Below are 72,089 nucleotides of genomic sequence, written 5' to 3'. Positions count from 1 at the left end.
ATGGCATAAGACATACTGTATTTTTGAGATGATTGCACTGTTGCAGGGTACAGATGGAGATATATATATATATATATATATATATATATAATATATGGCATAAGACATACTGTATTTTTGAGATGATTGCACTGTTGCAGGGTACAGATGGAGATATATATATATATATAATATATGGCATAAGACATACTGTATTTTTGAGATGATTGCACTGTTGCAGGGTACAGATGGAGATATATATATATATATATATATATATATAATATATGGCATAAGACATACTGTATTTTTGAGATGATTGCACTGTTGCAGGGTACAGATGGATATATATATATATATATATATATATATATATATGGCATAAGACATACTGTATTTTTGAGATGATTGCACTTTTGCAGGGTACAGATGGAGATATATATATATATATATATATATATAATATATGGCATAAGACATACTGTATTTTTGAGATGATTGCACTGTTGCAGGGTACAGATGGAGATATATATAATATATGGCATAAGACATACTGTATTTTTGAGATGATTGCACTGTTGCAGGGTACAGATGGAGATATATATATATATATATATATATATATATATAATATATGGCATAAGACATACTGTATTTTTGAGATGATTGCACTGTTGCAGGGTACAGATGGAGATATATATATATATATATATAATATATGGCATAAGACATACTGTATTTTTTAGATGATTGCACTGTTGCAGGGTACAGATGGAGATATATATATATATATATAATATATGGCATAAGACATACTGTATTTTTGAGATGATTGCACTGTTGCAGGGTACAGATGGAGAGATATATATATATATATATATATATATATATATATGGCATAAGACATACTGTATTTTTGAGATGATTGCACTGTTGCAGGGTACAGATGGAGATATATATATATATATATATATATATATATATAATATATGGCATAAGACATACTGTATTTTTGAGATGATTGCACTGTTGCAGGGTACAGATGGAGATATATATATATATATATATATATATAATATATGGCATAAGTCATACTGTATTTTTGAGATGATTGCACTGTTGCAGGGTACAGATGGAGATATATATATATATATATATATATATATGGCATAAGACATACTGTATTGTTGAGATGATTGCACTGTTGCAGGGTACAGATGGAGATAGATATATATATATATATATATATATATATATATATATATATATAATATATGGCATAAGACATACTGTATTTTTGAGATGATTGCACTGTTGCAGGGTACAGATGGAGATATATATATATATATATATATATATATATATATATAATATATGGCATAAGACATACTGTATTTTTGAGATGATTGCACTGTTGCAGGGTACAGATGGAGATATATATATATATATGGCATAAGACATACTGTATTTTTGAGATGATTGCACTGTTGCAGGGTACAGATGGAGATATATATATATATATATATATATAAATAAAATAAATATATGGCATAAGACATACTGTATTTTTTAGATGATTGCACTGTTGCAGGGTACAGATGGAGATATATATATATATATATATATATACATATATATAGCATAAGACATACTGTATTTTTGAGATGATTGCACTGTTGCAGGGTACAGATGGAGAAGGGCCATGCCTGAAGAGGGAGACCGAACGATCCCTAGCACTTTATGAACCAAGGAAAATACCTCATCCAGAAACCTTGGAAGAGCAGGGCATGTCCAGAAAATATAACAGATATGATCAACCAGGGGAACAAAATTGTAATAGTGATTACACAGGAGTTACACTACTGTAGTTATACTCCGATGGTTTTAATTAGTTTCACTGAGCAGAGTGTACATGTGTATACAGGATTCTAAATACACCCATGTCTGCATAAGAGAACACAGTGGGAGGTAGATGCTATGGGATTGTTTTATAATAATAATAATAATGATATGACTTTTATTATAAGGAGTGCCTGATTGCACGCAGTTTCATCTGTGGGCGAATCTCGTGATTCTTAGAAAACTGCGCATGCATCGTGTCCCAAGTGTTTCATGGGTGTGCAGATGGAACTGCCGGATTATCTAAGGTTAGCCCCTGCAGAGATCCATCTGACTTGTATGGATTTCTTGCTCCATGGAAACGGGTGGAGCCAGTGAATGCTGATGATGAAGCAAATGGATAGGGCGGTCGCATAGATAAGGCTCTCTACTTGTAAAAGTCATGTAAATGTAAAACTACATTTTGGCTCCTCATGATCATAAAATAGTGTGGGACCTGGGTCAGTGTAGTCCGATGGGAAATTATACAAAGTAATTCAATGTTCTTCTAGGACAATAAAGGAAAAAAATCTAACATAACATAAATATAATGGGCCTAATTCAGACCTGGTCGTACCAGCAAATTTGTTAGCAGATGGGCAAACTATGGGGGTCATTCAGACCTGATCGCACGCAGGCTACTTTTTGCACTGCAGCGATCAGGTAGTCGCCGCCTACAGAGGTGAGAACACTTGTGCAGAGAGCTTCTGCGCAGCTCAGGACTTACTCAGCCGCTGCGATGATCCTGGACGGAGCTGACGTCAGGAACCCTCCCTGGAAACGTCCGGGCACGCCTGCGTTTTCCTGGACACTCCCTGAAAACGGTGAGTTGACACCCCCAGATGGCCTCTTCCTGTCAATCTTCTTGTGTTCGCTGCTGCAAATGCTTTCTTCGTTCATTAGTTGGTACTCGGCGCCGGCTGGCGTGCGATCGGGTCTAAATGACCCCCTATGTGCAGTGCAGGTGTGGCAGATATAACATGTGCAGAGAGAGTTAGAGTTGGGTGGGTTATATTGTTTCTGTGCAGGGTAAATACTGGCTGCTTCATGCTTTATTTGTACACTGCAATTTCTATTTCAGTTTGAACACACCCCACCCAAATCTAACTCTCTCTGCACATGTTACATCTGCCCCCCCCCCCCACCCCCCACCCCCCACAGTGCACATGGTTTTGCCCATCTGCTAACAAATTGGCTGCTACGATCAGGTCTGAATTAGACCCAATGTACGCAGGGGCATTTTAGAGGAGGGGACCTGCGTGCAGCCTTCCGTAGCGGGCCCCCTCCTCTCCGGCAGCTAGTAGACTCTGGCTTAAAGCCAGTGCCCACCGCGCATGTGCATGTCTCCGGGAACATGACACACGTGCCTTGTTCCCGGGGACACCTCCAGTGCGCATGCGCAAATCACTCGGAAATGGCCGCTGCGGCCATTTTCCAAGTAATTTGTGCCCGCACTGCAGAGCCACTGCTGCGGGACTCCGAAGGGGTAAGTACACTCTATGGGTGTAGTGTGCGAGGTGTGGCCCCTCCGGACCTAGGGGCCGTGTGCACCGCACACACTGCACCCATTATAGAAACGCCTATGAATGTGCGTTATTATGCCGTCATAAAGGTATATAAGCAAATGAAAATGCTATGTGAGCTATATACTCAGAGCCTTTGGAAGTTTGGACCTCTTCACAAAATCAGTAAATAAATATATTATATGCACATTTGGTACATGGAGCGATGTTGGAATATCGCTTTACAAGGTAGACAGGGACTCTCGTATGTGTCCTAAACCACAGTAGTTGAGCTGGGTACACACTGGAGCGATGTTGACCCCATTTGCTGTTTTGTAATGACAGATGCCTACATGGCTCAGTGTGTACGGGTGATTGTGCACACGGTCTCTAGTAATGGACGCTAGGTATGTTGTGCTGCACATAAAACCTAGCGATATCGCTAGCGACCTTGTTTATGCTTGTGAAGCACGGAACAGGATTGTTCTGTCCGTCATTAAACTTGTTTGTGTATACACTCAATCTGGGCTTAAGGTCATTTGTTCCGGTGTCGGAAAGAATGCCTGTCGCTCCAGTGTGTACCCAGCTATGGGGCAGGATGTAATGAAGTCGGAGTTCAGCGGCCATGCGGGATGCTGTCCTAACCCACGTTTTTTTAAAGGGGCAATCATTTAGAAGGCATGATTTAGCCTTGTAAATGATTGCCCCTTTAAAAAACATCCGAGTTAGGCTGGCATCCCACATGGCCGCTGAACTCGGACTTCATTACATCCCGCTCTTAGTTACTGCTTACCCCTTACATCTAGATGGACCTGTGGACTCACCTGACCATATTTATCATCTGAATCAATTCCAGTCTGACTGAATCCGATTTCTGATACGGTGCTGAGGTTGGACAACCACATGTGACCCAGTATTGTCATCACAGACCTCACATTATCTGGAGACTCCTCAGGAACCCATGACATTGTAATTACCTGATACATTAATTGTTTGGGGTAAAGACAATATTCTGAATTGTGATACAATAGTTCCGACGTCACAATAATTACATATGTGACATATATCAATTGTGTATTAATTACATTACTGTGATTAGGTAAGGTACTGTATGAAGCCAAACGTAAAAAAGCGGCTCTTATAATAGAACGCTGATGCATAAAATATACAGCAAGCACAGTAGATGCCTGAGCAGAGCCCTACCTATGGCTTTGCCAGCACAATAGCGCTGTCATCATCTGCAGTTACTCTGTTGTCGGCATCTGCCCCAGAGCCACACACATCACAACCTGCTTCCTGTTACACTGTGCAGCCCACACCCCATACCTCTTATGGCTTTAGAAAGGTAGTACCCCAATATCTCCCCGGACCCCCACAATCCTTCCCCTAATAACTGTAAGAGGCACTGTATCAGTATAATGTCTAATTAAGGCACTAATTCATAATTAGGCTTTATTATTAAATAAAGTTGTATTTATACATCTTGTTTCTTGTATAACACCATGATCTCTCTGCATCAGTGTTACAGGAGCCATACATCACTGCTGTGTGCTGTAGGGGGACCCTGCTACTTCCATCCACTGTCTGCTTTTTCCTGCTTACCTCCATACCTTTCTTCATATCATGACACTGCCCCTGTTACACCTAATCATATGAATGCACAGGTCCCTGTCTGCCCAAATATCTACAATCTCACTTTATGAAATACTCTGTGCTGCTGTGGCTAGTATGATGACCTGATTGGCTACAGTTACTTCTATCCCCTTCCTCTTTAAAACTGAGGACACTAAAACAAGCAGGAGATGAAGACTAAAACTTAATGAAAAAAAAAAAGTAATGCATCTGCCATTTACACACCCACTGCGGACCTTCATGGCTCTAATGGTGCCACGCCAATTCCTCTGTGAAATTACAGCTCAGTCTTATTCAGATGGGAGAAAAAAAAATACAAAATGGACTTGTGCCCTCCACCCCAACACCAACCTCATGTGTTCTAAAAATGTCAGTGTACAGTTATACCCCTTTCACACCGCACAAATAACCCGATATTGACCCGGCATATTGCTGGGTCGACACGGGTCGGCGTGCTGTGTGAAAGGGGCATAGCCGAAATCGCGGGTCACCTGACCCGGCAATTCAACCCGGGAATAACGTAGTGTTATACCCGGGTTGAATACCGGGTCAGTGACTGCGTAAACGGGCTCCTGGGTCGATGCGTCCCAGGACCCGTTTACTACAGCAGAGAGAGGTGGCGTGGAGATGATCTCATCTCCCAGCGCCGCCTCCACCTCCGCCCCCACCGCCGGCTCCGCCCCCCGCTGCTATGGCAATCCACCTGGCATATTGCCGGGTCGGGGAAGCCTGCAGCAGCTGCCAATGCCGGATCCCACCCGGGAAGGACCCGTTTCCAATTCCCGGGTGGGATCCGGTATTGGCAGTGTGAAAGGGGTATTATTTAGTGCACATAACGTGTAAATGGCCTGAATAACACACGTTTAGACCTTCTCTCATCAGATTTTAGATCACCTGACATCACTACACATAATCCTTAATTAACAATAATACTTAACTTATAACTTATCTAAAAATAACGACACAGACCGCTGAAATTGTGATTAAAATCGGTCAACCGTTATTTATTAAAAAAATGAAATAAGTACAGTGGCATAAGAAAGAACGGCCAGATGATCAGTGACTTTACGTCTTGGTGCTGATCTCCATGGCCACAACATGACTTTAGTTCGTGCCATTTGGCTACGCCAAATAAACTTGCGATGCCCCAACCCTTTCCCCAATACACCATAATAGGGCCAACCAGACAGCCAGATCCCTTGACCCCCCCGGGGTAAGGAAGGCCAGACTATATCAGTGTTTAGGGAAAAGAACGCACCTCCAAACAGCAGCACACTAGCCACTGTACTGCTGTACTTTCCCGCCACTTAAAGGCTGACAAACCCCAACCCCCAAAGAAAAAGAAAAAACGGATGGGGATCGATGACTGAGGGAGGATGGGGAATCAAATGAAAAGAGGCAGTTCCTATGCCTTCCTGTAGACAAAATGTCTGCTAGCCCCACCCTAAACCCCCCCCTCTAAGCCTGACTGTCTAATGGAGCCTGAAATGTTAACCCTCACACTACCTGAATACTGTGTGAAGCTCATCCAATCTCTGACTGTCTAGAAGTTTATATTAGCTTGTGCTCATTCAACCACTCGTCCATCATTAGGTCTGGTTTGGACAGTAATGAACTTTTATTTTATTTGTGAGCCTGAAATGGAATATTTGACTAGAGATGTGCGGTCTGGTTTTCTTGGAAACTGAAACCGTCCGAACTTCTGGTTTCCGAGTATTTTCGGGCCCCGGCTCAGTATTCCTCCCCCCCCCAGGCTCGGTGTTGGATCTTGCATGTTTTGGATTTGATAAAAGTCCCTCCCTTGTGGTTCGGGTGCCGTTTCACACAGAACACCGTAGGGAGAGGGTGTGGGGCGGGCTGTAGTGTGATAAAGGGGGGCTACCTTGACTGTGCTTAAGGGCTGTAGTCACAGACACTCAGGGCGGTATTCAATTCTTTTCAACCCCTTCCCCACCAATTCTGTTTCTGCTGATGGGCGTGGTATAATAATTTCAGCTCGCTACCCCTGGGGCAGCGAGGATGCCCAACCCTTTATGCAGCTAAACCTGATTACTATGGGCACGATATGCGAGATAACTTTAGAAAGGAGATTGGGCGTGATATATCATTTGAATACCACCCTCAGTGTCATCAGTGAACCAGGGCTGTGGGCAGTGGCGGATCCAGGGGTAGGTGATAAGGGTGATCACCTTGACATACACACAGCCCAAAGTCCTGCCCACTTACCTCTCCTGCGCCCAGCCCCAGGACTTGCTGGCGATCATAACTGACACTCAGGGCCGGTTCTGGCACTCTGTGCGCCCCGGGCGGCAATAGGGGGCGTGGCTTCGTACAGGGGGCGTGGTCATTTACGCCCCCTGTACAGACTGAAATGAGGTGCGGTGCGCGATGACGTCATCGCGCACCGCACAGCAAAGGTCCTCTCCACGAAGGGAAACTAGACGCGTGGTGTCTAGTTCCCTTCGTGGAGAGGACCTTTGCTGTGTGGTGCGCGATGACGTCATCGCGCACCGCACAGTAAAGGACCTCTCCACGAAGGGAAACTAGACGCGTACGCGTCTAGTTTCCCTTCACATCAACAGCGGGGGGGCAGCGGCCAGCGGCAGCAGGGGGCCAGCGGGGGGCACACAGCAGCAGCGGATCTTGCCCTGGTGCGGCGCCCTCCAGATGGCGCCCTGCGCCCTTCGGAAGGCGGCGCCCCGGGCAAAAGTCCTGCTTGCCCGTGGCAAGATCAGCTACTGCTGACACTGACAGTGCAGCCGCAGGTCCAGTGATGACTCACTTATTGCTGATGCTGGGCTGAGTAGTGTCTTCCGCAGACCCTGTCCTCTTTTATGCACAATGTCAGAGATTTCTAACATGTGCAGGAGGACACTGAGGATGCTAAAGGATCCTTCTAGACACCATCTACAGCGGTGGAACAGTGCCGCTTTGCAGAACCGAAGTTCTGTCAGCTGCCTGGTCAGCCTGCAGTGTCGAGGGTCTCATTCCCTCAGTTGGTGTGTGATTGAGTGGAGCATATTATTATGTGGGGAGGGAGCTAGAGCATATTATTACTGGGGACTGTCTCTGGTGCATCATTTTATGGGGTAGTTGGGGAGGTAAATTTGGAATCTTATTATTACTGGGGTCTGCCAGCCTGAGGGATGTCTGGAGCATATTATCATGAGGGAGTGGGATCTGGCAGCATAGTATGTGGAGCGTTCTCACTCTGGAGCACATAACTATAGGGTTCTGAAGCATATAACGGGTTGGTCTTGAACATATTACCAGGTCTCGGGGGGAGTGGGCTGCGTGTCAGTGAGTGTTATCATCATCGGTGGCTCCTACTTTTAGTAAGGGGGCTGCTGCTACCCCTGTGCCCAGAGAGGGGAGGAGACAGCCAGCCCCGGGTTGCTATGGATCTGGCAGCTGCCGGGACCAGCAGACGCCGGGTGCGACTGCACATGTGCAAACCCCCAGCTTTCATGGAATGCATTATGCTGTGCGAAAGGCTGGGAGCAGCTTCCTACGGTGGAGGGGGGGGGGGGGGGGGGGGGTGCTGCTGCTGCTGTCCTGCAGTCCACAGTTAAAATCTGCCACTGGTCATCATCAGTGAACAAGGGGTGTGGGCTGCAGCACTGTCTGTGACTGTGTCAGACTCAGTGTCACCAGTGTTCAGGACAGGTTGGTTCGCTGCACTGTACTTGGGTTTTATTATTTTTTTCTATGGTTATTTTATTGTATATTTTTTCTAAGGCAATTTAAGCCATTCTTTTTTTTGTATTGTATTATAATGTTTAGTCCTCATTTACTGTAGCTTGTTAACGTTTGACTGTTAAACTTACCGCATTATGTATTGTCCTCCTTTAGCGCAAATTGGTAAAAAATAAAAAATAAAATATTCGGATTGTTGTTTAGGGCAGGCACTGTACTTAAAAATAAAGTTCAGTACAGGTGCCACCATTACTTACTGCAGTGTTAAAAAACAAACAAACAAACAAAAACACGTGTGTTGTTCAGGCACAGTACAAAAATAACGCTCAGTAGGTGCCACCATTACTTATTAATAGCTCTGTGAGTCGATATGGATCAGACGATTATAAAGCAGGAGCAGCAACCCAGTACAAGTGCGGTAGCTGCTGCCAGTTATGATAGTACTACAACATCTACTAAAGACGGACAAGGAGGCAGAAAGTTAAACAAAGGGCACTTGAAATCGATCTATGTTAAAGAAAAAGGTAGAAGTGTCATTTTTAAAACAGACAAATCAATGCCCAAAAAAAGAACACTAAGGGGTCAATCCAATTCGATGCAAGGTGCGAGTTGCCGCTATCTCTGCATTCGTATTGCAAATTCATTTTTCAATTCAATTAGAAAACTCGTATTGAACCAGAGTAAACTTACATTTTTCCGTTTGCACCTCACTATGGGCAGAGTGTACATTTGTGATACATTGTGCCACACATCACATTTATACTAATCGTATATGTACTAACATATGCGATTAGTATCGCAAATGACAGCTCTTCCGATAAGAACTGCCCTTTGCGATGCTGGGACTTCCGGGTTTTGGCCCCTGTAGTCATGTAGTCACTCTGTGCATGTGCAGAGGGACGCGGAGGGTGCTGGCAGGGATCCGATTGGAGAATAAGTGTGTTTTGCAAACTTTAAATGGTATGCACTGCAGCCATCATATCATCATTCTGAATGTGGGCACCTGCAAAATACCTCCCAACTTTTCTGAAGGGGAAATCAAAACTTTTGCACATCTGAAAGCTGCATGTCTGGAAAAGGGGGCATACTCTTGTGGCATGGGGGTGTGACCTCCTGGGAAATGTTGTACCTGTTAGCCACGCCCCTCATTTTCATCATGCTGGGGGCTGCTGGCCTGTCCCCAGTCCCTCTATACAGTGAATAGATGCCATATGCAAAACCAAGCAATGGGTGAGAGGAAACCCCCAACCTCCCCCCATACTACGGGACACTGAAGCCTGCTATTGGGACAGTGGGATAATGCTCGAAAAGTAGGACTGTCCTGCCAAAACTCGGATACTTGGGAAGTATGGCAAAATGTTGACTTTGACAGACTGTTGACATTCCAAATGTCAGCATTTCCAGTAGGGTTAGGATTACCGTTAGTGTATTAGGGGTTTAGGGATAAAATTAGGTTTTAGGGATGGAATTACACTAAAAACAGATTGTCGACATTTCAGCAATGTTGACATTAGCTCAATGTCAACGTTGATATTATGAACACGTTGACTTCCTCAAGTCAACCCACTGAATGTCGATATAATATACCACACCCCCTTATATGACCCTGTTTGATGAGGATGGGGGCTTTTGTCATGATATCTGCAAATCTGGTTGTGAGAGCTTCATTATTGTCTAGGGCAAATATGACAAATTGGGCCTAATTCAGACCTGATTGTTAGGGTGCGTTTTTTGCATCCCTGCGATCAGGTAGCCGCCGCATACAGGGGGAGGGGTAAATCGCTGTGCATGGGGTGCGATCGCATGTGCAGGAGAACTGCACAAACAGAAGTTTGTGCGGTCTCTGCACAGCCCAGGACTTACTCTTCTAATGCGATGATCGGGGCCAGAGCTGACGTCAGAAGCCCTCCCTTCAAACACCTGGTCCCTCCTGCATTTCTCTGGACACTCCTTAAAAACGGTCAGTTGCCACCCACAAACTGCGAACCGACGTGCCTGCGCATTGCGTTGCATACACATGCGCAGTTCAGACATGATCAGCCTAGCGATCAGGTTTTACTTAGGCCCCTAGGGTGGCTAAATTACTCATATCGCTTCACCTTCTGATCAAGAAATATTCAGCAACATTTCAAATGAATCACTTCTGATATTCATGTGAAGAAGAGAACTGAGACCAACTAACAGTTGGCCACAATAACTGGACCCAAAGGATAAAAAGCATTGGGGGTAATTCAGACCTGATTGAAGCTGCAAATTTGTTTGCAGTTGGGCAAAACCATGGGCCTCATGCAGACCTGATCGCTCGCCAGTTATTTTTTGCAGTGCTGCAATCAGATAGTCGACGCCTATAGGGGAGTGTATTTTTGCTTTGCAAGTGCAGCCGGGTGGTACAAAAAAGTTTTGTGCAGTTTCTGAGTTGCCCAGAACTTACTTAGCCGCAGCAATCACTTCAGCCTGTTCAGGTTCGGTATTGACGTCAGACACCTGCCCTGCAAACGCTTGGACACGCCTGCGTTTTTCCAAACACTCCCAGAAAATGGTTAGTTGACACCAACAAACGCCCTCTTCCTGTCAATCTCCTTGCGATTGGCTGTGCGAATGGATTCTTTGTAAAACCCATCACTCAGCATCGATCCGCTTTGCACCCGTACGACACGTCTGTGCATTGCGGTGCATATGCATGCGCAGTTCTGACCTGGTTGCAGCGCAGCGAAAAAATCTAGCGTGCGATCAGGTCTGAATAACCCCAATGTGCACTGCAGGTGTGGCAGCGGCCACTCCAGCGGCCCGGCAGTCACTCATTCGGGATGTATCTGATCTCAGCCGACACCTCTGTAACCTCAAAGTATGCTTAGGTTTGTAGAAAACTCAAATAATCTGGAGATGCGCACTGTGCAAAACCTGGGCCGTAGCAGGGGATAACGTACCTTTGGTCAAACCGCCCCTCACACGTGATGTTATGTCATCACAAATAGGGGGAAGGCTGCTGAGACCAGGAAATTCCAGGAGGTGCTCTAGGTCAGTGGTGGCCAACGCGTGGCTCTTGAGCCACATGAGGCTCTTTCTTCATTCAAATGTGGCTCCCAACACTCAAAGTCATGTGACAACAAGAGATCTGTAAACCGCTGCACTCCAGCCAGACATGCAGCAGCACTACATAGACTGAGAACTGAGGGAGCCAAATACACAAGGGACAGCTGGCTGGAGTGACACAGGCAGGTGCTGGCTGGAGTGACACATGGGGGAACTGAAGTATATTATGTGAATCTGGCTTTTCAGTATATTTTATGCGGATCTGGCTTTTTCAATTATTTGATGTAGAAGTGGCTTTTTCATTGTATTTTATGTTGGATCTGGCTTTTTCAATGTATTTTATACGAGGGGCGTGGACTAGCAGGCACAAGATCACACCCCATTTTTGCAAGTGCGCCTTCGGCTCGAAGTCGGCTCTTTGATGTTCCTAACAAGATTTCTTGGCTCTTTGTCTCTGACTGGTTGGCCACCCCTGCTCTAGGTACTAGGTGCCATTCTGGGACCCTGAAAGCCAAATACAGGTGCAACGGTTCATTCCTTAGGCCCAGTGCCTTGGGCGGAGGCACCGCTCCCTAGTTACAGGCCTGTGACACTTCCAAAGTAACATCAAAGTTCAGCTTTCTACCACTTTATTACCAAGACAATCAGCTCTGTTTAGCTACCTTTCAGGTCTATTCATGAAGCAGTGAAAAGAGTGGAGAAGTTGCCCATGGCAACCAATCATCTGCTATGTATAATTTTAAAGAATGCACTTGATAAATGTTACTTCAAAGCTGGCTCACTTCTCCACTCTTTTTACTGCTTCATGAATAGACCCCTATTTATATGTCTTACATTAACTATGACAGTGAGTAGACATCAGAATTGCCTTTATAACATGACAATTGTGAAACTTTTTATTACATTGCTTGGGGCACTCCTGGAAAAAGTGCCTCTCTGCCAAAGTGCAACATGGTATAGAATGAGACCAAAAGACCTCCATCATTTGCCAAGTGAAAACGTTCAGGTGCCCCTCAGCCTGGCAAGGATCGCCATTAAAACAGCGCTCTCCGCTACCATTTACCTAACTGATCTTTTGCCTCCAAATGAATTCTCATTTTTGCACTATTCAGCAAAGCTCTGTTCTTCAGTAGTAATGCCTTTACTCCGCCCAGCCACCGCCATCTGCCTGTGCAAATGGCTGCTCCTCTGCAAACCAGTCATCTTTCTCTGTATACCCATGTGGTCCTGCCAGAAATGGAGGTGCACAGGAGGCCCTTTCACATTGCAGTGTAATTATTAATAACTAGTTCCCAGCTCGTCAAAATGACGGAACAACATAACAGCGAGTCCAACTGAAGCAACAGTTGAATAGCTCCCTCGTGCGTCATCTAGTGACCGTCGGCATGCAGAACACTTGAATTCTCCCCATTAGGGGTGAGAAGCAGCGTTAGCCTTTTATTATATAGTATGACCTCTGTTGGATACAAAGGTCTTCCAGCCAAGTTATTGGTTACACTGTGCTTTCCAAATGTCTAGATCACATCAGTTAAATCCTGTATCCTGGACAAACCACCTCATCCTCAGGGAAGGCCTAGAGGCATGTAACAGATAACAGGATAAAGGTGAATGGACTTCTCAACACTGTACTCTGGAGCCAGTAGGGATCTGAGGGAAATAACTAAAGTACATGCATTTATCTTGTCCTGGTCCCTTTGGATAAAAATAAAGCTTATTATGTAAAAGCAGAGACGGCCTCACAGCAGAAAGTAACTAGCGTCTGTCAATGTCTCTGTTATAAACCTATAATATGCAAAAATATACAAGCAGATCAAATGGGATTAATTCATGGCATGCCTCTTAGTAATGTTTGTCTCTGTGGAAGGAAAGATCATTGGAATTAAACAACAGTACATGTGTTACATAGGGTTGATCTAGCTTGGCATGGGCATTTTACATAAGTGTACTCAACCGTGTATGTGTGATGCCCCAATTATTTGGTGCCTCTGTTTAATGCCATTTGATTTGAGATATAATTGCCTATTTATATCTAAGGAGCAACCTCAGAAATATATTATTTCTAGTTTGTGACCATTAATGTTTTCAGAGTTACCTTATTTATTTGAATTGCAATGTCTGTGTAAATTATCTAGATGTCTGCACGCTATTTGGATGGGATGAATGATGGAGAATCTGGGTAAAACAGATTATCTGCCTCTAACCCACAAGGTCACCTTAGGGCAACATGCCATGCCATGTTTAATGTGAGTTCAGTAACCAGCAGGCTCCGGTGACACAAAAGGAATAAATGCAATTAATAACCATGATAAACCCCTTTTTCAGGTGCCAACATCTCTGTATATAAATCTGTTACTATTAGGTCATTGGGCAGTCCAGTCCAAGTGATATACTTTCCCTTTTCCATGATGTCAGGTTACTATAAGTCCATTGAATTTAAAGGTCAGGACATAGTGCCCCCTTGACATACATGAGAGGGTTATACTTTTGTTACAGGACAAGTAAATCAGCCATAATTGGCCTACATTGCTAGGTTATTGGAGATATTATCATTAGATGAGTAGACAGCCCCTTTCTATTGATAGTACCAGTATGGGTGCCAATAACACTGTTTAGGTGCCAGGCTCCAATAATACATATTATGTTTTTACAAAGACCAGACTGGGTGTACTGCAGCATCTCTGCTTCTTGCACACAGATGCCAACTCTGTCTGAGCTTCCAGTTTCCCTACTTGATCTCGACTGAAAACACATGTTCTGGTCCAGGTGACAATGCCAGTATTTCTGTATCTGTCCCCTGGTATCTTCACCAGAGTCACAACTCCAGCAACTGTGCATGGTGCAATGACATGTGCCCATTAGGTGCCAGCATCTGTACATTATGTGATGCCCTCTATGCCCCTGACCAACTGAGTTTTAATACCCATTGTGCCAGGGCTCAGCTGAGATGTGATGTACTGGTTAGCATAGTGCAGATAACATGATACCCTCACTACCATCATCCAGGTTAGATAAGTGTGATACTGTATGATGCCCTCAGTGCCAATGTCCACCTGTGTGATATGATGTCCTTGGTGTCAATGTCTGCCCAGCTGTGATTCCCTCAAAGCCAGTGCCAGTAGTGAAGCCCTCGGTGTCAGTATCAAGCTGAGGTGTGATGCCCTCAGTTCCAGTGCCAAGGAGTGATGCCCTTTGTGCCAGTGTCCAGCTGAGGTGTGATGCCAGTGACCAGCTGTGATGTCCGCGGTGCCATTGACGAGCTCTAATGCATTTAAATAGCAGTGACCAGCTGTGATGCGATGCCCTCGGTGCCAGTGCCCAGCAGTAATGCTCTAGGTCCCAGTGTCCAGCTTTGATGCGATGACCTCGGTGCCAGTGCCCAGCAGTAATGCTCTAGGTCCCAGTGTCCAGCTTTGATGCGATGACCTCGGTGCCAGTGCCCAGCAGTAATGCTCTAGGTGCCAGTGTCCAGTTTTGATGAAACGCCTTCAGTGCCAGTACCCGGCCGATCTGTGATGCCCTCAAATGCCAATGCCAACTCGGTGCCAGTGACCACAGCTGTGATGCCCTCGGTGCCAGTGTCCAGCTCTGATGTTATGCCCCCAGTGCCAGTGCCCAGCTCGGTGCCCGTGCCCGGCTGAGCTGTCAGAGCCCGGATACCGCTTAGAACCCTCTGACAGGTAAGGTAGCACTCTCCCCCTTTGGAACGTTGCAGCGTTCTTCCAGCCGATCCAGCCAATCAGCGCGCAGCGCTCTGCCCCCGCCCTCTGTGAGAGGGGGCCCGCAGCCAATCAGAGACGTCTCAGCAGGTAAACCTCCTTCTCAGTCACAGCCAAGCTCAAAGAGCGAGAAAAGCCGACTAAACCCGTTTGTGAGCCCGGGCTCCCGCACAGCAGGCGGACTGTCCCAACTAGAAAGTCCAGTTCCTCCGACACGGGCGACATGACACAGGACTACGACAAGTAAGTGCCAGCTGTCCCGGGACAGGCACCTGCCGAGCGGCCGCACACACACGCCGCTCTCTCTTGCCTGTGACTGAGAACCAGCGCTCCCTACCCTGCTCCCTACAGGGGCCACACGCCGCTCTCTCCTGCCCTGTAACCACCGTACAGCCCCTGTGGCTGAGAGCCAGCGCTCCCCACACTGACTACAGGGGCCACACGCCGCTCTCTCCTGCCCTGTAACCACCATACAGCCCCTGAGTGCTCCCTACAGGTGCCACATACACGGGCTGCTCCCCCTTATGCTGTAACTTCTATACCCCAGGTACTCCGTATCAGACGCCAGCTCCCTAACCCTGCTCCCTATTCACAGCGCTACAGGTCACAGGTGCACCTGCTGCATCTTCCCTGACTGACCCTCCCTGTGCTCAGCCTGCTGGTACTGTCCATCCGTGGACTCTAGTATGTATGTGTGTGTGTGTGTATGTATGTATGTATGTATGTATGTATGTATGTATGTATGTATGTATATATATATATATATATATATATATATATATATATATATATATATTCAATAATCTACACGTTGCAGTTCCTTATTCAGCATTGACAGTGTGTGTATGTGTGTAGCAGGTGCTACTGATGAGCGTTCACTTCTGGGTCTCAGTGTAGGAGGCTGAGTGATGATCATTGCTTTAGTATGGCTGCCAGTCCAGCTTCTGCTTGTGCCCCAGTCTAGTGCCATTTCCCCAGCGCCTACAGCTGGACAGTGTAGTAAGTAACATTTACAGGTGTCTTCTAATGACTTGTATCCATATCTGTAACACAACTGCTGTTATTTATTTACACTAAGATTAAGGATTTTGTTTAAGAAGTGAAGTACATCCATTATCTACAGTTGTGTATATATTGCTGGCACTCACACTTAGGTGTGTGTGTGTATATATGTATATATATGTATGTATATATATATATATATATATATATATATATATATATATATATATATATATATATATTCATTCTCACACACATTGTGTGTGTGATTTATGATTGGTAGAGCAGGCCATTGTATCTGAGAGTTCTCCTCAGGATCCTATGTGAACCTGGTGTCTTGGTTCATGTAAATGGCAAGGAGACAGTTGGATGAAACCTGAGACCTATAAGGCGTTGGTCATAATGCAAAGAAAAGTAGTGAAACAATTGGTGTCTGCCATCAGCTCCTAGTCCCCCAAATCCTTAGAAACTGACACAAACACAGGCTGGGCTGGAACGTCTCATTCAGCTATAAACTACCTGCAGTCCAGCTGTTACTCTGCTTTCTATGCAAGGCAGGCAGGCATGTCCCACCTTTCTCCTTCTGTGAGATCTAAGGGACCACACCAGAGATACTCAAGTCACAGCAATAAAGTCTCCCAAAAACTAAGCAACACACTGCTCATTACTGAGTCAGCCACCCATCAGTTAAAGTGGCTGTAAATCGTACGTAGACTTGGGATCTCTGCGGCATCATCTCCTAGTCATAAACTTCAAACACCAAATAAGCAAAGCAACAAGCTCAATATACAGTACTTGTAACTGAGGGTTACTGGCAGCTAACGTGTATATAGGAAGTGGTCTTCAAACACTAGTCTGTGCTCCCACCCCAAGGGGATACGGTCATTAGGACGACAGTCACTCGGTTGACCACTGTTGGTCGACATGCGTTTTTCACTATTTTTTTTTTCCATTTTGTTTTGAACTTTTCCATACTTTACGATCCACGTGGATTATGATTGGGAATAGTAACCTGTGCCGAGCGCAGCGGGGCACCTTGCCCGAAGTGCGAGGGGACATTGTGCATTAATTGGGGTTCCCCCGTCACAAAAAAGTAAAAAAAACCTCATGTCAAACTTTTTCCATGTCGACCTAATGTTTACCCTATGACCCATACCCATTCTAAGTGTACAGTATGTACAAACACAACACACAAATATGTTTTCCTAGTACATCCTCCTGATCAGGTACATGATAAACTCAGACAAATATTTTTCCAGGAAGAAATACATTGGGTTTTATCTTCAGGTATCTGGCGGACACTCACAGCCAGACTTAAGACCCGTATTCCACAGTACAGACAATCTAACACCTACAGTATTTATGGCAGTTGATCAAAAGTATCTTTTTACTGTAATGTGAGCGCAACATAGATTATTAGGATGTTCCCCTTTAAATATCATACTCTCCACAGAAGATGTACGTGGGAAAGGAGCTTTTGCCAAGAGTTCAGCTCTGGAAAGGATCATTTTGGCTTGGAGTGCTTCTTTAAAGACGGCGGAATACCCCCAAGGCATTTCTGCACTTCAACTGAATGTTGCAATGGGAGGGTACATAACACAAGCACCTGTTGTCTCAACACAACTTGGAACCTGTGTGCAAATTACATACAGAAGCAAAGAAAAAAGAAATTCAGTGGTTTTGGATAAGAAGCATTTAATGGATAATTGGATGCTGAATAGTAAAATCAGAATATGATTTTAGGTAGAAGATTATAATGGATCAGACAACATTAGAGAAAGTTATCTGTAACAATCCGTTGTGGGATGTGTTTGCCTTAATTGTGCCGCTGGTATCCATACTGTAGCTGTGTGTGACTTCCCTACTATTGTGCTTGTAAATACGGAGTTTACACCAGTAAAAGCGTATTACATCAGCAGTGCCCAGGGTCACTTCTAGAAAACAGAAGACGTAAACCTCTGCATATTTTTACTGGGATCGCTTTCCCTTACCTGTAAGTTTATACCAGTGGCTCCATTTAGCTTTTATTCAATAGGCGTTGTATTGGATTGCCATTGTAGTCACAGTGGAGGAATGCAGCGCACAGGAGAGGCTGGGAAGGAGGCGTCATGATTCCAGGATTGGTTCAGATGATACAGTGCTGTGAGATGTCGGTGATGTTACACATTGGCCGCAGTATCAGATTGCACAGTGCAGGCATAATAGCGTTTCATTGTCTTTAAATAGCTCTAAAATAGTATTTTGGGATATATTTTTTTCCCATGTTTCATGCACTCCAAATTCTTCTCTTGCCTAGTGTCAGAAGGACTTGTTTACTCTGAGAATCCATTCAGAAGTTGCTTCCATCATGTTGCCATATTTATTTGAAAGTCCATTCCATGTCCATAGTCACTAGTTTAGAGTAGACCAATAAAATATCTTGTTGGATACAATAAGAATAATTTTCATTGTAAAATGGAGTAGCGGGTATACAGAATCAGCCTTGATCCAGGCACAGAATATGTGTTTACGCGCAAGATGTTGCTGATAGGTCAGGCCAAGGGAGGGGATCAGGGCATTCCTAACCTTGTATGGCGTGTATGACCCAGGGCACGTGTGTGTGTATGTATGTATGTATGTGTGTGTGTGTGTATATATATATATATATATATATATATATATATATATATATATATATATATATATATATATATATATATATATATATATATATATATATATATATATATATATATAATCAAGATTCCATCTTGCACAGTGGAATGACTGACATGAGATAAAGGGGATAGAAGGATAACTTTAAAAGTTATTTTTGTGTGCGTGTGTAGCGGCATATTGCCATTTTCACTCAGCAAAAGAATTGTGAAAGCCTGCGTTTGATGGGGCTAATTTTGCATGTTCATGGGTGAACTCTACAAACCAAATAAGTGATATATGTAACAAAGACTGTTCAGATGTCTCCTCTCTCTTATGCTGGGCTGTACATGTATATTTTATTAGCCCGGATAGGCCTCAGCCACTCAAACCACTCCCAGACACTCTCTCCCTTGCCCAGTGTCCTCTGACCTTTTCTTCTTCGTCTTCTCTTCCTCTAATTCCTATTTGTAATGCCCTCTCTAGGTTCACCTGGACAAAATCATGGGCTGTTGTAGTGCAGGCTTAGCTAATGAGGCCCAGTGTATACAATGTATTGTGACAGGTGCAGAGTATTTAAGGATGCTGCTAAGGCTTTCCTATCTGAAACAAAGAAACTGCACAGTACCAATGTACTTTCCCCCTTCCAGTTAATGTTGTGCTGTGTACCCTGGATAACAGTAACCTGTGCTTGTTGCTGTGGGTCTGGGATCTAGTGTGGATTTCATATTAATGTCCCTATCAGGGCACAGCATCTTTCAGCTGGGTGCATTTTATTGCTGAGAATAGCGCTATGTATTTGATGTGCAAATTGCCTGAACATTAAATGAACAATTACCTGTTACAACAGGGCTACATTTCCATATCAGCATTAATACTCTGTCCACCCACAAAGATCCTCCAGTAAAATGTTATTCATAACAATATCTATTTTATCTCTACTTATATATATATATTTTTTTTTAATAACTTTTCTTTATAGCCTCCTAACTCAGAACAGGCTGCCATTCAACTCTAACAGTCTGCATCTGTTACTTTGCATACGCAGCGCTGGTGGGTCCTAGTGTAGCTGACACTCCACTTATCCCTTTGTATTGCATTTCTGTTGTCATTTTGGTTCGACTTTATTTATGTGATGATTACACTTTTTAGATTAGGAGAATAGACAAGACTGGGCTCCAGAACATAAGAGAAGAGTGTTTCATACTTAGAATTTACTAACCCTATAATACTGGCACCAACTGATGGCATTGTTATGGAAACTGGTGAACGGGTAACTAATAAATATGTTGCTGTAACTCATAGCAACCAACAAAAACAAGGCATTTGTTTTCTCACAAATAGTCAGAAAAATCACGATAAAAATCTGAATGGCTGATACTAGATACTACACTCCTTTTGTGTTTGTGCCAGACATTCTAAATATCTGGCATGGCGCACAGCATCACCGGGAGATTAGGACTCCCAGATTACATTAGAGCAAAATGTATTGTATAAAAAAATTAATTGTGATGGGGAAACTGATGTGTGATTCCGAGTTGATCGAGTTTTTTGCCGTTTCTGAGTAGCTCAGAACTTACTTAGTCCTTGCGATCACATCAGCCTGTCCGGTCCCAGAATTGACGTCTGACACCCGCCCTGCAAACGCTTGGACATGCCTGTGTTTTTCCAAACCCTCCCAGAAAACGGTCAGTTGACACCCACAAACACCCTCTTCCTGTCAATCTCCTTGCGGTCGGCTGTGCGAATGGATTCTTCGTTAAATCCATCGCACAGCAACAATCCGCTTTGTACCCGTACATTGCGCCTGTGCATTGCGGTGCATACGCAGTAGTGACCTGATTGCTGCACTGCGAAAAACGTCAGCGTGAGATCAGGTCGGAATGATCCCTAATGTCAGTATGCTGCGTTAACTTTGCGACATGGCATAGTTACCTTTTATTTTCATTCTACGACTTCTGGTTAATATGAATGTGATAGGACAAAGGAAAGAAAGATGTTGTGTTTTTTTTCTCCAGCTGCACTTGTGCAATGAGGGAAAATGTGACTGTGCCCAGTGCAGGAGCTTGTTCCCCCAAACCTCCTGTAGTCCACTGACCTGTCCTCTGCAAAGAGATGGAGTGTGATCATATACTGGCATGGGGCATAAACCCCTATAGATGCCCAGAGTTGTGGGATCAGCCCTACAGTGCGGTTCCAGACAAGTGGGTTGGTTATCATACATCTCAGCAAACACTCCGCGTCCACCAGTTCAGGTTCAGCGTGTGTAGTTGATGGTATCGCTGGCAGCAGGCCTGTTGCTTTTACTTGTGTGTGTTAAACTTCCAACAGAAGAACTTTTGTAATAAAAGAGCAGACTGTTAAGGTTTGTGTAACTTTCGCATTTGCACGCATGGGATCACCATTGCTTTGAGCCTTTCATTACAATAACATTCCATTCATACAGACTTTACTTGCTAGACCGCACAATCTTTTTTTTTTTTTATTCATTGTTGTCCCCATTTAGTTGCAAAAACTTTTTTTTTTTCTTCCCCCCTCTTCAAGTAAACGACCTGTGTTGGTGCTGCAGAATGACCCCTTGTATCAGCAGAGGCGATCCTACACCAGTGAGGATGAAGCGTGGAAGTCTTTTTTGGAAAACCCCCTAACAGCAGCTACTAAAGCCATGATGAGCATTAATGGAGATGAAGATAGTGCGGCAGCGCTTGGCCTTCTCTATGATTACTACAAGGTATGGCTGCTGCAGAGTGGTCTGTGGGCTAGATCTTACCGTGGGCCTGTAGTCTGCCTGTAGCCGGCTGTGCTCCTTTACAGCTTCAGCACATGAGTCACTGCTTTCTGAAGGCTTTGCAAGGGTAGCACAAGCCTGGGCTAGCCGTTACAGCTCGGAAGGGGTTAAGAGCTTCTGTCAATGAGGATTATGCCATCAGGGCTGAGGTGATTGCACAACGTGTTTAAGGGTTCTGCATTAAGCCAATGTATTAATATAGTACGTTAAACGGTTAAATAGACTTGTGTATTTTGTGGAAATATAATTCATACTAAGCTTGTAGAGTAGGCTAAAAAGAGGCTAATGAATGCAACCTATCCATTAAAAAGAAACTGAGGCATGAGGTACTTTGTGCAGCATGATATCTGCCTCCTTTCGCTAACTGCAAAGTTGATAGGCCTAAATTGATAGGCGATATTCCCATGGAAATGCTTTCTGCTCACCACAAAATGGCCGCCTCCACTGCAGGTGACAGGATTGCTCTGGAGTGTTACACAACCATATTTGGCCCGTATTGTATAAAGCATAAGTATGTTTCTTTCACAGGTCCCCAGGGACAGGAGACAGTCTTCCAACAAACAAGACCACGATCACACAGAATCAGAACACAATAAAAGGTTGGTTACACATATACATGTAGGTGCCGGTCAGTGGTGTTGGAAGGGTGTGTGATAGTGGCCAAAACATGCTGTGTGCAGAGTTAGGTTTGGGTGTAGATGGGTGGCAGGTATGGTATTGTGATATTTGTTATTTATATGCATAGATAAGCAACCCATCTAATAGAGGGTTTACATGATGACTATAGTACAGGTATGAGGTCCTTCGCTTGGGAATTATGAAGAACTATTCCTAAAATCTGCTAAAATGCATTTAAATGACCCTAGTCCAGGGATGGGGAACCTTTGGCCCTCCAGCTGTTCCTGAACTACACATACCAGCATGCCTTGCAATAGATTTGCAATTTGTCTATGCTAAAACTGTTGCAGGGCATGCTGGGATGTGTAGTTCAACAGCTGGAGTGCCAAAGGTTCCCCATCCCTGCCCTAGTCTTTCTCCACCCTGTCCCTCCCATTCATCCTCCGGGTGTGGATTATTAGATCTACACTAAAAAGGTCTACAGTCGGTAGGTCGACATGGAATAGGTAGACAGTAGAAAAGGTTGAAGTGGAAAGGGTCGATACCTTATTTTTTTGTTTTGTTTTTTGTTTTGAGGGGGTTGTGGGTTTTGTCATTTATCTGCTACAAAAAAAAAGCCCTATTAGTGTACCGCGTCCCCTCGAATGGCTCTCTTTGCTTGCCACACTTTGGGAGGTTACTATTCCCAATCCTAGTCCACATGGATGGTAAAGTATTGAAAAATTGAAAAAAAATAAAAAATTTTTTTCGACCTTTTGACCAGGTCTATCTAATGCATGTCGACCATTAGTAGTCGACCTATTGACTGTGGACCTATAGACCAGATACCCCTCCTCCATCCTAATAGTAACTAAAGGGAGAAACACTCCATGAGCTTATCTGTATGTATGACAGAACCACAGAGCAGTAGCAAATCCTTTACTCCTTTACTTTTCCTTCATGGTTTTCACGCCTGACTGGATAGCTGGTTTCCAGATAAAGATGTCTTCCCTTTTCCTAATTAAGGGGGTGAGTAATTAAACCATCTAAAGAGGACAAGTGGAGGTGTTGTCCATAGCAACCCGATTCTAGCTATTATTTCATCTCCCTCTTAGTAACCACCTCTGTAGTGGTGGTGGTGCACTAAGAGTAAGGATTCACATCAGCTTGCTGCAGTAATGGAAGAGTAAGTTTACATTTAAAGTATTTCTGTTGCCTACAACCGTTGTATTCTACCAGTTGTGTGGGCTACGCCGCATGGAACGGTGTTCCAGATGCCAGACATTTAAAATACTGAGGATCGATGGAAGACATTGAAGCTAGAATATATATAATACTGCTAATCCTGTTTTTGTGTTGCTTTTTGTCCTACTAACTGTCCAACCAGGAAATTCTAACCTGCCGTTTCTGTCTTCCCGAAGGAACGGCCTTTCACAAGTAAATGAACAGTCCTTGATTTGCAATGGTGAAAACAGAGTGCAAGTCTTGAAAACCAGTGTGCCGTTAAATATTTTACTTCCCCTGGGAATGATGGGCAACCACATTGACAAAAGAGGTCACCTGACCACCCCAGACACCACTGCCACAACAATCACATCGATGCCAGCTCATGCGATCAAAACAGAGTCCCAGAGCCACGGCTTCACCGTGGGCATCCAACCAAATGTGTATCATTCTGAGGCCGTGGAACGCATCGTGTGCTTTGACAGGAATGTTGCCTCTGACCACTTCAACTCCAACAGCCAGCCACCGAGCACTCAGAGGAGGACCCCTGACTCAACGTTCTCTGAGACCTTCAAAGAAGATGTTCAGGAGGTAAAAAAAAGTATTTTTGTTAGGGCACCAAATTAATAATTGCTTTGGACTCCTGTAAATTAAGCCAACGCCATATGACTTTTGCTCTTCCTGCCGTTAGGACTTGTTGGCATGTAAACCTCTCCTAGAGTGCGGTAAAGAAAGTTCTGTAGAAAAAAAGTTTTTTCTTTCTTTTGTATATTAGTAGAGTCTTTGTCTGCACAAAGCAGTGAAAGTCAGCCCTTGTGGTTGCAGCGCCAAAACAAACACATTGATTCCTCATCTCTGTAATGTTTGTTTTTCATTTATTCTTTTGTTCGTTCCTCCTTTTTTATTTTTTTTTATATGCTTGTAAATTGTATTATTTTTTATTTTTTCTTCAGGTTTTCTTTGCACCTGACCTAAATTTACGGATGAACAGTGTAAGCTCTGAAGAATATGTTTTTGATCCTGTTACCGGGTAAGTTCACAAACTATTGCTGCATCCACCATTAATCAACCTGAAGGAAATTTGGGAAGAGGGGATGGAGAATGGAGAATAATTCACCTTTCTTTTTTTTTTTCTTCTTTTTTTTCTCCTTTTCTCGGTTTATTTCTCTTCTCGGAAAATGATTTTATGTACATGTTGGCTATTCCCCGGTCTCTTAGTTTAACTTATTTGTTTTTACTACAGGAATAATTTTGAATACACATTAGAAGCCTCTAAATCCCTCAGACCAAAACCTGGAGACAGTACGATGACTTACCTAAACAAGGGTCAGTTTTATCCAATCACATTGAAGGATATTGGAAATAACAAAGGGATACATCATCCAATCAGCAAAGTCCGGGTAAGACTTTTTTCATTGGCTGGAATTCAGAGGATTGTTTTTGGCATAAACCATAGAACCTCTGACCTACAGTAATTTCCAACTGTTTAGTAGTTAAGAATATTGTGATCTGCTTCTATACATTTTTTTTTTTTTAAGCATAAGAAAGATAGATATGCAGTATCACATTAAAATATATCTATGATGATTTCTGCCACTGAGCTATAAAAAGTCATTTAGAGCTATAAGAGAATCCCCTTTTACAGTCCTGTGATGCCTGGATTCATGAACACTCTGACAGGTTCTAATATTATTATTTATTACCAGTTATTTGTATAGCGCACACATATTCTGCAGCGCTTTACAGAGAATATTTGCCCATTCAGTCCCTGCCCCTGTGGAGCTAACAATCTATATTCCCTACCACATGTACACACAGACACATTCATGCTAGGGTTAATTTTGTTGGGAGCCAATTAACCTGCCAGTATATTTTTGGGATTGTGTGAGGAAACCCACACAAGTACGGGGAGAATATACAAACTCCACACAGTTAGGGCCATGCTGGGAATTGAACCCATGACCTCAGTGCTGTGAGGCAGTAATGCTAACCATTACACCCTCCGTACTGCCCTATATTCATCCAGACATACGTCTATGGCTTGAACCCTAGGGAATAAAGCATGCAGTGCAGGCTACATGGCAGCATACAGTATATCATTTTGCCCAGACCATGTCCCTGAATGCACTTGCCGCAATATAACACGCTACCCTGCTTTCTCCTTCAGAGTGTCATTATGGTGGTGTTTGCCGATGATAAGAGCCGGGAAGACCAGCTACGCCATTGGAAATATTGGCATTCTAGACAGCATACTGCTAAGCAGAGGTGCATTGATATAGGTAAGATGTCACTATGTATGTGTTTGGTTGTTTTTGTGTGTGTACTGTATGTGTTGTTTTTTTGTTTTGTTTTTCTCTTCCATATATGGCATAAAGTTAATCAACATTTTGACAGCTGTATATCAGAAGAAAGAGAGCAGATTATTATTATTATTATTATTATTATTATTATTATTATTCTTCTTTGGTATCTTATATAAATGACAGCTCACATTAACTGCCCCCTCCCCCACACACACACTGCGGTATTCAAATGATATATTACGCCCAATCTCCTTTCTAAAGTGATCCCCATTATCGCGTATATTGCGTCCATAGTAATCGGGTTTAGCTGCATAAAGGGTTGTGGCACCTCGCTACCCCGGGGGTAGTGAGCTGAAATCTTGATACCACGCCCGTCAGCAGAAACCGAACGATGTGTAAGGACTGGAAATAATTGAATACCGCCCACTGAGTCCATTCTGTCTTTTGTTGCTGTGTATGTTGTTTCTATCATGAACCCCTCCTTGTACTGCGCTGAGGTCTATGTTGGTGATATATAAAATGTAAAAAAGCTAATAGATGATGTACTGTTCAGTATAAAAACTCCATGTTCTTGCCTGGTTTTGGTTTGTTACTTTTTGGGCATCAGTAATGAAGTCTTGTAGAATTTTGTTATATGACTTTGAAGTCTTGCTCTAGTTTTTTATTTTCCCTCTGATAGATCCTCTTGTATAATAAAAATATCCTTCAGTGTAAATCTGTTGTCCCTCGGTGCTACATCCATTTGCGCACATTTATTGCCGGAGCTGACAAACACTTCCTTCTCGGGCTGTAGCAGTAAATGTGACCATCCTAACCGCACAGTGCAATCGGAATATGCTGCCACTGTGTAACTAATGTTTTTGCTGCTTTTTACTCCAAGGGGGGAATTCAATTGTTTATTCTATTCTGTCTATTAGATAGGAAAAATAGACACCCGACTGACTTTTCAAACAATTGAATATCCCCCAAGAATGGTAGCTGCAAGCTAGCGGTCTTCAAACTACATTTCCCATGATGTTGTTGGCTCGCTGAGTCAGCATATGGCAGTGTATATCTTAGTAGCCACAGGGCCACCAAGAGGTTGCCCATCACCACATCTCACCTGACTTTTTTTTTTTTTTTGCTCTTTTTATTGTTTTACAGCTGACTACAAAGAGAGTTTCAATACCATCAGCAACATTGAAGAGATTGCTTATAATGCAATTTCCTTCACCTGGGACCTGAATGATGAAGGCAAGGTATGTGTCCTTTTTAATTCATTTGATTTAATGTTATACCATAATTAAAAAGGGTGCGTTGCATTTATTATCTTCTTACTCTATAATTACCTGGTATGTCCTACTTAATGCTATATGTGATTTATTATTGAAGCTACTTAAATTCAAAATATAGATTACAATGTGTGTAATTCAGTGACTGATGGAGCAATCGTTGAAGCATTGACAATTTAGTATGGGCTCCAAACAAAATATACTATGATGAAAATATAAAATCATGACCTATTGGATCTAAAACCGTTTACTTTTTGTTTATTGTGTGGTTTTCGTGTTTTTTGTTTCTTTGTATGGTACAGGTGTGTTTTGTGTGTATGTGTGTGTGTGTGTGTGTGTATGTATGTATATATGTATGTATATATGTATGTATATATATATATATATATATATATATATATATATATATATATATTGCAAAAAGGTGGGGTACCTTGGTGAGCAGTTTGCAGGCTTCCGTGCATTGGCCAATTCACTAACTAAACGCCCATCATTTGTTTATTGATTTTGTGAGGATAAGTGAGCTAGCTATGGTGAGTGCTGAATTTTCTGTTTTTATAAAATATATATTTTTTTTTATAATACTGTGTGACATTTATATAAATCAGATGTTGACTATACTAAACTGCCTAAAAGTGATTTGATTGGATGTTACTGGTTACCGTATCTCCCATGTGCTAATAGACTGAGGTCCTACATCTCTGTATAGTTGCTGTCCATGTTATACATCCTTGTTATCTGGTTCCATGGTTGGCCCTTAATAGGAGTTATAAAGTGTGGTTTGATTATGCGAGACTGGAAGATTTTCCCCCTTGTGTATAAATATGGAACACCCCTTGAGCACGTTGGTTGCCTGCTTGCGCAGCTTAGTGGAAAGGATGACAGAAGAGAGGTCTTTCAGAAGTCGGTTTGCTTTCTTCTTTTTCACATGGAAGTCATTTGTTTGTGGTACAATAAGGTACATTTTCCCTTGCAGGTTATGTACACACAAGCTATACATTGCGTTTCACTCTCCCGGAGTTCAAGGGTAGCTCTTACCAGATATATGCATCTGTAAGGTTGAGACGCGGAGGCCTGAAAAGGAGCCTCAAAAGTTGTCGCCTTGTCACGCTTGTTCAGCTGAAGTCTCCCCATTGTCAATGGCAGCTGATGTGAACTGTCCGGCAGACTGCCTGGAAGGACCTGGGAGAGTTCGTAGACAAACAGTGTTGGGTTGTTTGAACTTTCTTTCCCATCAGTTTACCAAATACAAAGAGTGGAGGGAAAAATGGAAAGGTTGATGATGTGTTCAGAATTGTTAACCCCTGCTTAGACAGAGGGCTTGAAGAACAATGGTCTTTAAGTTGCGCTGGTGAATCATGGTCACTGTTGCGGTGACTGAAATATTCCATATTGGTAAAAGAGACAGTTTTGCTAAGATGCACTTTCAGCTTTGGTGGTAGCTGCTAACTTGTGGTAATTGTAATGTTTTTCCTGAGGGATTTAACTCCTCTCTTTAGTGAAGTTCTGCAATTTAATAGCGCTGTAATACAGGAACCTCGGAGAGCTGTGCGGGCTCATTTGCATAAGACTAGCAGCAGTGATTATCCCCATTCGTGTAGGTGACTCCTTTCCAAAGTTGCTACACAAGTATTTGTGGAAATATATTTAGCATGTAATTACTCTTCTAAAATATTTCAAACCAGCGTCACCCGATGTCTGTAGAGGGCACATAGTTAACTGCTGTTTATGCATGGATGTATCACCTTTGTTCATTAGACACTAATTGGCTTTGTGCGGTGACTGAACATCAAGGTGTATAATTTTAAAGGGATACCGCATCACTGAAACGCCCTTTCTTAAAATAAGGCGTTGCCTGTTTTTGTTTGTGGTATTAGAGGTAGTTATATAGCTCATACTCTGAATGGGAGAGGCTTTATGTCAGCAGGTGACTGTGTCTTATAGAGAAGGGCGGGGGCCAGTGATATTTTGTATGTAAAGTACCTGGATAAAATAGATTATATGGACAATCTTCAAACTTGTTCGGCTCCGGTAAATGTATTCCTAATTCAACAAAGATTTTCCACTCCGATTCATATGATTTTACCCAAAAGATATCTTTTGGGTAAAATCATATGAATCGGAGTGGAAAATCTTTGTTGAATTAGGAATACATTTACCGGAGCCGAACGAGTTTGAAGATTGTCCATTGACCGAGTAACCCAGGGAGCGCACCACAGCAAATTTTGATTGTATAAACTGTGACTTTTTGGAATTTAGTGGACCATCCCGGCTGGTGGACTGCAGCACCTTTGAACTAAAGCGCCATCTTTACATTTTTTTGTTTTAAAATAGATTATATGTTCTGAATCTATTTTGGGTTTTTAATTTGTTTGTTTCCTTGTCATGTAGCAGGTAAAATTAAAGCTCTGCTGTTACACACACACACACACACACACACACACACACACACACACACACACACACACACACACTGTAGAATAAATATATATATAATATTACACACATACTAATGTTTATGCTGTGATGTGCTAATACACGTTTCGCCTACCTCAAGTCTCAGGGTGCCACTGTTTCTACGCAAGCTGAGTATATTTTTCAGAGGGCACCAGAGCAGGACTATCTATGTGTGAGTGCTGGTCCGTATATTGTGTGTGTGTGTGTGTGTGTGTGTATATTAGTGGGCACTGTAGGAGACTGTATCGGCAAAAGAAATCAAACCATGACACTGTAGCTTAAGTCGACGTTTCAGGGGAGACCCCTTTTATCAAGACAATGCAAACAATGTACTTCACGCATATAAATAACTGAAGTGGTAGACCCACGTGCAACCTTCCGCCTCCGCTTTCCCGGAGATCCCATGACATCATCAGCGCCTGCCGGCAGCCCGGCATCAGACTGGGGCATTGGCTACCCAATGTGTATACCATCACCACGGTGACTACAATAAAAACAATACAACAGCATGAGATCGGTGATCTGTATCCTACCTACAAATGACACTAGTCAACATACTAGCATTTATATTCCTCCTTTATGGGAAGTTTCTCTACCATATTGAGTTAATATAAATTAAGATTGTATAGCATACTGCTGCAGCAGTCATATAGTTATGAGCAATTGCCCTTTTTGCCAGCGCCCTGATAGTAATATATAGACAGGTTTTCATATGTGAGCCCTATCAGTACAGCACGGGGCAGTAAGGTATCCTATATTGTCAGTCCCTGCTTATGATAGCTTTTAGCAGATAAATTAATTAAAAAAATAATTTTACATTGATCACATTGTTACTAGTATGTTGACTAGTGTCTTTTTTTAGGTAGGATACAGCTTTATTTAAAGCGATATATATGCCGGGAGAGGGGAGGCTGAAGGCTTTAGTGGGTCTATCACGTCAGGTATTTACAGTATATGTGTGTTGTACATTGTTTGCATTGTCTTGATAAAAGGGGTTTTCCCTGAAACGTCGACTTAAGCTACAGTGTCATGGTTTGATTTCTTTTGCTGATACAGTCTCCAGCAGTGCCCGCCTATTACGCTCTATACATCACCTAAGGGGTGAAGGGGCACCGGAGCAAGGTGTTTTTATTGCATTTGGAGAGTGCCGTTCAACTGTTCATATACACACACACATACGTACACATACGTACACACACACACACACACACATATACATATACATATACATATACATATACATATACATATACATACACACACACACACACACTACTAGGTGATTCATCACGCCCTACGGGCGCTCTTCACACCGTCATAAGGGGCTATCCCCCTTAACCCTTGCACACCCTTGTGGCGTGCAATATTTTTATTATATAGAGTATGATATGGTTATATATTGCACGGACAAAGGGCGTGCAATGGTTAAGGGGTCGAAGCCCCTTGCAATGCGGTGAACAGCGCACGCAGGGCCTGATGAATCACCTAGTAGGTGCTTTGGTTGGGGGAGTGGCAGGTGCGGGGAAGACGCGGATGGGATCTGGGGGTGCCACGGGAGGGGCGGTTGTGGTGGTGATGCAGGTGGGGGAGGGGCTGGTGCAGTGGTGCCGCAGGTGGGGGTCCGCAGCCACCGCGGGTGGGGAAGGAGCAGTTGCGGGGTTCCCCGGGTGGGGGAGGGGCGAATGCGGTGGAGCGGGGGGAGGGGCGGGTGCGGGGTTGCTACAGGTTGGGGAGGGGGTCCGGAGCTACCATGGGTGCTGGAGGGGGTGTGTGGGGGTGCCGCGGATGGGGCCCGGAGATACTGTGAGGGAGGGGCGGGTAATGCTTATCCTGCTTCTCCTCTTGGAAGCAGCTAGGCTGCTGTCCTCCCTTTGGCAGTGGCTCTCCCGGAGACTCAAACAGCAGCCAGTCACTATTGTTAGCGCCGGTGTCCCAACGAACCTGATTACAGGGAAGAAGATGCACTCAATAAACTACAGCTCCCAGCAGCCCTAAGGGGCGTAATGCTTCAGCGCTAAGGGCTGCTGGGAGCTGTAGTTAAGGGTTTATTACGTGTGTACGCATCACTGGTACAGGGGGCATTACGTGTCTAAGCGGCACTGGTACAGAGGGCGTTGTGTGTAAGCGTCACTGCTACGGGGGCGTTACGTGTGTAAGCGTCACTGGTACAGGGGGCGTTACGTGTGTAAGCGTCACTGGTACAGGGGGCATTACGTGTGTAAGCATCACTGGTACAGGGGGCGTTATGTGTGTAAGCATCATTGGTATAGGGGCCGTTACATGTGTAAGCGTCGCTGGTACAGGGGGCGTTACGTGTGTAAGCGTCACTGGTACAGGGGGCATTACGTGTGTAAGCGTCACTGGTACAGGGGGCGTTGTGTGTAAGCATCATTGGTATAGGGGCCGTTACATGTGTAAGCGTCGCTGGTACAGGGGGCGTTACGTGTGTAAGCGTCACTGGTACAGGGGGCGTTACGTGTGTAAGCGTCACTGGTACAGGGGGCGTTACGTGTGTAAGCGTCACTGGTACAGGGGGCGTTACGTGTGTAAGCATCATTGGTATAGGGGCCGTTACATGTGTAAGCGTCACTGGTACAGGGGCCGTTACATGTGTAAGCGTCACTGGTACAGGGGCCGTTACATGTGTAAGCGTCACTGCTACAGGGGGCGTTACGTGTGTAAGCGTCACTGGGACGGGTGGGCGTTACGTGGGTAAGCGTCACTGGTACAATGGGCGTTACGTGTGTAAGCGTCACTGGTACAGGGGGCGTTACGTGTGTAAGCGTCACTGCTACAGGGGGTGTTACTTGTGTATGGTCACTGGTACGGGGGGCGTTACATGTGTAAGTGCCTCTGGTACAGGGGGCATTACATGTGTAAGTGTCTCTACTACAGAGGGTATTATGTGCGCTGTGCCTTTGTAAAGTATGCAAGGTTGCCAATTTATAGTTTGCAGGGGTGCGCCGAACACCCTAGCACCGGCCCAGACTGCACACCCACTGCACTGCACAGCGCTGTCACCTTTTACATTGATTCAGCGTCCATACATTACCCTCAGCGATATCACCCACTCTATCCGTTACATTAGCCATCTCGGGGCTTCCAGGCCGGCAGCCCAGGTGCTGTGTTGCGGAGTCAGGGCCTCTGGGGATCTGGGCGCGGCTGTGGCGGGGAAGCACTTCTGTGACATTACGCGCAGAGGAGGCTCTGGGGCTCAGAGAGTATGCGGCGCAGGCAGGGCTATGAAAGCCTTCCGCTGCGCCGCTTTCATACACATCTATACTGGTGGCCGCAGCAGCTTCTGTTCCACCTGCGTTGCGGCTAGGGAGTGGGGATTGTTGATGCAGGAGGGGGCAGGCGGACTGGCAGTAAAACATAGGACGCTGCAGTAAAAGGATTCCCCCCCCCCCCCCCTATCTGCAGCGCAGAGACTTGTTGCAGATGCAGTGGCATACCCTCCAGCTGTACCTTTTTGGCAGGTACAGTACTTTTTTTTTTTTTTATGGTCTGTACCGATTATTGACTCTCCAAGCTTCCATTGAAAGTATAGGAAAAGGGGCGTGGTCACGCAGCTGTACCCGTGGCCACGCCCCCTTTTAGAATTTGTATCCATGTTTATGTGTACATTGTTGGAGGGTATGTTGCTGCAGATGCAGTGGGCCTATTTTAGGGTGTGGGGCTGGAGCTGCAGCTCCATCAGTCCCATTGCTAATCCTGCTCTGTGAAAACACAGCAGGGAAAGGGCAGAGTCTCCCATTGGATGTAACCTGTGTGGGAGGGCGTTTCTCGCCCAATCAGCTGTGGACTGGGTGGGATCAGGGCCGGCTCTAGGCATGTTCGAATAGAGCGGCCGCGCAGGGCACCACCCTTAATGGGCGCCACGCGCTGGCGCCGCCATATTCGATGCTGGAGCCGGCCCTGTGTGTGTGCTGCTGCAGCATTTGGCGGTCGCGCTGTGTATGCGCGCTGCGCGGCGCCGGTATCTAACATCAGACGCCGGCGCCGCGCATAGCCCGCCTGCACAAGTGGCCGCCCACCCGCCCGCCAGCCCGGACCCAGGCTCAGGCTCACTCGCCCGGCCTCCCGCCCGCCCGCCAGCGCTCCCACACAGGCGGACAGCAGTACTCCTCCCCAGCGCCGCAGGTATTTTTTTTTTTTGGGGGGGGGGGGGAGATCCGCACTGTGGGGGCATTTCTGGCACACAGGGGGCATTTTTGGTTATGTGGGGGCATTTCTGGCACTGTGGGGGCATTTCTGGCTCTGTGGGGGGCATTTCTGGCACTGTGGGGGCATTTCTGGCACTGTGGGGGCATTGCATATCTGGCTCTGTGGGGGCATATTTGGCACTGTGGGGACATATCTGGCCCTGTGGGGGCATATCAGGCACTGTGGGGACATTTCTGGCACTGTGGGGGCATTTCTGGCACTGTGTGGGCATTTCTGGCACTGTGGGGGCATTTCTGGCACTGTGGGGGCATTTATCTGGCTCTGTGGGGGCATTTATCTGGCTCTGTGGGGGCATTTATCTGGCTCTGTGGGGGCATTTATCTGGCACTGTGGGGGCATTTCTGGCACTGTGGGGGCATTTCTGGCACTGTGGGGACATATCAGGCACTGTGGGGGCATATCTGGCACTGTGGGGGCATATCTGGCATTGTGGGGGCATATCTGGCACTGTGGGGGCATTTCTGGCACTGTGGGGGCATTTCTGGCACTGTGGGGGCATTTATCTGGCTCTGTGGGGGCATTTATCTGGCACTGTGGGGGCATTTATCTGGCACTGGGGGCATTTATCTGGCACTGTGGGGGCATTTCTGGCACCGTGGGGGCATATCTGGCACTGTGGGGGCATATCTGGCACTGTGGGGACATATCTGGCACTGTGGGGGCATTTATCTGGCTCTGTGGGGGCATTTATGTATCAGGCACCGTGGGGGCATTTATGTATCAGGCACCGTGGGGGCATTTATGTATCATGCACCGTGGGGGCATTTATGTATCATGCACCGTGGGGGCATTTATGTATCAGGCACCGTGGGGACATTTATGTATCTGGCACCGTGGGGGCATTTATGTATCTGGCACCGTGGGGGCATTTATGTATCTGGCACCGTGGGGGCATTTATGTATCAGGCACCGTGGGGGCATTTATGTATCTGGCACCGTGGGGGCATTTATGTATCTGGCACCGTGGGGGCATTTATGTATCTGGCACCGTGGGGGCATTTCTTGCACTGTGGGGGCATTTCTTGCACTGTGGGGACATTTCTTGCACTGTGGGGGCATATCTTGCACTGTGAGGGCATTAATGTATGTGGCACTGTGGGGGCATATCTGCGCTGTGGGGGCATTTATCCATCTGGAACTGTGTGGCCATTTATGTAGCTGGCACTGCTGGGGGGCATGTCACGTGTAGCTGGCACTGCTGGGGGGCATGTCATGTGTAGCTGGCACTGCTGGGGGGCATATCATGTAGTGTTCCCGCTAGGCGTCTGTGGCTGGGCAGTGTGTCTCAGTGCTCTACCTGGCGCAATGTGTCTAACGTGCTCTTATAGGAGGTTCTACCTGGTGCAATGTGTATTAGCTGCACTACTGTGTGGTGTAATGTGAATTGCCACTATAATGTGGCTACGCACCTTCCCCACGAAGTAACTCCCCTAAATTTTTGCTGCGCGCCTTTGGCGCGCACTGTCCATGCTTTAGCGTGTGGAAATGGGAACAACAAGCATTACAGTATGTACATCATTTTGCCCACCTAACTTAAAAATGTGCCCTCCCTGTGATCAGCAACCTGCCCTAAAAAGTGAACACTAGCACGTGTAGCTGGCACTGCTGGAGGGCATGTCATGTGTAGCTGGCACTGCTGGGGGACGAGACCACGCCCACTTTTTCAAGAGGCCACGCCCACTTTTCCAAGGGCGCGCGCATGGGGGGGGGGCACTTTTACATTTTCTCGCTCAGGGTGCTAGTAGGCCTGGAGCCGGCCCTGGGTGGGATAGACCTGCTACTAACCCAATGAGAGATGCGTTATACACACAGGCACAAAGTCACAGAGCTGGGCTATTGTATAAGAGATAATTTGTATTTTATTTTTTATCTAAATTGCCTTTATTTGTGAAATGCAACCTGTTTTTCCCAGTTGTATCTTTATGCAATAATATATCTCCTTCACTGTTATACGGTATTTCTTTTTCATCCACTAGGGGTCACTGGAGTACTCTTGGGATATGGACGTCTTCCGCAGGAACAGGGCACTGAATATTTAAATTTAGAACTCTCCACCCCTCCATATCCCAGAGTACCTCAGTGTTTTTTCTGTGCTCATCGGAGCAACAGGGCTGGTGTGGGGCTGCCACACTTTATGAACTCAAATCCCTGGTAGTGATAATAGTTCCGTACTTGGACGATCTGCTCATGAAAGCTCCGTCTCAACAGATGTTTGTCCAACATGCGTTGCTGACGTACGATGTACTAGTTCTGCACGATTGGATTGTCAACTTCAAGAAATCACATCTGATTCCGTCTCAACGACTGCAATTCCTAGGTATGATCCTCCATGCGGTAAATCAGAGAATTTACCTACCAGAACAGGAAGTACAGATCATTCGTCATCTGGTAGGATTAGTGCTCAAGCCACGCACAGTCTCGGTATATTTGTGCATTCGCCTCTTAGGCACCATGGTGGCGGCTTTCGAAGCGCTTCAGTTCGGAAGATTTCACTCACGTCCCTTTCAACTGGATGTGCGCGCACAGTGGTCGGGCTTGCATCTGCAGATTCACCACAGGGTGCGGTTGTCGCCACGGGCCAGAGTCTCTCTACTCTGGTGGCTCAAAGTACACAATCTAACCGCAGGGAAACGGTTCGGCGCCTGGAATTGGATAATTCTAAAGACGGACGCGAGTCTCAGAGGTTGGGGAGCTGTAGTTCAAAATTATCAGCTCCAGGGTCTCTGGGCGGATCACGAAAGATTGCTGTCTATAAATGTCCTGGAACTCCGCGCAATTTACAATGCGCTGCGACAAGCAGTGCACATACTTCGGTCTCAGCCTGTCCAGGTGCAGTCAGACAACGCGACGGCAGTCGCGTACATCTACAAACAAGGAGGAAAGAGAAGCCGCATGGCAATGCGGGAAGTAGCTCGGATCCTCGATTGGGCCGAGCATCACCAAGTGATATTGTCGGCAGTGTTCATTCCGGGAGTGGACAACTGGGAGGCGGATTATCTCAGCCGTCGGGATTTTCATCCAGGAGAATGGGCATTGAATCCAGAGGTGTTTCACATGTTGGTCCAGAGGTGGGGTTACCCTCAAGTGGACCTAATGGCATCTCGCCACAATCACCAAACGCCCCAGTATGTGTCCAGAACGCGAGATCCAAAGGCAGTGACGGTGGATGCTCTCACAATCGCGTGGCCGCACAGCCTCGTGTATCTGGTTCCACCGTTTCCGCTGCTCCCGCTGTTGCTAAAACGAATCAAAAGAGAGTCCGTCACAGTCATACTAGTGGCGCCTTATTGGCCTCGGAGTGCTTGGTTCTCGGATCTCCGCGGACTACTCGCAGACGATCCTTGGCCTCTCCCACTACGTCCGGACTGGTTACAACAGGGTCCCTTCCTTTACCCCGATTTAGCGCGGCTGCGTTTGACGGGGTGGCTGTTGAGCCCGCCCTCTTAAGAAGAGAGGGCATTTCAGATTCGGTTATACCAACCATGTTACGAGCTAGGAAGCCAGTTACGGCAGCTCATTATTACAATATTTGGCGTGCCTATATAGGTTGGTGTGAAGCTCGGAAGTTTCCGACATCATCTTTCAAGTTATTCCGTCTTTTGTTGTTTCTACAGACGGGGTTAGATGGAGGACTGCGTTTATCTACACTAAAAGTGCAGGTATCTGCTTTGTCAAATTACTTTCAAAGACGATTGGCTCTATTGCCGTCTGTACACACTTTTCTGCAAAGGTGTCCTAAGAGTACAGCCTCCATTCATTCCACCTACAGCTCCATGGGACTTGAATCTGGTTTTAGATTTCTTACAGTCTTCATATTTTGAACCCTTACAACAAGTGGATATTAAGTTTCTCACTTGGAAAACAATTTTGCTCCTAGCCTTAGCTTAGGCAAGGAGTGTTTCAGATTTGGGTGCCTTGTCCTGCAAGCCACCGTATTTGGTGTTTCATGATGACACAGCGGAACTTCGGACGAATCCCGCTTTCTTACCAATGGTAGTGTCATCTTTTCGCATCAATCAACCAATAGTAGTTCCTGTGTTAACAGGAGATTCAGGAACTTTAGATGTGGTACGCGCACTGCGCGTTTATGTATCCCGAACGTCTACTGTTCGTAAGACGGATACGTTGTTTGTTCTCTATGATGCTGCCAAGATGGGTTGGCCTGCTTCTAAGCTGACCTTATCCAGATGGATAAAACTGACCATACGTCAGGCTTACCTTCATGCTAGGTTACAGCCGCCTACATTAGTAACAGCTCATTCCACACATTCTGTGGGAATTTCATGGGCAGCTGGTCGTGGAGCTTCTACGATGCAGCTTTGCCGTGCGGCTACATGGTCTTCAGTGCACACGTTTGTGCGCTTTTAACAGTTTCATACATTTGCGGCATCAGCATCTAGCTTTGGCCGCCTAGTGTTACAGGTGCCAAACAGCTCTCCCGCCCACGGGGGAAGCTTTGGTACGTCCCAAGAGTACTCCAGTGACCCCTAGTGGATGAAAAAGAAAATAGGATTTTGGTACTTACCAGGTAAATCCTTTTCTTTGAATCCATAGGGGGCACTGGATGCCCACCCAGAGCTGTTTTACCTGGTTTGTGGTAAGTTCAGGGGATCTTATGGTAACACACTCTCACCGACTGGTTCAAATTATCAAGTGCTGGTTATGGTGTCAACTGTTTAGTTGTCAGTAACGTTATGTGTCAACTTTATTGTTGTCCGTTATGTTATATGTAATTCTCCATTGCCAACCTCTCTAGCTCCTGTTCGGCTCAGTAAAAAACACTGAGGTACTCTGGGATATGGAGGGGTGGAGAGTTCTAAATTTAAATATTCAGTGCCCTGTTCCTGCGGAAGCCGTCCATATCCCAAGAGTACTCCAGTGCCCCCTATGGATTCAAAGAAAAGGATTTACCTGGTAAGTACCAAAATCCTATTTTTCTGCACAAAGCCTATGTGTAAGCAGCCTCTGCTCATTGGGAAGAAATATAAGCGCAGTTCTGAGCATCAGGAATCAGGGAATCTGTTTGCTTATTAATCATTTTGGTAAAATGCTGCCCACGTGTGAATTATTTCCATTGTATTGTATTGTATTGTATTTTATTTAGTTTGTAATGTATTTTAGGGGGCGGGAAAGTATGGGGTGCTATTGAATAAGTAACCAAGTGGGGTGACAGTTGTAAATCTAGACAGAAGCTGCATAGTAAATCCATGCCACCAGAGGCTACATTAGGGTTGGTTCTTTTGTCTTTTCCACTGGGAAGTACATTGACCAATAACTTGTCTGTGCTCCAAATCTCTTCATGTTTGAGAATCTGAGAAGAATCTCAAACTGCAACTGTGAAGCCTGTGTATAAGCTTTGTAGTTTGGAGAGGGAGCACCCAGGATGGAAGGAATAAAAGGGTCTATTGCAGATTGGTGAATCCATATACACTATGTAGACAAAAGTGGTTGTACGCCCCACCCCCATGCAAGCAAAATGGTGTGCTACTGCAGCAGACTTGTGTTCGTGAAGGTATAAAACTGGTAGAGGGGCACTGATTAGATCATTTCATAAATGGCTCGCCGGAAGGCATCACAGGCTGCGCGATGTCATGTTTCCAGGGTGACGCTGGACTGGTATACAGATGGACTGGCTGGCTCAGAGTCCAGATCTTGGCCCCATTGAGAACCTCTGGGATGAGTTGTAGTGACTGGTGCATTCTAGACCGACTCTACCTTCAGTGTGAAGGTCGCTGTACTTAAGACGGAATGGTAAAAAAAAACATACCGCCTGCTGTTGTCCAGGAACTTGTGGACAGTTTTCCACGAAGCGTGTCTGCAGTAATCGCTGCACATGGTGGACCTATAAAGTACTGACGTCAATAAAATGTTGTTGCTCTATTTGCTGTCCATGTCCAATCACTTTTGTCTACATAGTATGTCTAGTATTCACTTCTGCATAATGGAGGCACCCATACTGTTGGTTTGACCATTCTTGAGAAGAAGTAGCATCCCAGAATCATGAGGCACAATTTTCATATATGATAATGCCAATAAAATACTACTTCAATGATAAAAGCCATATCCCACACCATAATTATGTTACCTAGAAAGCTGCAAATCACTCTGAGTCGGCACGGCTCACAGTGATAGAGAAGCTCCGTCTTCCTAAATATATTTGTAACAATGGCCACTGTAGCAAAGCCGTGGAAGAGCTAGCAAGCTGGACCTGTGTAGTTAATGTATACGTTCATGGCAGAACTTGTATCTGTTCTTTAAATACATCTACGTGGTATCTCTGGAAGGAAAGTATGTTGTGCAGGGCAGGGCTTCTAGCACCATCAGACCAATCGTCTCGGCTTATGTCACTGTGAGTAAGGAATGAGGATGAACTGGGTTATTGTGTTTTTGTTTTGCTTTTTGCTTTTGTTGCACTTCCAAAGAAGAATCTCGCTAAACAAGCTAAAGATGCTTTATGGATTGTTTCTTTGGGTTGGGCCTCCACCAGGGCAATGGCTTCTTACCTATAAATGTCATTTACAGATGACTTCACTAACCAGTTTATCCACTTCTTGAAAGCCGTCCATAGTGCACATTAGTTAATCTTCAGATTTCTCATCCTTTTTTCTTTTTTCTTTAAGCTCTCTACAGAGTGCGTGCTGCTTTTTGAACTTTTCCCAAACTTTGTTTTTTCATAGGCTATTATTATTTCTCTGCCTCGGAGAGAGGCTGATTCTTCCCTTCATTGTTCTTGGTATATATTTAGAACACTGGTTTTCTATGGAATGCACCTGTCATCTGTGTAGTGGTAGTAGGGTATTTCATGGGAATGGAACCTGACGATTCTCTAGGCACCTGTGAGGTCAGGCAATTGATCAGATGCATGTTGATGGTCTCTGGATAGCAATGTTCCATAGGGTGGCTGCTTAGAACAGAAACACATAGGTGCCTTAATGTCATGCACTCTGACTGCTCTGATAGATGCGGGTCACCGCTTTGTACCTTCACTGTGAAGGGCCTATTTATTATTCCTTGTGTTATGGCCCCAAAAATCTGCATTCCTTTTTGACGCAATGTAAAATGATTTGGAATGGTTTTCCAGGGCTGTTTACCATTGTGAAGATGGCGGGACACGGGCTCCTACAGTAGCCCATGCTGGCGAAGGATAAAAATGATAGTGATTGCTTACACCAGGCATTCCCAACCACGGTCCTCAAGGCACACTAACAGTGCAGGTTTTAGTGATATCCAGGCTGCAGCACAGGTGACATAATTAGCACCTCAGTTATTTTGATATAACCATCTGTGCTGCAGCCTGGATATCACGAAAACCTGCACTGTTGGTGTGCCTTGAGGACCGCGGTTGTGAATGCCTTGCTTACACAGTCACTTTACTTACAGGTTTGGACCAGGCTGAGCTAATACGAATGCATGGCCATCTGCATTAGCTGGTGGGGAGTGGGAGTGGGGACAGTATAAGCTGTCTAATAATGGGGTATATTCCTGAAGCATTGAAAAGAGTGGAAAAGTGAGCCAGTGAAGAAGTTGCCAATCATTTCCTATGTATAATTTTATAGAATGCACTTGATAAATGTTACTTTAAAGCTGATTGGTTGCCATGGCCAACTTCTCCACTTTTTTTTTTTTAATTTTGTTTCTTCACTGCTTCATGAATAGACCCCAATGGCTTTAGTATCAGGTCCAATCTTTGAAAGCTATGTGCCTATATTCAAATGCTGGTATCTGTGTAAGTGGTGTAATTATGCTGGTTGTATCTATATGGTAGGAATAACAGTAGCTGAGCAGTGTTAATAACCAAAAAACAGACATTAATCCTCTACAGTCCAACACCATTAATGCACTATAGCCACCGCAACTGTATTCTGCCTTTACAGACAGAGAATGTTACTTCCACATATTGCAGAATACTGTATTTTAAGGTGACCAACTGGCACCAAAGTATTAGAAATGAGCGGGTTCGGTTCCTCGGAAACCGAACCCGCCCGAACTTCAGTTTTTTTTACACGGGTCCGAGCGACTCGGATCTTCCCGCCTTGCTCGGTTAACCCGAGCGCGCCCGAACGTCATCATCTCGCTGTCGGATTCTCGCGAGGCTCGGATTCTATCGCGAGACTCGGATTCTATATAAGGAGCCGCGCGTCGCCGCCATTTTCACACGTGCATTGAGATTGATAGGGAGAGGACGTGGCTGGCGTCCTCTCCGTTTATAGAGAGTGAGACTACTAGAGTAGAGAGAGACACAGTATTATTTACTTTAGTAATTTTGGGGAGCATTAGGAGGAGTACTACTACTTGCTGAAGTGATAGTGTGACTGTATATCTGACTTGTGGGGGAGACAGTGGGGAGCAGTTAGAGTCTGAGAGCAGGAGTACATATTTTAACGTACAGTGCACACTTTTGCTGGCACTCTGCTGCCAGAGTGCCACACTGCCATTGTGACCACACTGACCACCAGTATATATTGTGATTGTCTGCTTAGGAGTACTACTTGCAAGTTGCTGATAGTGTGACCAGTGACCTGACCACCAGTTTAATTAATCACCACCAGTTTAATATATATATATATATATATATATATATATATATATATATATATATAATTGTATATGTATACCACCTACCCGTGGTTTTTTTTTTTCTCTTTCTTCTTGATACATACTACTATAGTAGCTTACTGTAGCAGTCTGCGGTGCTGCTGAGCTGACAGTGTCCAGCAGGTCCGTCATCAGTCATTACATAATAAATATATATACCTGTCCGGCTGCAGTACTAGTGATATTATATATATATATATATATATATATATATATATATATTAATTAATTTCATCTCATTATCATCCAGTCTATATTAGCAGCAGACACAGTACGGTAGTCCACGGCTGTAGCTACCTCTGTGTCGGCAGTCGCTGGTCCATCCATAAGTATACTAGTATCCATCCATCTCCATTGTTTACCTGAGGTGCCTTTTAGTTGTGCCTATTAAAATATGGAGAACAAAAATGTTGAGGTTCCAAAATTAGGGAAAGATCAAGATCCACTTCCACCTCGTGCTGAAGCTGCTGCCACTAGTCATGGCCGAGACGATGAAATGCCAGCAACGTCGTCTGCCAAGGCCGATGCCCAATGTCATAGTACAGAGCATGTAAAATCCAAAACGCCAAATATCAGTAAAAAAAGGACTCCAAAATCTAAAATAAAATTGTCGGAGGAGAAGCGTAAACTTGCCAATATGCCATTTACCACACGGAGTGGCAAGGAACGGCTGAGGCCCTGGCCTATGTTCATGGCTAGTGGTTCAGCTTCACATGAGGATGGAAGCACTCAGCCTCTCGCTAGAAAAATGAAAAGACTCAAGCTGGCAAAAGCACCGCAAAGAACTGTGCGTTCTTCCAAATCCACAAGGAGAGTCCAATTGTGTCGGTTGCGATGCCTGACCTTCCCAACACTGGACGGGAAGAGCATGCGCCTTCCACCATTTGCACGCCCCCTGCAAGTGCTGGAAGGAGCACCCGCAGTCCAGTTCCTGATAGTCGGATTGAAGATGTCCGTGTTGAAGTACACCAGGATGAGGAGGATATGGGTGTTGCTGGCGAGGAAATTGACAAGGAGGATTCTGATGGTGAGGTGGTTTGTTTAAGTCAGGCACCCGGGGAGACACCTGTTGTCCGTGGGAGGAATAGGGCCGTTGACATGCCTGGTGAAAATACCAAAAAAATCAGCTCTTCGGTGTGGAAGTATTTCAACAGAAATGCGGACAACATTTGTCAAGCCGTGTGTTGCCTTTGTCAAGCTGTAATAAGTAGGGGTAAGGACGTTAACCACCTCGGAACATCCTCCCTTATACGTCACCTGCAGCGCATTCATAATAAGTCAGTGACAAGTTCAAAAACTTTGGGCGACAGCGGAAGCAGTCCACTGACCAGTAAATCCCTTCCTCTTGTAACCAAGCTCACGCAAACCACCCCACCAACTCCCTCAGTGTCAATTTCCTCCTTCCCCAGGAATGCCAATAGTCCTGCAGGCCATGTCACTGGCAATTCTGACGAGTCCTCTCCTGCCTGGGATTCCTCCGATGCATCCTTGCGTGTAACGCCTACTGCTGCTGGCGCTGCTGTTGTTGCTGCTGGGAGTCGATGGTCATCCCAGAGGGGAAGTCGTAAGCCCACTTTTACTACTTCCACCAAGCAATTGACTGTCCAACAGTCCTTTGCGAGGAAGATGAAATATCACAGCAGTCATCCTGTTGCAAAGCGGATAACTGAGGCCTTGACAACTATGTTGGTGTTAGACGTGCGTCCGGTATCCGCCGTTAGTTCACAGGGAACTAGACAATTTCTTGAGGTAGTGTGCCCCAGTTACCAAATACCATCTAGGTTCCACTTCTCTAGGCAGGCGATACCGAGAATGTACACGGACGTCAGAAAAAGACTCACCAGTGTCCTAAAAAATGCAGTTGTACCCAATGTCCACTTAACCACGGACATGTGGACAAGTGGAGCAGGGCAGGGTCAGGACTATATGACTGTGACAGCCCACTGGGTAGATGTATGGACTCCCGCCGCAAGAACAGCAGCGGCGGCACCAGTAGCAGCATCTCGCAAACGCCAACTCTTTCCTAGGCAGGCTACGCTTTGTATCACCGATTCCAGAATACGCACACAGCTGAAAACCTCTTACGGCAACTGAGGAAGATCATCGCGGAATGGCTTACCCCAATTGGGGACTCCTGTGGATTTGTGGCATCGGACAACGCCAGCAATATTGTGTGTGCATTAAATATGGGCAAATTCCAGCACGTCCCATGTTTTGCACATACCTTGAATTTGGTGGTGCAGAATTTTTTAAAAAACGACAGGAGCGTGCAAGAGATGCTGTCGGTGGCCAGAAGAATTGCGGGACACTTTCGGCGTACAGGCACCACGTACAGAAGACTGGAGCACCACCAAAAACGCCTGAACCTGCCCTGCCATCATCTGAAGCAAGAAGTGGTAACGAGGTGGAATTCAACCCTCTATATGCTTCAGAGGTTGGAGGAGCAGCAAAAGGCCATTCAAGCCTATACAATTGAGCACGATATAGGAGGTGGAATGTACCTGTCTCAAGCGCAGTGGAGAATGATTTCAACGTTGTGCAAGGTTCTGCAACCTTTTGAACTTGCCACACGTGAAGTCAGTTCAGACACTGCCAGCCTGAGTCAGGTCATTCCCCTCATCAGGCTTTTGCAGAAGAAGCTGGAGGCATTGAAGGAGGAGCTAAAAGGGAGCGATTCCGCTAGGCATGTGGGACTTGTGGATGGAGCCCTTAATTCGCTTAACAAGGATTCACGGGTGGTCAATCTGTTGAAATCAGAGCACTACATTTTGGCCACCGTGCTCGATCCTAGATTTAAAACCTACCTTGGATCTCTCTTTCCGGCAGACACAAGTCTGCTGGGGTTGAAAGACCTGCTGGTGAGAAAATTGTCAAGTCAAGCGGAACGCGACCTGTCAACATCTCCTCCTTCACATTCTCCCGCAACTGGGGGTGCGAGGAAAAGGCTCAGAATTCCGAGCCCACCCGCTGGCGGTGATGCAGGGCAGTCTGGAGCGACTGCTGATGCTGACATCTGGTCCGGACTGAAGGACCTGACAACGATTACGGACATGTCGTCTACTGTCACTGCATATGATTCTGTCACCATTGAAAGAATGGTGGAGGATTATATGAGTGACCGCATCCAAGTAGGCACGTCAGACAGTCCGTACTTATACTGGCAGGAAAAAGAGGCAATTTGGAGGCCCTTGCACAAACTGGCTTTATTCTACCTAAGTTGCCCTCCCACAAGTGTGTACTCCGAAAGAGTGTTTAGTGCCGCCGCTCACCTTGTCAGCAATCGGCGTACGAGGTTACTTCCAGAAAATGTGGAGAAGATGATGTTCATTAAAATGAATTATAATCAATACCTCCGTGGAGACATTGACCAGCAGCAATTGCCTCCACAAAGTACACAGGGAGCTGAGATGGTGGATTCCAGTGGGGACGAATTGATAATCTGTGAGGAGCGGGATGTACACGGTGATATATCGGAGGATGATGATGAGGTGGACATCTTGCCTCTGTAGAGCCAGTTTGTGCAAGGAGAGATTAATTGCTTCTTTTTCGGTGGGGGTCCAAACCAACCCGTCATTTCAGTCACAGTCGTGTGGCAGACCCTGTCACTGAAATGATGGGTTGGTTAAAGTGTGCATGTCCTGTTTATACAACATAAGGGTGGGTGGGAGGGCCCAAGGACAATTCCATCTTGCACCTCTTTTTTTCTTTCATTTTTATTTGCGTCATGTGCTGTTTGGGGAGTGTTTTTTGGAAGGGCCATCCTGCGTGACACTGCAGTGCCACTCCTAGATGGGCCAGGTGTTTGTGTCGGCCACTAGGGTCGCTTAGCTTACTCACACAGCTACCTCATTGCGCCTCTTTTTTTCTTCTTTGCGTCATGTGCTGTTTGGGGAGTGTTTTTTGGAAGGGCCCTCCTGCGTGACACTGCAGTGCCACTCCTAGATGGGCCAGGTGTTTGTGTCGGCCACTAGGGTCGCTTAGCTTACTCACACAGCTACCTCATTGCGCCTCTTTTTTTCTTCTTTGCGTCATGTGCTGTTTGGGGAGTGTTTTTTGGAAGGGCCATCCTGCGTGACACTGCAGTGACACTCCTAGATGGGCCAGGTGTTTGTGTCGGCCACTAGGGTCGCTTATCTTACTCACACAGCTACCTCATTGCGCCTCTTTTTTTCTTCTTTGCGTCATGTGCTGTTTGGGGAGTGTTTTTTGGAAGGGCCATCCTGCGTGACACTGCAGTGCCACTCCTAGATGGGCCAGGTGTTTGTGTCGGCCACTAGGGTCATCCAGCGACCTCGGTGCAAATTTTAGGACTAAAAATAATATTGTGAGGTATTCAGAATAGACTGAAAATGAGTGGAAATTATGGTTTTTGAGGTTAATAATACTTTGGGATCAAAATGACCCCCAAATTCTATGATTTAATCTGTTTTTTAGTGTTTTTTGAAAAAAACACCCGAATCCAAAACACACCCGAATCCGACAAAAAAAATTCGGTGAGGTTTTGCCAAAACGCGGTCGAACCCAAAACACGGCCGCGGAACCGAACCCAAAACCAAAACACAAAACCCGAAAAATTTCAAGTGCACATCTCTACAAAGTATTCCCCTTCTGGCCAGTCCTGCGCTAACCATAACTATGAATTCAATCTGAAACGTCAACATCATCATTCCTATGTTAAATTGGGTTGAGTCTTACCTGCACAAAGGTAAGTACTCCTCAAACTTGCAGATAGGATTCTGCCTACGTAGAAAGCATAGCATGACGATGTTTCTATTTTGGCGTATGACTGTCCGGAAAGGGGAAGACTATGGGGTGAGTTGGTCGGCTTAACCCACATTGCATATGTAAAACGTAACCATTATACTTGTTAGATTGCAGCCTGAGGTATCTTTAATACATAGTACAGCTATAATAGCATGAGGGCAGAGGATTTAAGGTCTGTTTCTCTTTATGCAGTGATAGAGAATCTTCTATGGTTGCCATTTATCAATAAAAGCATGCTTGGCTCCTTGGCGATGCTGCGGTAAGAGGGCTCTTACTGCTTTGTCAGCCAGCCTTGGGGCTGTCTGTGCATGATGCAGTGGCTTATGTATAATAGGTGCGGAGTACAGGGGTTCCCGGAGCCAAATGGAGTCCGCACCTATGGCATTTACTTACACAGCGGCTGCCCGCTCCGTTATTACAGAGCAATATGGGGCCACATTTCCAAATACATTTCTGGGAGCATAGCATTTGCCCATAAGCTTTTGGCACTGTGTCGGAGCATGTGCATTTGTCAGCTCCATTTTTCCATGTAAATTTGCATATGTCACCTTCCGTCTTAAAATGCCTGTGGCATGGTGTCACGTGGCACAGTGATGGGGTGAGGTGGGGGTTGGACAGCACTGTGTGGGGTCTATATGTGGCTGGGTGGAGCAGGGGGTGGACTGTGGATGTCCCTTTACGAACAATAAATTATGTTTAACCTAAAGTTGGAGGGAAGTAAGTGTTTTTTTTTGTTAGGGTGGCACCTGTAAAGTCTATTGCAAGGATTTGTTAAATGGCCGCTATGCTGATGTATCCTAGTACTGTTTGTTTCATTGATAATGGGTGTATGAAGTTATGAACTGAGCAGTGTCCAATAAAGACTCAAGCCATACTATATGCAAGAGAGATCAATAGCTGTGACCGTCTGCCACATACCTGTCTCTAGGCTAATTCCCTTGGGCATGCTGGTGCAATGCTTGTAGTTCCACAGCCTAAGGAGATCTACAGGTTGCTTATGGTTTGTCCTAGCTAAACAATACAAAACCTGTGTAGTCTAGATATTGGCCACCAGATGGCGCACTGTTGTTCTATCAATGTAAAACTGGTTTACTGTATATGGATTTCTTATTTATGAACTCTGATGACATCATCTTCTAGTTATTTGAATATAAACCTATTGTTATCTCTCTCCATCTTATGGCTATAAGTGCATGTGTATTTTGTATCCATGCACACGTTTCTATAGGCCTACAGGGGTCTCCCGCATTCTGCTTCACTTTTGCTGTCTTGGTATGATTATACATTTTGTATACTAGGCTTTATTATTTAGTCTATGTGATGGCCTCATTTTCTTCTCATCCTCAGGTCTTCATATCAGTGAACTGTCTGAGCACCGATTTCTCCTCTCAGAAAGGGGTGAAGGGTCTTCCGCTGAACATTCAGATTGATACATACAGCTACAACAATAGGAGCAACAAGCCCGTGCATAGGGCCTATTGCCAGATCAAAGTCTTCTGTGATAAGGTGAGCCTTTTCTCCAACATCTCCCAGCTCTGCAGTCCACTGTTACAAATTCATATTACTAGAAACTCACCTGGCTTTATCTACAAAGTTCCTGCCAGTAGAACACATCGATTTTCGTATCTGTTACTTTGGGAAGCTCTCAGAAGAATGGATTTGTCTTGAAATTTGAATTCAATAACTCCCTCTAGTGGCAAAGTCTCTCCTCTACACCTCACACCTTTCTCCAGATACAGGCCCTAATTCAGCCACTGCAGCTATCCAGTCTGAATTACCCCCAAAGTACTTTTCCAGCATGATTTTGGGGTTTAACCCACAAATCGGCCGCATACAATATAACCACTTGCTTATTTTCTCCTGTTATCAAATCCACTTACAGGTATGTTTTGTCTGTTGCAGGGCGCAGAACGTAAAATAAGAGATGAAGAACGTAAACAGAGCAAGCGAAAAGGCAAGTGTACTGAGCCCAGCCCCCAGATCAATACTTGTAAGTAACAGTGATTCGGGCACACACAGACCTTTCACTCCACTGTTATTTCATTCCCAGGCCCTGAAAGATGACAGCTAGGTTTACCCTAAGCTTTACCTTCTTTTCCTAAAGCCATATTGTCCAATCGTTTCTTTAAAGTCACTGTCCCGAGATTTTAAAGAAAAATCCAACTTGATTTCAGAAAAAATGTTCATTTTGATATCTATCATTTTGTAAACCTTGGAAATGTATCAAACCTTGGAGAGAAATAAAGTATCAACAAATCCGCTATTAACGGTCATGTTAAAGCAAACCCTGCCTATCCCGGATGTTGTGGGAGACTCCCGGTTTTTCGGGTAGTCTCCTGCACCCTACCTCCTTCCTAATGAAGCAGGTAGGATGGGGAGATGATCACGACAATTGAATCTCCGAAGTGTTCAGCAGCGTCTCCTCTGCAGGCTTCTCCCGGTGAGGAGACAAGAAAAGTTCTAAAGTATTTGTTAAAGGCTGTGTACCAACCAATCAGCTCCTGTCATTTATCTGTCTCCAAGCTTTGGTGCATCTCCCCTTAGTTTAATAAATCATTTGTCCTTAATTACCTGCTCCTGGCTCTGTCCAATGTGAATTTGATACAAACTAATTTAAAGTTGAGACTATAACATGGTTCTGATGAGCTTCATATGTGTAGATTTATCTTAATAGTATACATTGATTCAGTGTGGCGTTTTATATTGTAACCATAAATATACGTTGCACCTGAAAGCGCATCCAGGTTGTGTAACTCTCCCGGCGGCTCTGCGTACTGTTCTGGGATAGTTAACGTGACTTACAGGAAGTTTGATGTGGTATGGGGAACGCCATTGCTGTAGTGACTTCCATGTTTGTCCTGTGGAGGTAGATAGTCTGCACCTGCTTCACAGAATCCTACAGTCCTGGAAAGCGTTGTCTCTGATCTGCATATGATCCTGTATTGTCTGTTACATAGTTATGGCAGGGCTTTGGAAACGATCTGACTTGTGTGGACAGGCCTATTAACCGATGGTTCATGTGTTCTGCAGTCATAGACGTGAAAGGGGCTCTGCTTCCATCCCACAAGAGGACAGATGTCACAGTGTTCAAACCAATGCAGGACATGGACACACAGCCCGTCCTGTTCATTCCAGATGTACACTTCGCAAATCTCCAGCGCACCACTCATGTAAGTACAGTTACTGCCCTGACAGAATACCCTGCTATACAATGCTGCTGCTCATTCATTTGTCCTGAACATGGTGAAGGATTATTCTGCAGCTATGACTTTCTACCACTGCCTGTACCACAGAAGTCTCAGCGTGTCCTGATCAGTCGTGTGCTACACACCCAACGATGATGCCCTGTGGAGTTTTTATTGGTTATTTTTTTTCTGACACTGGCATGTTGAAATGTGCAGCAACTTGATCTGCAGTTTTCTTCCTATTATGCTTAGCATGCGGGAGTAATGCAGTCCTATCACATCCGTTATACGCATTTCAAACCGCTGGTGCCCTTAGCTGATAATGCTTTTCCCTCTGCCTTCCATGCTGACAGCACCTTATACACACTAGGCAATATTGCGTACGATCCGGCCGGTTCATAACTATATTGTCTAGTGTGTACAGTCGATATATCGCATGGTACGCACCCTTTGGGTCGTCTGCAATGTCGCCCGTAGAACCTGCATGGAGCTCCAATGGGCGATATCGCAGATGAGAGCCATGCTGTCGACTGCAGCATGGCCGCCTGTCGCGCCATCGCTCCAGACATCGGCAAGTGTGTATGGGTCATGGTGTATGGGTACTTGTCTGGTCCCGTCGCGGATGACATTGCATTGTTGCGTTGTCATCCTAGTGTGTACGCACCGTTAGAATCTGTTGTTTGTGAAACATTTGGCAAGTTGTCATTATTAAACTTTATTAGGGGCGCCACAAAGAGTCCGCTGCACTAGCAGACCACATGCATCCATAACGGGATATAATGTACAAAACACTCCAATAAAGACAAGCTAGATAACGAACACACTATTATGCATGCACAGTCCAATTACCAACAGAGTCAAGGCTGACTGAACCCTGTACCCTAAAAAATGGGCGCAGCAGGCAGGTTCAGGGCACCTGTAAGCAGGAGGGGAGATAATTGCCAAAGAGAATGAAGTAAACGTGCATGAGGGAAGAGGGTCCTGCTCATGAGAGAATACAGTCTATAGGGGAGGGGACTGAACTGTCTTGGTCGCTGAGAAGCATCCCAGCAGTCACCTCTGAGGCATGGAAGTCTACACTTGCAGCCATATGAGGCACAATTACAGCTGAACAGGGCAGCCCAGCAGTCTTGTACTTGATCCTGACCATGCTGGGTTGCTGCATAATTAATGTCTAAGCCACGCCTATATGGAAGCCCCTGCTGTCGGTATGTTTGGTGTCCCCCAATTACAAAGATGTTTGTTTTCTTATAGTTTATATATTCTAGAATATTTTTGTTTTCTTCCTCAGGTTCTCCCCCTGGTGTCAGAGGAGATAGATGGTGAAAGGTAAGCTAACATTATCTTTACTTACTGTTATTTCTTCCTGTCCATTCTGAGAGGAAATTGCAGTTTAGCGCAGTTGGTGGTGCCGACCCAGCCAGACACGTGCACTCCGCAGCCATTATCTTTTCTCATTTCTCCTTGCACCTCGTGCCTACCGTAGTAAGCGGTAAAGTCCGCTGCTGGATATGGTGGTGATTTTCAGTGGCACATCCATCAATCTAATTGCCTCCTTAGGCTGTAAAATATGTCAAAATACATGGCTTGCTTCATGTATCCAGTGCATATTATACGTGTATCGGGCCCGGTGACTTACTTCATGTATCCAGTGCATATTGTACGTGTATCTGGCCGGTGACTTACTTCATGTATCCAGTGCATATTGTATATGTATCTGGCCCGGTGACTGACTTCATGTATCCAGTGCATATTGTATATGTATCGGGCCCGGTGACTGACTTCATGTATCCAGTGCATATTGTACATGTATCGGGCCCGGTGACTGACTTCATGTATCCAGTGCATATTGTACGTGTATCGGGCCAGGTGACTGACTTCATGTATCCAGTGCATATTGTATATGTATCGGGCCCGGTGACTGACTTCATGTATCCAGTGCATATTGTACGTGTATCTGGCCCGGTGACTGACTTCATGTATCCAGTGCATATTGTATATGTATCGGGCCCGGTGACTGACTTCATGTATCCAGTGCATATTGTACATGTATCGGGCCCGGTGACTGACTTCATGTATCCAGTGCATATTGTACGTGTATCGGGCCCGGTGACTGACTTCATGTATCCAGTGCATATTGTACGTGTATCGGGCCCGGTGACTGACTTCATGTATCCAGTGCATATTGTACATGTATCGGGCCCGGTGACTGACTTCATGTATCCAGTGCATATTGTACGTGTATCTGGCCGGTGACTTACTTCATGTATCCAGTGCATATTGTATATGTATCTGGCCCGGTGACTGACTTCATGTATCCAGTGCATATTGTACGTGTATCTGGCCGGTGACTGACTTCATGTATCCAGTGCATATTGTACGTGTATCGGGCCCGGTGACTGACTTCATGTATCCAGTGCATATTGTACGTGTATCGGGCCCGGTGACTGACTTCATGTATCCAGTGCATATTGTACGTGTATCGGGCCCGGTGACTGACTTCATGTATCCAGTGCATATTGTACGTGTATCTGGCCGGTGACTTACTTCATGTATCCAGTGCATATTGTACGTGTATCGGGCCCGGTGACTTACTTCATGTATCCAGTGCATATTGTATATGTATCTGGCCCGGTGACTGACTTCATGTATCCAGTGCATATTGTACATGTATCGGGCCCGGTGACTTACTTCATGTATCCAGTGCATATTGTACGTGTATCTGGCCGGTGACTTACTTCATGTATCCAGTGCATATTATATGTGTATCTGGCCGGTGACTTACTTCATGTATCCAGGGCATATTATACATGTATCGGGCCCGGTGACTGACTTCATGTATCCAGTGCATATTGTACGTGTATCGGGCCCGGTGACTGACTTCATGTATCCAGTGCATATTGTACGTGTATCGGGCCCGGTGACTTACTTCATGTATCCAGTGCATATTGTACGTGTATCTGGCCCGGTGACCTACTTCATGTATCCAGTGCATATTGTACGTGTATCGGGCCCGGTCACTGACTTCATGTATCCAGTGCATATTGTACGTGTATCTGGCCCGGTGACCTACTTCATGTATCCAGTGCATATTGTACGTGTATCGGGCCCGGTGACTGACTTCATGTATCCAGTGCATATTGTACGTGTATCGGGCCGGTGACTTACTTCATGTATCCAGTGCATATTGTACATGTATCGGGCCCGGTGACTGACTTCATGTATCCAGTGCATATTGTACGTGTATCGGGCCCGGTGACTGACTTCATGTATCCAGTGCATATTGTACGTGTATCGGGCCGGTGACTTACTTCATGTATCCAGTGCATATTGTACGTGTATCTGGCCCGGTGACCTACTTCATGTATCCAGTGCATATTGTACGTGTATCGGGCCCGGTGACTGACTTCATGTATCCAGTGCATATTGTACGTGTATCGGGCCGGTGACTTACTTCATGTATCCAGTGCATATTGTACATGTATCGGGCCCGGTGACTGACTTCATGTATCCAGTGCATATTGTACGTGTATCGGGCCCGGTGACTGACTTCATGTATCCAGTGCATATTGTACGTGTATCGGGCCGGTGACTTACTTCATGTATCCAGTGCATATTGTACGTGTATCGGGCCCGGTGACTGACTTCATGTATCCAGTGCATATTGTACGTGTATCGGGCCCGGTGACTGACTTCATGTATCCAGTGCATATTGTACGTGTATCGGGCCCGGTGACTGACTTCATGTATCCAGTGCATATTGTACGTGTATCGGGCCCGGTGACTGACTTCATGTATCCAGTGCATATTGTACGTGTATCGGGCCGGTGACTTACTTCATGTATCCAGTGCATATTGTACGTGTATCGGGCCCGGTGACTGACTTCATGTATCCAGTGCATATTGTACGTGTATCGGGCCCGGTGACTGACTTCATGTATCCAGTGCATATTGTACGTGTATCGGGCCGGTGACTTACTTCATGTATCCAGTGCATATTGTACGTGTATCGGGCCCGGTGACTGACTTCATGTATCCAGTGCATATTGTACGTGTATCGGGCCCGGTGACTGACTTCATGTATCCAGTGCATATTGTACGTGTATCGGGCCCGGTGACTGACTTCATGTATCCAGTGCATATTGTACATGTATCGGGCCCGGTGACTGACTTCATGTATCCAGTGCATATTGTACGTGTATCGGGCCCGGTGACTGACTTCATGTATCCAGTGCATATTGTACGTGTATCGGGCCCGGTGACTGACTTCATGTATCCAGTGCATATTGTACGTGTATCGGGCCCGGTGACTTACTTCATGTATCCAGTGCATATTGTACGTGTATCGGGCCCGGTGACTGACTTCATGTATCCAGTGCATATTGTACGTGTATCGGGCCAGGTGACTGACTTCATGTATCCAGTGCATATTGTACGTGTATCTGGCCCGGTGACTGACTTCATGTATCCAGTGCATATTGTACGTGTATCGGGCCCGGTGACTGACTTCATGTATCCAGTGCATATTGTACGTGTATCTGGCCCGGTGACTGACTTCATGTATCCAGTGCATATTGTACGTGTATCGGGCCAGGTGACTGACTTCATGTATCCAGTGCATATTGTATATGTATCGGGCCCGGTGACTGACTTCATGTATCCAGTGCATATTGTACGTGTATCTGGTCTGGTGACTGACTTCATGTATCCAGTGCATATTGTATATGTATCTGGCCTGGTGACTGACTTCATGTATCCAGTGCATATTGATGTACACACTGTAAGAAGACCCTGCACACAACAGGACAGAAACTACTGACCCTATTGTTTCTGATGAAGCAGGCAATACGCCTGTGGTTTGTGCCCTTTATCACTAGAAATAGCCCATGTAGTCTGGTACCATTTATGATGACAGTTGTTCTATATTGTGCTTTAATGTTTCTAGCTCTGGGATGAAGAGATTATCATTCACTCCTGAAGAAGACTTTACATCACCTCCTGCGAAGATGGTGAGAGTAGATGATCTAAAGAGAGGTATGTAGTATGCCAGGGTGACCGTTCTATTCCGCTGGTCACACGTGGTGCACAGCAGACGTTATTATCATTGGGCATGTGGCATAGATGCATATATTCCATCATCCAATCATGTTTGGTAAAACACTGTAGGGTATGCTGGGGCTGTGTAAATACATGTAATATATAATAATCATCCACACCACTCACTAATCGGCTAAGGTGTCAGTTCTCCTGTATTGGATAGGCATATTTATGGACCCCTGGGATCCTAATTACATTTGAACATTAGAAATATTCTGATTGCCGGGGCCTGTTCGGATACCAGTGTGAGATGTCTGTGCAGTCACGTGACCGGTGCATGTGATAATACCGTGTCCTCTTTGTCCTCCAGTGCTGCTGTACGTCAGGAGGGAGACAGAAGAAGTCTTTGATGCGCTCATGCTCAAGGCTCCATCACTGAAAGGCCTGATGGAAGCTGTAAGTTGTTTTGTATTAGGTTTTTTTTTTTTTTTTACTGTACTGTATAGGCATGTGAAGGGTTTTTCCTCCCCATCAGAGAACCTGAATGGATGTGTGTGTGTGTGTGTGTGTGTGTGTGTGTGTGTGTGTGTGTGTGTGTGTATATGGTATGTATAAACATAATATAACATACTGCAGAAGGAGGCATTGTTTTCATTGCCCTTGAATACAACACGGTACTGCTCCCTGTATAAAACCATCCCTACACATCAGACCTCCAAGTGCAACAAAAATAGCAATTGTCTGATATAAAAACATAGGTGAAAGAGTGCATAAGAAAGACAGTTATAAAAGGCCCCCCCCTTCCCCCTTCCCGTGTTGGCAGGCTAAAATATGCGAAGAGTGACATGTTGGGTGCCCAAACAGCACTTTCTCTAACGTCCTAAGTGGATGCTGGGGACTCCGTAAGGACCATGGGGAATAGCGGCTCCGCAGGAGACTGGGCACATCTAAAGAAAGCTTTAGGACTATCTGGTGTGCACTGGCTCCTCCCCCTATGACCCTCCTCCAAGCCTCAGTTAGATCTCTGTGCCCGAACGAGAAGGGTGCACACTAGGGGCTCTCCTGAGCTTCTTAGTGAAAGTTTTAGATTAGGTTTTTTATTTTCAGTGAGACCTGCTGGCAACAGGCTCACTGCATCGAGGGACTAAGGGGAGAAGAAGCGAACTCACCTGCGTGCAGAGTGGATTGGGCTTCTTAGGCTACTGGACATTAGCTCCAGAGGGACGATCACAGGCCCAGCTTGGATGGGTCCCAGAGCCGCGCCGCCGGCCCCCTTACAGAGCCAGAAGGCAGAAGAGGTCCGGAAAATCGGCGGCAGAAGACGTCCTGTCTTCAACAAGGTAGCGCACAGCACTGCAGCTGTGCGCCATTGCTCTCAGCACACTTCACACTTCGGTCACTGAGGGTGCAGGGCGCTGGGGGGGGCGCCCTGAGATGCAATAAAAACACCTTGGATGGCAAAAAAAATGCATCACATATAGCTCCTGGGCTATATGGATGCATTTAACCCCTGCCAGAATCCATAAAAAAGCAGGAGAAAAGTCCGCGAAAAAGGGGCGGAGCCTATCTCCTCAGCACACTGGCGCCATTTTCCCTCACAGCTCCGTTGGAGGGAAGCTCCCTATCTCTCCCCTGCAGTCACTACACTACAGAAAGGGTTAAAAAAAGAGAGGGGGGCACTAATTAGGCGCAGTATTAACTATACAGCAGCTATAAGGGGAAAAACACTTATATAAGGTTATCCCTGTATATATATAGCGCTCTGGTGTGTGCTGGCAAACTCTCCCTCTGTCTCCCCAAAGGGCTAGTGGGGTCCTGTCCTCTATCAGAGCATTCCCTGTGTGTGTGCTGTATGTCGGTGCTTTTGTGTCGACATGTATGAGGAGAAAAATGATGTCGAGACGGAGCAGATTGCCTGTAATAGTGATGTCACCCCCTAGGGGGTCGACACCTGAGTGGATGAACTGTTGGAAGGAATTACGTGACAGTGTCAGCTCTGTATAAAAGACAGTGGTTGACATGAGACAGCCGGCTACTCAGCTTGTGCCTGTCCAGACGTCTCATAGGCCGTCAGGGGCTCTAAAGCGCCCGTTACCTCAGATGGCAGATATAGACGCCGACACGGATACTGACTCCAGTGTCGACGGTGAAGAGACGAATGTGACTTCCAGTAGGGCCACACGTTACATGATTGAGGCAATGAAAAATGTTTTACACATTTCTGATAATACGAGTACCACCAAAAAAAGGGGTATTATGTTCGGTGAGGAAAAACTACCTGTAGTTTTCCTGAATCTGAGAAATTAAATGAGGTGTGTGATGATGCGTGGGTTTCCCCCGATAACAACGGATAATTTCTAAAATGTTATTGGCATTATATCCTTTCCCGCCAGAGGTTAGGGTGCGTTGGGAAACACCCCCTAGGGGGGATAAAGCGCTCACACGCTTGTAAGGGCTCTACCTTCGCCTGAGATGGCCACCCTTAAGGATCCTGCTGATAGAAAGCAGGAGGGTATCCTAAAAGGTATTTACACACATACTGGTGTTATACTGCGACCAGCAATCGCCTCAGCCTGGATGTGCAGTGCTGGGTTGGCGTGGTCGGATTCCCTGACTGAAAATATTGATACCCTAGATAGGGACAGTATATTTTTGCCTATAGAGCATTTAAAAGATGCATTTTTATATATGCGTGATGCACAGCGGAATATTTGCCGACTGGCATCAAGTCTAAGCGCGTTGTCCATTTCTACCAGTAGAGGGTTATGGACACGTCAGTGGTCAGGTGATGCGTATTCCAAACGGCATTTGGAAGTATTGCTTTATTAAGGGAGGAGTTATTTGGGGTCGGTCTTTCAGACCTGGTGGCCACGGCAACAGCTGGGAATTCCACGTTTGTACCCCAGGTCGCCTCTCAACATGAGAAGACGCCGTATTATCAGGCGCAGTCTTTTCGTGGACAAGCGGGCAAAAGGTTCCTCATTTCTGCCCCGTGACAGAGTGAGAGGAAAAAGGCTGCAGAAATCAGCCAGTTCCCAGGAACAGAAACCCTCTCCCGCCTCTGCCAAGCCCTCAGTATACGCTGGGGCTTTACAAGCAGAATCAGGCACGGTGGGGGGCCCGTCTCAATGAATTTCAGCGCGCAGTGGGCTCACTCGCAAGTAGACCCCTGGATCCTTCAGGTGATATCTCAGGGGTACAAATTAGAATTTGAGACGTCTCCCCCTCGCCGTTTCCTAAAGTCGGCTTTACCGATGTCTCCTTCTGACAGGGAGACAGTTTTGGAAGCCATTCACAAGCTGTATTCCCAGCAGGTGATAATCAAGATACCCCTCCTGCAACAGGGAACGGGGTATTATTCCACACTGTTGTGGTACCGAAGCCGGACGGCTCGGTGAGACCGATTCTAAATCTAAAATCTTTGAACACTTACATACAGAGGTTCAAATTCAAGATTGAGTCACTCAGAGCAGTGATTGCGAACCTGGAAGAAGGGGACTACATGATGTCTCGGGACATCAAGGATGCTTACCTTCATGTCAAAATTTACCCTTCTCACCAAGGGTACCTCAGGTTTATGGTACAGAACTGTCACTATCAGTTCAGACGCTGCCGTATGGATGGTCCACGGCACCCCGGGTCTTTACCAAGGTAATGGCCGAAATGATGATATTCCTTCGAAGGAAGTGAATTTTAGTTATCCCTTACTTGGACAATTCCCTGATAAGGGTAAGATCCAGGGAACAGTTGGAGGTCGGTGTAGCACTATCTCAGGTAGTGTTGCGGCAGCACGATTGGATTCTCAATATTCCAAAATCGCACCTGGTTCCGACGACGTGTCTTCTGTTCCTAGGGATGATCCTGGACACAGTCCAGAAAAAGGTGTTTCTCCCGGAGGAGAAAGCCAGGGAGTTATCCGAGCTAGTCAGGAACCTCCTAAAACCGAGCCAAGTCTCAGTGCATCAATGCACAAGGGTTCTGGGTAAAATGGTGGCTTCCTACGAAGCAATCCCATTCGACAGATTCCACGCACCAGTGGGACCTGCTGGACAAATGGTCCGGGTCGCATCTTCAGATGCATCAGCGGATAACCCTGTCACCAAGGACAAGGGTGTCCCTCCTGTGGTGGTTGCAGAGTGCTCATCTTCTACAGGGCCGCAGATTAGGCATTCAGGACTGGGTCCTGGTGACCACGGATGCCAGCCTGCAAGGCTGGGGAGCAGTCACACAGGGAAGGAATATCCAGGGCTTATGGTCAAGCCTGGAGACATCACTTCACATCAATATCCTGAAGCTAAGGGACATTTACAATGCTCTAAGCTTAGCAAGACCTCTGCTTCAAGGTCAGCCGGTGTTGATCCAGTCCATGGGTCTTCAACCTGCGACCCTCCAGCTGCTGTGGAACTACACATCCCAGCATGCCCTGCCTCAGTTTTAGCATACCTTAATAGCAAAACTGTGGCAGGGCATGCTGGGATGTGTAGTTTCACAGCAGCTGGAGGGCCACAGGATGAAGACCCATGATCCAGTCGGACAACATCACGGCAGTCACCCACGTAAACAGACAGGGTGGCACAAGAAGCAGGAGGGCAATGGCAGAAGCTGCAAGGATTCTTCGCTGGGCGGAAAATCATGTGATAGCACTGTCAGCAGTATTCATTCCGGGAGTGGACAACTGGGAAGCAGACTTCCTCAGCACGACCTCCACCCGGGAGAGTGGGGACTTCACCCAGAAGTCTTCCACATGATTAAAAACTCGACAGGTATTGTGCCAGGTCCAGGGACCCTCAGGCAATAAGCTGTAGACGCTCTGGTAACACCGTGGGTGTACCAGTCAGGGTATGTGTTCCCTCCTCTGCCTCTCATACCCAAGGTACTGAGATTGATAAGATGGAGAGGAGTAAGCTCTATATTCGTGGTTCCGGATTGGCCAAGAAGAACTTGGTAACCGGAACTTCAAGAGATGCTCACGGAAGATCCGTGGCCTCTACCTCTAAGAAGGGACCTGCTCCAGCAAGGACCCTGTCTGTTCCAAGACTTACCGCGGCTGCGTTTGACGGCATGGCGGTTGAACGCCGGATCCTGAAGGAAAAAAGGCATTCCAGATGAAGTCATCCCTATCCTGATCAAAGCCAGGAAGGATGTAACAGCAAAAACATTATCACCGCAATTGGCGAAAATATGTTGCGTGGTGCGAGGCCAGTAAGGCCCGACGGAGGAAATTCAACTGGGTCGATTCCTACATTTCCTGCAAACAGGAGTGTCTATGGGCCTGAAATTGGGGTCCATTAAGGTTCAAATTTCGGCCCTGTCAATTTTCTTCCAAAAAAGAACTAGCTTCAGTCCCTGACGTTCAGACGTTTGTAAAAGGGGTACTGCATATACAGCCTCCTTTTGTGCCTCCAGTGGCACTTTGGGATCTCAATGTAGTTTTGGGTTCCAAAAGTCACATTGGTTTGAACCACTTAAATCTGTGGAGTTAAAATATCTCACATGAAAAGTGGTCATGCTGTTGGCCCTGGCCTGGGCCAGGCGCGTGTCAGAATGGGCGGCTTTATCCTGAAAAAGCCCTTATCTGATTTTCCATTCGGACAGGGCGGAATTGAGGACTCGTCCTCAGTTTCTCCCCAAGGTGGTTTCAGCGTTTCACCTGAACCAACCTATTGGTGGTGCCTGCGGCTACTAGGGACTTGGAGGCCTCCAAGTTGCTAGACGTTGTCAGTGCCCTGAAAATATATGTTTCCAGGACGGCTGGAGTCAGGAAATCTGACTCGCTGTTTATCCTGTATGCACCCAACAAGCTGGGTGCTCCTGCTTCTAAGCAGACTATTGCTCGTTGGATTTGTAGTACAATTCAGCTTGCACATTCTGTGGCAGGCCTGCCACAGCCAAAAATCTGTAAATGCCCACTCCACAAGGAAGGTGGGCTCATCTTGGGCGGCTGCCCGAGGGGTCTCGGCTTTACAACTTTGCCGAGCAGCTACTTGGTCAGGAGCAAATACGTTTGTAAAATTCTACAAAATTTATATCCTGGCTGAGGAGGACCTGGAGTTCTCTCATTTGGTGCTGCAGAGTCATCCGCACTCTCCCGCCCGTTTGGGAGCTTTGGTATAATCCCCATGGTCCTTACGGAGTCCCCAGCATCCACTTAGGACGTTAGAGAAAATAAGAATTTACTTACCAATAATTCTATTTCTCATAGTCCGTAGTGGATGCTGGGCGCCCATCCCAAGTGCGGATTGTCTGCAATACTTGTACATAGTTATTGTTACAAAAATCGGGTTATTATTGTTGTGAGCCATCTTTCAGAGGCTCCTCTGTTATCATGCTGTTAACTGGGTTCAGATCACAGGTTATACGGTGTGATTGGTGTGGCTGGTATGAGTCTTACCCGGGATTCAAAATCCTTCCTTATTGTGTACACTCGTCCGGGCACAGTATCCTAACTGAGGCTTGGAGGAGGGTCATAGGGGGAGGAGCCAGTGCACACCAGATAGTCCTAAAGCTTTCTTTAGATGTGCCCAGTCTCCTGCAGAGCCGCTATTCCCCATGGTCCTTACGGAGTCCCCAGCATCCACTACGGACTATGAGAAATAGAATTATCGGTAAGTAAATTCTTATTTTTGGCATTGCGCCCAGCACTCGACCTGTCTGGGCGCGATAATAAAGCCAATTTAATATCGCCAGACTGACACCCCCCTCCCCGATCATCCATCACTTTTAGATGGGAGTTTGCTTGCGATAAACAATTGACTTGCCCCCTGTGGGGACATAGGACAATCGGTGGATATAAGCCGTCTGGGGGGTGTAGAATGAAATGGATAAAAGTGACCTAATGTGTATAGACGTCCATACTACACTTTCAAATGCATTAATAAACCTTTGCTTAGGGATGCGTGTGATTTGCCGGCTGTCGGGATCCTGGCTGTCAGGATACCGATGCCGGAGTCCTGCCAGCCGGAATCCCGGTGTAACAGGACTATTCCCACTTACAGGTGTCCACGATACCCATCGAGTGGTGGGTGTAGTATGGTATGCCGGTGGCCGGGCTCCCGGCGACCAGCATACCGGCGCCGGGAGCCCGATCGCCGGCATACCGACAGCGTGGCGAGAGCGCAAATGAGCCCCTTGCGGGCTTGCTGCGCTCGCCACTCTGCGGGCACGGTGGCGCGCTACGTGCACCACGGTATTTTATTCTCCCTCCAGGGGGGTCGTGGACCCCCACGAGGGAGAAAAAGTGTCGGTATGTCGGCAATAGATCCTGTGGCGTGCGCCGCAAGCTCGCAGGTGGACTCTTTGTGCTCGCCACGCTGCCGGCATTCTGGCAGACGGGATGCCGCTGTCGGGATATTGACAGCCAACATCCCGTCTGCCGATAAATCATACTGAATCCTTTGCTTACTGTAGTTTGTACATATACGGAACTAATTCTATTTTCTTATTTACATTTTAAGATCTCGGAAAAATATGACGTTCCTTTTGAAAAAATTGGAAAAATCTTTAAGAAATGCAAAAAGGGGTAAGTGTTCCTGTCTTACTTACGGTGCGTTCTAGTCAACACCTGTCTGTTCTGTGCACATTAAAGACCACAGAAGGAGGTGACCAGCAGTTTCCTTTGTCTGGAATTACTGCTAGCCCCGTGGTTTCCACTCTTTTTTTAATGGCAGCACCCTAGACTATCAGCATTTTTCCACGCAACCCCTAGGCCAAAAATTTGTTATTGAGAAATTTAGCAGAAGTTATTAAGTATATTGTGCCTACTTGCATCCTTCGGTTATGTGATGGTGAACAGCATTTGCTGCTGTTTGTCCATATATTTTATGATTGGCAGCCGCTAGCACTGGTTTTTCCTACCACATTGCCCAAAAATGATTTTATTTGGTACTGGACCACCAACCTGTGGCACCCCTGCAAGTGCCCTGCGGCGCCCAGTTTGTAAACCACTGCTAGACCTTTTGCATGGTAAATATTGCCCATACTTTGGGGGGGGAAATAATTGTAACCATTGTACCCAAATTTCCAAATTCTGCATTGTGGGGATTCAGTTAATGTTGTTTGGTTTATAGATTGGCCAGTGTTCGACTATGTAGAGCCGTTTTAACAGCATTGTAGTCCCTGGGCAAAGCAATGCCTGGGGCACCTACACACCCATTCACGGGCATCAATTAAAAAAAAAAAAAATCATAACCTGTCCCTCCTGTGATCCTGCACTGGCTTTCCACATGCTTCTGTAAAGGGAATGGCTGTCAGCACTCTTATTGGTGGATAGCTCCATCCATCCACCAATCAGCATGCTGGCAGCCATTCACTGCCTGGCTGCAGGCTGGGAAGCAGGTAGAGAATGCTGCCTTTGCTGCTCTGATTGTGTGACCACCACCTGCCCATGCTTGAAGGCCCCTAGAATTATGGGGCCCTAGGCAGCTGCCCACTGTGCCTATATGTTAAGATGGCCCATGGAATACAGCAAGGCTGCCACCACCCTATATTTTGTTTAATTTCTTTTATAGGGGAGTTGTGATTAAAGAGCAATCTGCATTTTTCATCTTGTATAATTGTACAGTTGATAAATAAGGTCTCGCTCATGTTCTCCTTACTTTCTCTAGAATCCTGGTTAACATGGATGATAACATAATTCGCCATTATTCGAATGAAGACACTTTTCAGCTTCAGATTGAAGAGTCGGGAGGATCATACAAGCTGACGCTTACAGAAATCTAGCCCCCAGTCCTGGTAGACTGCGTGTGAAGGCTGAACATTCACCCCTTGCCTTGCAAGTAGACGGGTCAGTTACCATGGAGAAACGTTACTTTGTTAGTACAAGCCTGCCCCTCAGAATGGGTGTCCTTCCTTTCTTTATGCCTTGGATTCCCATTTCTTATGGCTGCTGGGATTACGGTGACCCGCACGGAACCGGTGCTGTTTCAGAACACAGAATGATGCATGCTCTTTGCTTAACATGTACTGAAATGCATTGCACGGGAAACGGAGCAAAATACAAGTTTAATATTTAACACTATGGGAAAAAAAGAAAAATCACCTTTTTGTTGGGAAATCTTGATCGGTAATGGTACGAGATGAAGCGAGATGAAGCGGTCAAAATGCTCTGCAAAGTCTACAAACCACTGGAAAGCTCGCGAGCAGAGAGGCTTCAATTTTGTCAAAAAACGTAAAAAAAACTGCTGAGTATGTGAAGAACAAAAGCGGGTTTTGTATAAACAAAAATCCAGCACCCAATGATGCTGCATTGTATATAAGAAGTGCAATATATTTTTTTGTACCTTTTTCGTGTAAATGTGTACATACACATGAGCTTGCTACATATATAATATATAGAATTGCAGTATGTGTGTATATCTGCTGAGAATTCTTGTAAAGTGGGAGGTGCCAAACTAAACATAATACATAAAACAAATGTCCAACAATTGTACCACAGGGTATAAATAGCATTTAAATATAACTTTTGCTGTTCAGGTTGCTGTGAAGACATAAACTTCTTTTTCTCTTGTGCAAACTTCATACATCAACTTGTCGTATCCAGCTGCGATAGATAACGAAGAGGTCAATCAGGCAGCAGCGAGCAGCGGCAGACTAGGGACAGAAGTATAATGCAGCGATTTTATACTTCTGTCCCTTGTCTGCCGCTGCTCCGTCAGAGGAGAGCCGAGGAATTATACTTTGTTTTATTCACTAAACTGAAACCAAGGTACCCAGATTAATTTAGATTAGGACCTTTTTGAAGTAAAACCAAATAGCCAATATAAGCTTACAACTGAAACTATAAAAAAAAAGTATATGCAATAAAAAAGGAACTAAGGGGTCTATGTACTAAGCTTTGGAGAGAGAGAGGAAAGTGGACAGAGATAAAGTACCAACCAGTCTGCTCCTAACTTTCATTTTTCCAAACCCATCCTGTAACTTGGCAGTTAGGAAGCTGATTGGTGGCTACTTTATCTCCATTCACTTTATCACTCTCTCTCTCCAAGGCTTTTAAGGAGATTTATCAAAGCATGGAGAGAAAAGCTGATTGGTTAGTACTTTATCTGTCATTTGTCAAACACAACCTGTAAATACAGCTGGTTGGTACTTTCTCTTTCCAAGATTTGATAAATCTCCCCCTTAGTTTTTTAAATGTCCACGTGTATGGCCTTTGCTGTTTTTCGACACGCTGTTGGTAGTTTTCTTTTACCCACCTTCTACCTGAGCACTTTCTAAGCAGAAAATCGCTGTAATAGTCAACTGAGGCAGAATGTACTAAAGAAAACTCCTTTCCCAGCTACTTAAAAACAGCGTATTCTGTATAAGTATAGTTTAAGTACGCCTGAGATTAATACGCTGCATTAGTTTCCCGTGGGCTAGTATTACTGTTGCGGTGGAGTAGTTTTTTTTTTTTTTTTTTACAAATGGCGGCAGTAAGTGCTGTTACGGCAAAAATAAATTTATACTTGTAGTATAGTGATTATGAGACGAATAAGAAACAGACTTCATGTTCTAAATTACATGTATTTTGAAGCTGTAAACCACACAGTTTTGTGTTTTTTTTTTTTTTTTTTCTGGGTTTTTTGTTTTTGTTTTATGTGTTTTAACACATAGGTCAGTACAAAATCAAAACACCATTTGAACCTAAATGTTACTCGGTCATTTAAATCGCTTGTCTCCTTTTTGAATCGGGGGCCAATTGTGGAACCAAATCTCTCATTACATTCAGTGTTTGGTGTTTTCATTACACTACATGCCCAAGAAGCCTCAGTTATCCCAACACTCTGCAGATTACAGTATCTGTACTATATTTGTAAGTGTATAGATCCTGGAACCTTTTGTTTCTATATAAATTTTACGTATTTGGTCCTTTTAAAAAAAAAACACAAAAACAAATGTATGTTTTTATTGTTGCATTTACAGACTTATGGAGGAATGGGTTACTTTTCACCGTCAGGGATATAATATAAATAAAATCACTTGTAAAAAAGAAAATCTTATTTGGAATGAAGTACTGTGGAAGGATTTGGTTGATGGTTACTTAAGGGAAACTGGTTTGAGCTGTACTATAGACTTACATTCCCGTTCTGTTACATCTGTTTTTGTATGCTTTTTAAGTAAGGAAAATACATTTTATAAACGTTTTTTCTCAAATGTGGTGTGTTGTGGTTTATGACCAGGTTAAATATGTCATGGCCAATAATGAAAGCTGCTGCATGACATAAAAAGGGACTGTACCAATGTAGCAAACCATCGGATCCTAGCTGTCATTTGCACAGCTTGGTGTTATGGGGCAACTTTGGAGTTGGTGGCAGAGACCATTGGGGCAGATTAAACATCTGTCTGCCAAAGCTCATTAACTGCCTTGACTGATAGATTCTAGGCAGCAACTGTAATAAATGGTAAATCAGACCTGTTCAGCATTAAAGACTGTTACCGTTTGGCTTTGACAAAATGTACTTTTAGTTCTGATGGGGGTGCACATTTACTAAGTGGTGAGGAAACAGTAGGGAGATAGATTATCTGATGCTTGTTTCGGCACTGTAGCACTTTCCTGCGGATACATATACACTTGGAAGAATTTCCTTGTGCACAAGTGAAGTGTGAGGATGGAGTTCAGACGGTCACATAAAGGACATGATTCGGGGATGGACGCTAACTGATAGCAATGCTGACACTGGTGCAATTGAGCGATTGTCACCGCCCATGCGCAATGTACCACAAAGTGCTGTTGTGGTCGGGGGAGCTGGTAACAGAAATGGAGAAGCAAAGCGGTGGGCGTTACTGGATGTAAAATTGTCCGCCATGTGGGCGTGTAAGGGGCCTGTCGGTGAAAGCTGGCTGCATTCACAAGCACAGAACTTCTCCCACAGAGGCCATGTGCAGGTGGAGACACTGCAGCTGTCATAGTGTTGATGGTGGGTGCAATGGTGCACTGATGGTGGACTGTACTGCATACAGGGGCACAGAAAAATGGGTGTCTCAATGTTTGCGCACTCTGGTGCTCACAACTGCACAAGGGGAAGGCTTAAACTAGCATGTCAGATGACACCCCATCTGTAACACATTATATCTTTCTATGCCACCTTCCTAACCATTCACTGTATGCCATGACAAGCATAGAGCAGGGGTCCCCACTGTTATGCTAATGCATCCCCACTATGAAGCCAGCACCTACATATATATGTAATACAGAGTATGGATCAGAGTTGTACGTGAACCCGATGGTGATGCAGTGATGCGAATAGCATCCACCTTTTAATCCGGCTCATAATTGCACTGATCAAAGCACCTCTGCAACGTTCCTTCCAGCACTCTGAACAATGGGTCATTCACCTGCATAGAGTGTAGGCCTTCATATGCATCATTGTGTCTGACATTATTCCGCCGCTCCGTGGCCCTATTTTCAGGCACTTGTCCTCCTTGCAGCTGCGTCCCGCTGCCTTCATGAGAAGCACCTGCCTCATAAAAAAGCGCTTGGCACCTTTGACAGCCTGGGCCCCTTACAAGTGTAAATGTTTTAAATTGTATTTTAATTAATAGGCACTACCGTCACTCCCCTTTTTAATGACTTTTTCCTGCCATCACCCCACCAGTGCAGCAATGGCGTGCCATCCCACAGATTTGTTCAGAGTCTTCTTTGCCCATCTTCGGTTAGGAGTTTGAATACTCTGGAAGTGGGGGCTGAGAAAAATGGGTTTTGATAATAAAAATAAGAAAAACCTAATTTCTCTTACGTCCTAGAGGATGCTGGGGACTCCAAAGGACCATGGGGTATAGACGGATCCGCAGGAGCTTGGGCACACTACAAAGACTTAAACTGGGTGTGAACTGGCTCCTCCCTCTATGCTCCTCCTCCAGTCCTCCAGTGTGCCCAGGAGTGAAGGGACACACACTAGGGGAGCTCTCCTGAGTTTCTCTAAAAGACTTTTATGTTAGGTTTTTTATTTTCAGGGAGACCTGCTGACTACAGGCTCCCTGCAGCGTGGGAGTGAGGGGAGAGAAGCAGACCTACTTCTTAGTTTAAGGGCTCTGCTTCTCAGGCTACTGGACACCATTAGCTCCAGAGGGTTCGATCACTTGGTGCGCCTAGCTGCTTGTTCCCGAAGCCACGCCGTCACCCCCTCACAGAAGCTAGAAGCCGGGTGAGTATTAGAAGAACAGAAGACTTCAGTGACGGCAGAAGACTTCAGTAACGGAGGTAACATGCGGCGGTCGTGCTACGCTCCAAGCACCCACACACCAACGCACTCACAGGGTGCAGGGCGCTGGGGGGGGGGGGGAGCGCCCTGGGCAGCAATGTTACTGAGGCTCTTTTACACATAATACGCTGGCTTGTCTTGATGTTCGGGGCCCAGGCACCGTGGCCGCTACCCCCGCCAGCATGTCGCAGCGGTCCCGCTGTGCACGATGTTTCCACACACCAACGGCTGGTATCGGGTGCAGGGCGCGGGGGGGGGGGGGAAGTGCCCTGGGCAGAATGTTTACATTGATTGTACAATCCCAGAGAACATATACAGTGGGTAACCACTGTATATGGTCCCCTACCTGCATAGAATGTTTTTAACATAGTGGGCTACCGCGCGCCGATAAGGGGCGGAGCTTAGCCCTCACAGCAAGAGTCAGCGCCATTTTATGCAATGTCCCCGCCAAAATCTGTGTATAGCACAAACAAGGGGGGGCACATTTTATTAGTGTTGTGTAGTAATGTATAACACTATTTAATTGGAAATGGGCATGTACTCCGGGTTGTGTTTACTCTCAGTGTCCTACCTGTCAGATATACACTTGTGTCGACATGTGTGAATGTTCTGTCACTAACGCCTCTGGGGCTCATTGTCGGCATCGCCGACGCCTGTTTGGTACTTGATACAGAGTCAACAGGTCGGTTGTGTTATACTTGTTCATAGTAACACGGTATGGGAGCCACAGTAGTAGGTGGGTAACCCTGTCGGCACCACCTGTTATTACCGGGTGTAAATTGACATGTTGTAACTGACTTTTACCTGTATATAAATTTATTTGTATTTATATGGTTCGGTTTAGGGAGTCTGGAGCTCGAGCACAGACCGGATTATATTTGTGGGGGAATGTTATTAAAATTGTTTATGTATAACTCCCTAGGACCCCTCGGGGTCGCAAGTATGTTATTTTGCCTGGTTACTACTCCCTGCTGTCGACGATTACTAAGTTTTCTGTCGACTATATTGTTTCCTGGTAGAGCTACAACTACGGATTTATTACATGGTCATACACATTCAGAACACATTAATGTCACTTGGGTCCCGAAGGTACCGGACAATACGCTTATATGTATATATTGGTAGGGTATGTGTGTTTGTGTATTGCAATATGTATATTCATCCTATGATTATAATGAATGCTAAAGTAATAGTATTCTTTCTCATGTGCTGGTCGCTCTGTTGATTAAGCTCTAGGTCGGCCGTGACGAGTGGGTCTCCCGCCCTCTCAAGGAGTCTGAATGTTTATTCTTTTCCTGCGGCGGAGAAGATTCTGTGAAAGTCAACTCCTGGTCGACACGGCGTCCTGTCATAAAGGATCTGATACAGGAAGCTAAGTGATATTTTATTTCTATTCTTTGGATTTATTTGCATTACATGCACATGGGGGAGTGTTTATATTCGGAAGGACATCCGATGACATTATCCTGCAGAGATAGGGGATTTTCCTCATGTTGGGTTGTCTCTATATATCGCGGCAGGCTACAGTACGTATACAGGAGGTAGCCGGGGAAATACTGTGGCTGACTCCGAGTGATACTGGAGTTTTTTCCCTGGGTCGGTGTACCGCTGTTTGGGGATGCCTTACTTCAGTCAATCTCAGCGAAGGCTGCTGATAAATCTAACTTGGTGGGTTAGATTCCCTCACAACGGTTGGTGACGCATTCTTCTGTGGGATGCAGTCGATTTAACTAGTTTGATGCCGTTCTTTTTTACTTTTCTGTGCAGATGGAGTGTGAAAAGGTAAGTGTTCTGCAGCCTTGTTAGGTTCGCAGATGCGGAGGTAGGTTTCTGTTTCGCACACATCCACCACATGGTGCTGAGTCTATCTGCCTGGACTCCACTCCGGTGGGGACTCCTCTACTACCTTTCAGTTGGTCCGGGAATAGACCAGGACCCGTGAGTTAATTGTAGAATCCAGAGGGGGAATGTCTGGAGTTACAGATGTTTCCCCTCACTGTTTCCTAATAGATCTTACCGTTTCCCCTCTGGAAGGGGAGGTAATACGTGACGCCATATCAGAGGTGCGTCAGGTTCAGGGCCTTGTTCTCCTGTCCCGGTTATATAGAAAGAAAAACAAGTTTACGTGTGTTGTTTTACGCATTCAGATTACCTGGAGGGATAGCCAGGATGGTCTTTGCCATTTCACTGGAGTGATGGTAGTATGATGGTTTTCTTTCAATATTAAGAGCCATTGTTATTCTGTAATGAGAGGTTTGCCTGATTGAGGCGAGGTCAAGAAACGAGTGGTACAAATCGTTGTTTCTTTCTCTGACTGTTCTTCAACACAGGTAAGGGCTGTTGTTCCCGACGACGCAGATGTCGGAGGTGGTATCAGGGTAGATACTGAACGGTTGAGGTTCTGTGTTTTCCTGTGGAAAGAGGTCTGAGGATCCTGAGTCAGATCAGATTTGCAGTGCCAATCCCTCTATATGTTCCGTTGATGAAGAAGTTGACTGCGGCCTAAGAAGCCTTTTCGGTGCGCAGGTCAAATGCCAGAAGTGGTGTTCATGGGACCTGTTGGGAATGTGGTCCGGGTCTCACCGGCACATACACCGGAATATAATTTTAATGGTCAAGATATCGCTCCTGTGGCGTCTGCTCAGTGCTCACCTCCTAGAGGGACGAAGGTTCGGGATCCAGGATTAGATCCTGGTGTCCATGTATGCGGATCTCCGAGGCTGGGGAGCAGTCCTTGCATGGGAAGTATTTCCAGAGGAAAAGGTCAAGCTGCGAAGCTGGTCTACAATGAGCTTTCTTGAAGTAAGAGCTATTTTCAACGAGCATATTCTTCGTGATCTGCCCAGGTTCATTCTGTCGGACGCCTTGACAGCAGTGGCGTAAGTAAGCCGCTAGGGCGGAACAAGGAGCAAAGCGGCAATGACAGAAGCTGAAATAGTTTTTCGCTAGATGGAAAGACTGGTAAACGTTATATTAGCAGTCTTAGTTCCGGACGTAAACGACGGAGAAATAGATTTCCTCTGCAGACCCGCTCTCCATCCGGGAGAAATACTGTCGTCGTCGTGAAGTTTTACAGAAGTGACAAGTCTTTGAGGAGTGCCTCAATTGGGCATGTTGGCGTCTCGCCTCAACGAGAGACCTTAGGAATATGGTTCCAGGTCAAGCGACACTCAAACTATTGCAGTGGACGCCCTCGTGATACCTTGGGAGTTTTCAGTCTACGGGAGGAACTGTTACAGCAAGATCCGGGCGTGTATCAGGACTTACCGCGGCTGCGTTTGACGGCGTGGCGGTTGAACGCCAGATCCTAGTCCGATCGAATATTCCCAGTAAGCTCATTTCCGCACTTCTTCAGGCTAAAAAAATGAAGTAACGGCGAAGCCTTAACACC

General features: G+C 45.6%; 1 protein-coding gene across 4 annotated transcripts; it reads left to right on the top strand.

Annotated features, from left to right (window-relative positions):
* Positions 1-14,998: 14,998 nt before the first annotated feature.
* On the top strand, positions 14,999-66,650 carry GRHL1 (grainyhead like transcription factor 1). Of its 4 annotated transcripts, none has more exons than XM_063915428.1 (16): positions 14,999-15,397; positions 21,617-21,803; positions 22,389-22,459; positions 23,879-24,272; positions 24,635-24,711; positions 24,925-25,081; positions 25,849-25,960; positions 27,128-27,222; positions 48,646-48,804; positions 49,201-49,288; positions 50,329-50,468; positions 51,775-51,812; positions 55,429-55,517; positions 55,891-55,976; positions 62,975-63,039; positions 64,124-66,650. In XM_063915428.1, exons 1-16 carry the CDS (start codon positions 15,309-15,311, stop codon positions 64,236-64,238), a joined length of 1,962 nt encoding a protein of 653 aa, XP_063771498.1. In that variant the 5' UTR covers positions 14,999-15,308; the 3' UTR covers positions 64,239-66,650. The 4 variants fall into 4 exon arrangements, with proteins under 4 accessions (XP_063771498.1, XP_063771499.1, XP_063771500.1 ...); XM_063915429.1 differs by having other exon boundaries at positions 15,003-15,397; positions 49,201-49,252; XM_063915430.1 differs by lacking the exon at positions 14,999-15,397 and adding an exon at positions 15,502-15,679.
* Positions 66,651-72,089: the final 5,439 nt, after the last annotated feature.

Source organism: Pseudophryne corroboree, chromosome 4 (genome assembly GCF_028390025.1).
Source record: "Pseudophryne corroboree isolate aPseCor3 chromosome 4, aPseCor3.hap2, whole genome shotgun sequence".
Taxonomy (NCBI): domain Eukaryota; kingdom Metazoa; phylum Chordata; class Amphibia; order Anura; family Myobatrachidae; genus Pseudophryne; species Pseudophryne corroboree.
This window is presented reverse-complemented; position numbering and strand designations above follow the sequence as displayed.

Bases quoted from the DNA above. Each gene is read 5' to 3' on its own strand.
- GRHL1 (XM_063915428.1), top strand. From the start codon at position 15,309: ATGTTATGCCCCCAGTGCCAGTGCCCAGCTCGGTGCCCGTGCCCGGCT. The intron at 25,082-25,848 runs GTAAGACTTTTT...TTTCTCCTTCAG, and splicing joins ATCCAATCAGCAAAGTCCGG to AGTGTCATTATGGTGGTGTT. The intron at 49,289-50,328 runs GTAAGTAACAGT...TGTGTTCTGCAG, and splicing joins CAGCCCCCAGATCAATACTT to TCATAGACGTGAAAGGGGCT.